We start from the raw sequence: 58,667 nt of genomic DNA on the forward strand, positions 1-58,667 counted from the left end.
CGGCTACCGAGCCACTCTCCTCGCCACTACTTCTTCGCCTGGCTGCTGAAAAGGCGGTTGTCTCCCCCCGTTCCTGACCGCCCTCTGTTAGCTCTTCCTCACTGTACAGTGGGGCTGAGCCCACAGCATGCGATACTTCGCTTGGTGAGGAAAAACCAAAGGACAGGGGCAGGTAGAGGACACGTGATTTCAGTGGGCTTGCTCCCGGGCCATGCCAACTAACGGTTGTGTCTGACGTACCCACCGACCGTTGGCTGTAGGTGTCAGAGGTGACCTGGGAAGAGGAAGACGACCGAGCCAACCAATCGATGACGGCAGGGTTGTCGGTGGAGACATGACCGCTGGATGACACCGGGAGCACTGGCCTCTGGCTGCGACTAGTGCTGCCTCGACCCCTTCCTCTGCTGCCACTTCTGCTCGCTCCTAAAACATTGCCTCCTCTGCCACTCCTCTGCATGTTGTCTGACATACTCTTTAATTCAACGATTCTGTGTCCCTGAGTAACAATTCTGTGTCCCTGAGTAACAATTCTGTGTCTGTCCCTGAGTAACATTTCTGTGTCCCTGAGTAACAATTCTGTGTCCCTCAGTAACAATTCTGTGTCTGTCCCTGAGTAACAATTCTGTGTCTGTCCCTGAGTAACAATTCTGTGTCCCTCAGTAACAATTCTGTGTCCCTCAGTAACAATTCTGTGTCTGTCCCTGAGTAACAATTCTGTGTCTGTCCCTGAGTAAAAATTCTGTGTCCCTCAGTAACAATTCTGTGTCCCTCAGTAACAATTCTGTGTCCCTCAGTAACAATTCTGTGTCTGTCCCTGAGTAACAATTCTGTGTCCCTCAGTAACAATTCTGTCTCCCAGTAACAATTCTGTGTCTGTCCCTGAGTAACAATTCTGTGTCTGTCCCTGAGTAACAATTCTGTGTCTGTCCCTGAGTAACAATTCTGTGTCTGTCCCTGAGTAACAATTCTGTGTCCCTCAGTAACAATTCTGTGTCCTTCAGTAACAATTCTGTGTCTGTCCCTGAGTAACAATTCTGTGTCTGTCCCTGAGTAACAATTCTGTGTCCCTCAGTAACAATTCTGTGTCCCTCAGTAACAATTCTGTGTCTGTCCCTGAGTAACAATTCTGTGTCTGTCCCTGAGTAACAATTCTGTGTCTGTCCCTGAGTAACAATTCTGTGTCCCTCAGTAACAATTCTGTGTCCCTCAGTAACAATTCTGTGTCCCTCAGTAACTATTCTGTGTCTGTCCCTGAGTAACAATTCTGTGTCTGTCCCTGAGTAACAATTCTGTGTCTGTCCCTGAGTAACAATTCTGTGTCTGTCCCTCAGTAACAATTCTGTGTCCCTCAGTAACAATTCTGTGTCCCTCAGTAACAATTCTGTGTCTGTCCCTGAGTAACAATTCTGTCCCTGTCCCTGAGTAACAATTCTGTGTCTGTCCCTGAGTAACAATTCTGTGTCTGTCCCTGAGTAACAATTCTGTGTCCCTCAGTAACAATTCTGTGTCCCTCAGTAACAATTCTGTGTCTGTCCCTGAGTAACAATTCTGTGTCTGTCCCTGAGTAACAATTCTGTGTCTGTCCCTGAGTAACAATTCTGTGTCCCTCAGTAACAATTCTGTGTCCCTCAGTAACAATTCTGTGTCCCTCAGTAACAATTCTGTGTCTGTCCCTGAGTAACAATTCTGTGTCTGTCCCTGAGTAACAATTCTGTGTCCCTCAGTAACAATTCTGTGTCCCTCAGTAACAATTCTGTGTCCCTCAGTAACAATTCTGTGTCTGTCCCTGAGTAACAATTCTGTCCCTGTCCCTGAGTAACAATTCTGTGTCTGTCCCTGAGTAACAATTCTGTGTCTGTCCCTGAGTAACAATTCTGTGTCCCTCAGTAACAATTCTGTGTCCCTCAGTAACAATTCTGTGTCTGTCCCTGAGTAACAATTCTGTGTCTGTCCCTGAGTAACAATTCTGTGTCTGTCCCTGAGTAACAATTCTGTGTCTGTCCCTGAGTAACAATTCTGTGTCCCTCAGTAACAATTCTGTGTCCCTCAGTAACAATTCTGTGTCTGTCCCTGAGTAACAATTCTGTGTCCCTCAGTAACAATTCTGTGCCCCTCAGTAACAATTCTGTGTCTGTCCCTGAGTAACAATTCTGTGTCTGTCCCTGAGTAACAATTCTGTGTCCCTCAGTAACAATTCTGTGTCCCTCAGTAACAATTCTGTGTCTGTCCCTGAGTAACAATTCTGTGTCTGTCCCTGAGTAACAATTCTGTGTCCCTCAGTAACAATTCTGTGTCCCTCAGTAACAATTCTGTGTCTGTCCCTGAGTAACAATTCTGTGTCCCTCAGTAACAATTCTGTGTCCCTCAGTAACAATTCTGTGTCCCTCAGTAACAATTCTGTGTCTGTCCCTGAGTAACAATTCTGTGTCTGTCCCTGAGTAACAATTCTGTGTCTGTCCCTGAGTAACAATTCTGTGTCCCTCAGTAACAATTCTGTGTCCCTCAGTAACAATTCTGTGTCCCTCAGTAACAATTCTGTGTCTGTCCCTGAGTAACAATTCTGTGGCCCTAAGTAACGGTTCTGTGGCCCTAAGTAACGTTTCTGTGGCCCTAAGTAACGTTTCTGTGGCCCTAAGTAACGGTTCTGTGGCCCTAAGTAATGTTTCTGTGGCCCTAAGTAACGGTTCTGTGTCCCTAAGTAACGATTCTGTGGCCCTAAGTAACGGTTCTGTGGCCCTAAGTAACGTTTCTGTGGCCCTAAGTAACGTTTCTGTGTCCCTAATTAACGTTTCTGTGGCCCTAAGTAACGGTTCTGTGTCCCTAAGTAACGTTTCTGTGGCCCTAAGTAACGGTTCTGTGGCCCTAAGTAACGGTTCTGTGGCCCTAAGTAACGGTTCTGTGGCCCTAAGTAACGGTTCTGTGTCCCTAAGTAACGTTTCTGTGTCCCTAACTCTCTCCCTCAATACAGCCAGGTCTGCCTCTCTTGAATGACTGGAGGCAAATGGAGAATTCTAAAATGGCCGCCATTTATAGCTCGACCATTACACAGTGCTGGCTGGCTGGCTGCTGATTGGCTAATGCGATCACATGTCATGAATGAATGCATTATGGGTCAGCGCGCCTTGTCTGCGCGCCTTCCCAGACATCCCCGCTCCGTCGCCGCACATGTCGCCGCCATTTTTCGAAACATTTCGATTCGCACATCCGAAGTCTGCTAATTTTCGGATTCGTCGCGAATCGAAATTTTCCTAATATTCTAAACGAATTACACTTCGCCAAGTTCGATTCGCTCATCTCTAGTCACGTCTGACGCGTTTTGTCACTTCCGACTTCTTCTTAAGGGACTTATTTGGGGTTTTTTCTTACTAAAAAGATATCTGAATACATTGTGGCCAAGATTTATGAAGAAAGATTATCTATTTGCAAAATTTTAAGAAAAACACTTTTTGCAATTTTTCATTTATATAGCAAAAAAGAAAAAATCCCAGTGGTAAATAAATACCACCAAAATAAAGTTTTATCTGTCTCAAAAATATGCTAGAAAATTCATATGGGTAGAGCATGACCGCACAATTGTCATTCAAAGTGTGATAGCGCTGAAAGCTGAAAATTGGCCTGGATGGGAAGGGGGTGAAAGTTCCGGAATGGAAATGGTTAAAGTTTAGCCACCCAGGTTTAATCTTAGCTCTTTTATTTTTGTTGCCATAGAGCGCCAAGTTCGCACATCACTGAGAAAAGTCGCAAAATCGTTTTCAGTGTCTGATGAGGAATTTCCCCCACGAATCATTATCACTCAATTCTGCAAGTGGTTCTGATTTACTATCACTGTTCTCTAGCCGGTCTAAAACCGCTTTTGACCTAAAGGGACGCTTTTTGGACGCCATGGACGTTTCTCAGTTTCCAGGCAGAAAGAACAGTAAAATTGCAGGCAGGGCGCCGGACAAAGCACTCGGGACAAAATGTATGTGAAATGGTTTGATACAGGAATGTTATACTATGAGATTTTAGTGTATTTAGTGAATGTCACTTTTTGTCATTTTCAAATTTCCCGCCAGTTCCATCCCCCGTATGTCCCGACATCGCAGGGAAACGGAACCCGGAAGACAGATGCCGGCATCGGCCAGAGGACATTACAGGGGACACTGCAGGAGGGACATTGCGGGAGCGCAGGACAAGGTAAGAGAAGAAAAGATCCCGGAGCAGCGCCGCATGGTTAGCCTGAGTGTAGCTCGGGGGGTTACCGCTTCTGGTACTGAAACTTTACCCCGAGCTACACTCAGGAATACCTCCAGGGAGGTTAAATACCACCAAAAGAAAGTTCTAGTTGTGTAAACAAAATGATAACAATTTAGTTTGGGCACAGTGCAGCATGACCGCACAATTGTCATTCAAACTGTGAGAGCGCTGAAACCTGAAAAGTGGCCTGGGAAGGAAGGGGGTAAGTGCCCGGTATTGAAGTGGTTGACAGAACATACAAAATTTTTATTTTCTCCACAAGGGACCTTTATCTCTCTTTATGTTTTGTTTTGCACACAAAGAAACAAAGAAGTCCCGCGGGACGTTCGGAAGCAGCAGACACTGTATAATTAAATCCTTTGGGACAATAATTAATGTGATTCCGTTATATTACATAATTCCCTATATAAAGGGTTATAGAGCCAAATGTGTAAATAGGGCACTCTGTGGTGTATCTAAATCCAGCATGTAGTATATCATGTGAAGTCATATGACTACAACAGCATGATATTAATATAAGGTGCATAAAGTTCCTAATCCATACCTATAAATGATACAATTTACAGTTTTAGGTAAAGATGAAACTTGAATAAGAACTGCTGAGAAAAAAGAGAATATGCCGGTGTAAGTAATACTGTATATACTGTACATGTAAAATGGAAAAAACGATTTGCCTGTGTGTGCTCTTTTATTTGCAGAGAATTAAAAAAAAAAAAAGACATGGGCCTGCTGTAGAGAAGTACCGGTAAGTCTTTCCACATTATTTTCCGACAAGAAAGCTACTTGAGGTTGGTCCAAAAAGAAACTTGCACTCGTTCGGTCAATTCACTTCATTGTAAAAAAAATTTTTGAAATTGACTACACAAAAGCTGCTATTCAGATTTACTGAAGATGTTTAGCTTAAGCTCTGCTCTCCTTAACCCTTCCATGACGAGGGGTTATTGAAACCGCCGCCACATTTTGCAGTTTCGGTATGCACTGGTTAACCTCATAATAATTGCCTACCAAGATAATTTTATATATGTTATTGTTGACCAAATCTATAGATTATAGAATATAATATTTCTTTGATATGATTTGGTAAATGAAGAGTTCTTACCCAGAAGTGAAAGGTTTAACACAACAACCAAAATGTATTGGTGAATAGGATGGAGGTCGAAACTAACACAAACAATCTATCTAGTTACATAAAAGAAACATTATTAAGAAAGCTTGAATATATTACAAAATACAGTGAGAAACAGGGGCGGACTGACAACTCATGGGGCCCCCGGGCATTAGGGATCATGGGGCCCCTGTGTCCTTGCCCACACTCAAAAAAGCCTATGAAAAAGGTACCAGGGGCATTTTATGGGGCCCGCTACTGACCCCGGGCCCTCAGACAGTGTTCCAAAGAGAGAGTCTCTCTCTATCTAGTGTCTATTTATTTTTATTTTATTTATTTCAGGTACTTATATAGCGCCATCAATGTACACAGTGCTTTACATATATATTGTACATTCACATCAGTCCCTAACCCTCAAGGGGTGTACAATCTAAGGTCCCTAACCCTCAAGGGGTGTACAATCTAAGGTCTCTAACTCACATTCATTCACATACTAGGGACAATTTAGACAGGAGCCAATTAACCTACCAGCATGTCTTTGGAGTATGGGAGGAAACTGGAGTAGTCTGAGGAAACCCATGCAGGCACAGGGAGAACATGCAAACTCCAGGCAGGTGGCACCATGGTTGGGATTCAAACCAATGACCCCAGTACTGCCAGGCAGAAGTGCTAACCACTTATCCATTGTGCTGCTATAGTTATAGCCCTCTCCTCCATTAATTTTCATGGAGTATCTCTAATTGTTTGGCAAATCTATTCCCTTACATAATTGGCTAACTTCAAATCCCCTGTATTTAGCATACACCAGCCCCCTTTAAGGCAAATCTTAGCCCACCCTTTATGGAATTTAAACATGACAGTTCATGACCTTTTCCTGGGACACAAAGTATTCATGAACGGCTGGTCATATTCATTGCATATCTAAATGAGCGATCCTTTGAAGTACATATTGGTGAAGCCAACAGGTCTGTCCCATTGTTAGATAAACTAACTCTGACACCCAACTGTCTGAAAGAGGATTCTCAGCAAAGACTTCTGTTATACAGTAAAGAAGGTGTAATTCATAGAATATTCCCTTTGGCAACTATGGTATCTATAGAAGAGGGATTTATAGGAAGACATATTGCACATCCACACTGATACAGCTCTAACATAAATATATTCGTAATTACAATATTATTTACAGTGTTTAATGGAGATTTCACATAAACTCATTATCTAACAGTTATATACTGTAGGGTCACATAGTTACATAGTTAGTCTGGCTGAAAAAAGACAAAAGTCCATCCAGTTCAACCATTGATCCCAAGGAAAGCAAAAAAAACCCCAGCAAAGCATGTTCCAATTTTTTTGCAGGGAAAAAAATTCCTTCCTGATCCCTCTAGAGGCAATCGGATATTCCCTGGATCAACTTTACCTATAAATGTTATATCCAGTTCAGGGGCGGACTGACAACTCATGGGGCCCCCGGGCAATAGGGGATCATGGGGCCCCTGTGTACTTGCCCAAACTCAAAAAAGCCTATGAAAAAGGTACCAGGGGCATCTCATGGGGCCCCCTACTGACCCCGGGCCCTCGGGCAGTGCCCGAGTTTCCAAATTGTCAGTCCGCCCCTGATCCAGTTATATTCTGTGTATTCAAGAAAGAATCCTAAAAGGGTCCTTTATTGATTTTGATTGGCACACAACTTTATTAAATATTCAGCACAGATTTTTTTTTTTTAATTATTATAAGATGACAAATGAACTAAAATGGGAAAAAATGCAGTTGTAGATTGTTTGCTGTGTAAGATAGTTTGTATAATTAATACTATTTCAAATATTTTTTCAAAATTATTTTTCTCCTAGTTATCCTAGTACAGAGACCCCATAATATGCGTATTAATACAAATGTCTGCACCATATGATCAATAAACAAGTGCATGCATTTTAAACTTCTAGACTTAAAAAATAAAGCAAATCCTACATACGTTGCACCCGTTTATCTGTAGCCATCTGTCCTGTACATCCTTGGAAAACTCACAGATGAAAAGGATTTTTCACAGACACACAAAGCAGGGGGCGGGGAGCTGCAGTTAAACATGGTACAAGAGTTCTGAGAGCTGATTGGAGGGAAGAGACACACCCCTTCACACAGCGCACAGGAACAGAGCTGAGGCTGTCAATCATAGGCTCTGTGCTGAAGCCCCCCCTTCACTTTTTTTTTTTGCTTAGTATTTAGAAAACTTGTCAAAAGTGATTCATGCTGATAGCAGAGTAACAAGACAGCAGAGAGAAATGACACTTAGGCCGGCCATACATGGGTCATATTCCGAACGATTTATCAATCGAAAACATTGTTCGTTCTGTAATCCAATGGTGCCACCAATGATTTCGAAAATCGGCCATTTTTCACAAATTTTCCAGCATGCCCAAAAACAAAATGGGGAGGAACCACAAAAATCATCCGGTGCCATTACCACACTAACAGAGCAAAAATAGGTCGATTATTCTTAGGTCCATGTTTCGAACGAAAAATCGTTCCAAAATCGACCCAAGTATGGCCGGCTTAGGGGGAGATTTATTAAATTGGAGCACTCAGAATCTGGTGCAGCTGTGCATGGTAGCCAATCAGCTTCACCTGGAAGCTGACTGGTTTCGATGCAGAGCTGCACTAGATTTTGCCTCATGCAGCTTTAGTGAATAACCCTCTTATGTAGGCCACAGATGGGTCGAAAATAGGCTGATTTTTCGGCTGAAAAAAAAAAATCGCCCGATTTTCACACCGTTAATGGGTTAATAGGTCGGCCGTTTTTCTGGTTTTTGGCACATTTTTTAAATCAGTAAAGTAGGAAAAGAAATCGGCCGATTTTGCCGATTGGCCGATTTTCGCGGCAATGATGGGCAAATTGGCCGATCTTTTTATCGATAAAAAATCTGCGCATGAGCCGTGACCTGCAAGAAAAAGAAGAAGAAGAAATAGAAGAAGAAAAAAGAAGAAGAAGAATTCCAGTCGCTATTATATTTGACATGAAAAAGTATTGGGGTTGCAACATTGTATCTATTTGTATCCGAATAAAAACATCTGTATCTGAAATGGATACAAATGGATACAATGTTGCAACCCCAATACTTTTTCATGTCAAATATAATAGCGAAGCTCTCTGCAGGGACAGAAGTAATTAAATGCCGGCCGTAGATGGGACGAAAATCGGCCAATTTTTTTTTACCGTTGGTGGTAACATCGGCCTATTGAACAACCGATTTTTCCTTTTTTTAAAAAAAAAAACTGCCGGTTTTCGACCCATCTATGGCCTGCATTAGTGTTTTGGAGGGAGGCAAGTAAACACTACAAAAATATATGCTTTGATCAGATTTCATGTCTGAGGTTTACAACCACTTTAAGCATTTTCCCGGCAATGACTGTAATTCACTGCCCGGCCTGGAACAAAATTAATACACAGGCCATCCATTGCTATCAGGTGAAATAAAAGATTAGACTGTGTTAGATTAATAAATCATTAATATTTCCTGGCTAAAAATTATGTTTTCAAATATAATTGTTTTCAAACATAGGTGTGTTTGTGTGTGCAGCGAAGGAATTTTTTTTTTTCCTAATAAACATTTTTATATTTTTTCTTTTTTTTCTTTCCTTTTTCCACTTTTTAGAACTAGCGCAGGTCACTTACTGTGAAGAAATTTACTTTTTACAGATGAAAGACAGGAAGTGGTTAAAGTGAAAACTATAATGGTTTATGGTCAAGTTTATTTTATCTGATTTTTAAACATGAATATGTTTTGAACTGAAGTTTTATATCTTTTTTTTTTTTTTTTTAATATACAGTACTTATTCTAACAAGTTAATGCTGATGCCTCTCCGGGTTCTCCATCCACCAAAGAACCTGGAACTGAAGCTGCCTCTTCCACCACCATACCACAGAGCTTTAGGAGGACCAGAAACTGGAAATGGCCTGTACATTGTCCCTACCTCTTTCCCCAGATGTAAACAGCATCATTTTTACATTTGGAAAAATCACTGATATTGGTGTGATCAGATGATTTTAAGATCAAAGAAGACATCTGGGTTCCAATAGACCCCAAATCTCAGGGTACCTGTCACTGCCTATTGCTGCCACAAGGGATGTTTACATTCCTTGAGACAGCGATAATAGTGATTCAAAAATAATTAAGAAACAGGGTAAAAATAAAAAATAATGAAATAATAATATAAAAACAAATTACCAAAAACAATAATTCCAGGGCCAGACCCAGGGGTGTATTTACCACAAGGCGAGCAAGGCATTTGCCTAGGGTGGCATTTTTCAGGGGGGCAGCAGCATTTTTCAGGGTGGCAGCGCTGCTCCCCGAAAGAAGGGATAGAAGAAGGGACACATACTGCATGGGGACCAGGTGGGATCTAAGAGAGGCTGCGGGCTGCTTGATGGTGTATGCAGAGCCTGACTCTTGTTCCAGGGGATTCCCAGAGCTGTGAAGGTGAGTGTCTTATCTCTTCCCAGGGTGGGGGGTTGCCAGTGTATGGGGGGCGGTGGCAGAGGGGGATTTACCACAAGGCAAACAAGACACTTGCTTAGGGCGGCATTTTTTAGGGGGTAGCATATCCACCCAGAAGATGGGATGGAAGAAAGGACACGTGCGCCACGGGAACCAAGTGGAATCTGAGAGAGGCTGTGGGCTGCTTGATGGTGTATGTAGAGCCTGACCAGGGATGTCCAGAGCTGTGAAGATGAGTGCCTTTCTTTCTCTTGCTGGGGGGGTTTAGTGGAAGGCTCTCCCGGGGGGGCAAGGGTGTTGTTGGTCAATGTCAGCCTCTCTCCTCGGGAGGGGGAAGGGGGGTGGTGGTGTTGGTTAATGTCCATGGGGCAGACGATCTTTGTGTTGCCTAGGGCAGCACAAAACCTAAATGCACCACTGGCAGTGGAAGGCTGTCTCAGGTGGGGTGGGGGGGCTGGGGTGTTGTTGGTCAATGTCAGGCTCTCTTTGTGGGGGAGGGAGGTGTTGTTCATTGTCAGGGTCTCTCCATGGGGGGGGAGCCAGTTTTTGTGTGCCTAGGGCAGCACGAAACCTAAATACACCACTGGACTCCTGTGTAACTCTCCACTGGTAACCTGTAAGGACTTTTAAAGCGTCGCCTATGGAGATTTGGAGATTTTTAAATACCGCAGTTTGGCTCCAGTCTGCAAGTGTGTGCAATTTTAAAGTGTGATATGTTAGGTATCTATTTACTGGGTGTAACGCCATCTTTTATATTGTACCAAAAAATGGGTATAATATTGTGTTTGTGTGTATTAAAATTTAATAAAGTGTATTTTTCTTTAATTTGTGTTTAAAAAAACGCTGCTCAAATACCGTTTGACATAGCAAATTTAGAAAACCCACCATTTTATTCTCTAGCCTCTGCTAAAATAAGCAAATAAATAAATATATATATATATATATTCATTTCATGAAAATATCAGTGCAGCGCAACTCTCTAGGACACCCACCCTTTTATCAATAATGAACCAATATTTGTGTGACAAATATATATACTGTAAGTATCCCCCAAACTTAAAGTCCATAAATCATCCAATCACTGAACCTAAATAAATTCTGTGAATATCTTTTCCTTTGTCAGTGTTCGGTGCTCCTCCACCAAAGCAGGTGAAAAAACTGCTCACCTCAAAAAAGATAATATGCGCTCATCTGGGTGTTTTCAGACTCCTCAGTCTCATGTAACAGAAAGACCAATACATAGTGCTCTCCATATAACACTTTATTGAATCCCCCACTAAAAATTTCTCTTACAAATACAATACATAAATCGCATAAAATGTGTCCATATCCAGCTCACCGCGCCACTAGCAAGATGGTGGCGGCACGATAACACAACTCCGGCTCCGGAAGGAGGAGAGAGGTGAGATTGTCTGTGTTTGTGTTCAGCAAGTAACAGGGGGTTGATCTATTTCATTTATTTAAGTAGTAGCTTTAGGTAGGGGGCGTAATGGATTGCGCCGATTGATCACAGTTGGTTGTTTTTGAGCATAATTTATATATATTTATTTATTTTAGGTACAGTTTACGCAGCGCTTTATATATCCTAGATTGTAAGCCCCAAGGATCAGGGCCTCCTAACCCTCTTGTGTTGAACTGTATTGTTGCTGTATTGTCTCCCGTTATATTGTAAAGCGCTGAGCAAACTGTTGGCGCCATCATGTATAATAATAATATATATTGCACATTCACATCAGTCCCTAACCCTCAAGGGGCGTACAATCTAAGGTCCCTAACCCTCAAGGGGCGTACAATCTAAGGTCCCTAACCCTCAAGGGGCGTACAATCTAAGGTCCCTAACCCTCAAGGGGTGTACAATCTAAGGTCCCTAACCCTCAAGGGGTGTACAATCTAAGGTCCCTAACTCACATTCATACATACACATACTAGGGACAATTTAGACAGGAGCCAATTCACCTACCTATATATGTCATTTTTGGGGGTTCTAAGTAATCTTCTAGCAAAAAAGATGAATTTTACATGTAAGCAAAAAAATGTCAGAAAAGACCCGGTCTTAAAGTGGTTATGTGTTGTATGTGAACATGATTTTGCTTTCTTGCAGCATAAGGACATTAAGCCTAACGAAGAACTACACATCCTTTTCGGAATTCTGTATTGTGCCATTTTTCTCTAATTCGGAGGATGACGGTTTCATTTCAAATCTGTTTGTCCTAATATATGTGGTTGGGCTTCTAATAAACTCTGCCATCATAATAGTGATATATAAAAATGATCACTTACATAATCCCATGTACTTGTTTCTCTGCAATCTGTCTATTGTGGACATGTGCTACACAACGGTCCTTGTTCCTAAACTTCTCTACATACTGATTTCAGGGGATAATGTTGTGTCCTTCACCCAGTGCTTCATCCAGATGTGCTTCTTCTTCTGGATAGGAAGCACGGAAGACCTTCTGTTATTTATTATGGCTTATGACCGATATGTCGCCATTTGTGACCCTTTACATTACCACTGTGTCCTAAGTATGAGAGTCTGTATCTTACTTATTGCTTTTATTTGGGCTTCTGGGTGTCTAAATTCGCTATTGATTTCAATATCTGTCTCAAAAATGTCTTTCTGCCGTTCTATAATTCATCACTTTTTCTGTGACTCAAAAGCACTCACCAAGATCTCCTGTGGGGGCACAGAGCTATTCTACGTTGTCATGTACATTGAATTAGTGATGTTAGGATTGATCCCGTTTACTTGCACTTTTGCATCCTATATGAAAATAATCAGGGTTATCTTAAACATTAAGTCATCTGACGGAAGGAGCAAGACTTTCTCCACTTGTTCATCCCACCTCATTGTTCTCTTAATCTATTATGTTACAATTGCGACTGTGGTCATGATGCCTTCATCAAAGTACTCTGAGCTCTTGGAACAAATTTTTACAATGTTGTATTCTACTGTTGCACCTATGGTCAACCCTTTGATATACAGTCTTCGGAATCAAGATATTAAAAAGGGTCTGCTGATCTTAGTAGGGGTAAAGAAAACTTTCCATTGGGATTTTTCTAATTAAGTAAGAAACTACAGGGGCGGACTGACAACTCATGGGGCCCCTGGGCAATAGGGGATCATGGGGCCCCTGTGTCCTTGCCCACACCCAAAAAAGCCTATGAAAAAGGTACCAGGGGCATCTCATGGGGCCCCCTACTGGCCCCAGGCCCTCGGCCAGTGCCTGAATGCTCGAATGGTCAGTCCGCCCCTGAATAAGTATTATTATAATGTCAGTCAGTCAGTATTATTATAACGTAGTGAGTCAGTCAACTGTAAGAGTCTTCAAAACATGCTTGGGGCAAACATAGATCAATACTCAGAAAAAAAAGTTAACAAAATAAAATATAAAAAACAAACAAAAAGGGAAAGTGGAAGGGCAGACTCCATGGACCACTTGGTCTTTTGTTCTGCCAAGTGGTCCATGGAGTTTCTATAGCTTACAAGCTAGTTTGCTGCCCACTTGACTTTTTGTTCTAGCTTTTAGTTAGACTAGTGTTCCTCTTTATTTGCTTTTTATTTGTTTCCTATGCCTCTGCCCAATAAAGAAATTCAATTTTGTATTCAAACTTTGTGTTGTTACTCCTGGAGAGAAAGCATGAATTTGTTCAATTAGTTTTCAATAAAATTGGACCTTTTTGCCAGCACCTGTTGCTGCCACATGATTTTCGTACACAGTCATTTGCTGATGTAAGCCTTTAATTTTGTGGGCTTGATACATTGTATCCATACAGCTTCATTTAGATATTGTACAATGATCCTGTCATGTTTCACATGACTGTCATATGCCTTTAAGTGTTTTCTATATTTTGTCTCTGCTCCTCCCTTTCCTCTGGTTTAGTTAATACTGTACAGTATAGATAGCCCACCCCTTTTCCCAGAAAAGCATTGCAGCTTCTAGCCTCATGTCATGAAGCAGATCACATTATGATCTTCAATGTTCACTGTTGTAAGATTCTCTCAGTTTATGGAATAAACTTCACAATATCTACAAGATGTCTTCTGAATTGAGTGACTGCCTGTGTCATTCAGCTAAGATTGGAGTTATCGCTATCTCATCACAACTGTAAGTTACAGAGTTCACACTTTCAATGCTTAGATTGGAGAGACAGAACAGTCAAAAAATCAGTGAAATGTCTTCATAGAATCCTTGCTAGTTTAGATACACAGTCAAAAGATCAGTCAAAAGATCAGTGAAATGTCTTCATAGAATCCTTGCTAGTTTGAATACACAGTGAGATGGTATATGGATACTGGATATAACAGCTACAGAGAGTGCAGCCATCTCTACACAAGCCTGTACATGTCTGCAAGTATATCTCAGCATAATACTCATCAGTGTCAGGACAAATTATTGATGTTGTCAGGGTCCTGTCCACGGCAGAAGTTCTGGAATATCTGGCATTTCTGCCAGTACTCTACATGGCCGCAGAAGCACACATCAGCCTCAGTCTGGTGCCAGACGGCTTGTATAAGGAGGCTCATAACTTCCTCAAGTTGCTTGATTAACCCCAGCTCCCCATGCCCTTTTCCTGGTTCCTGTTTCCTGTGATTCTGACCTGTGATTTCCTGTTACTGACCCAGCTTGCTCCTGGACTTGTCTACTCTGCTTTACCCCTGATCTGACCTCGGCTGGGCTTACAGATACTCTCTCGCTCCTCTGTGTATGACCTCGGCCATCCCATCTGACTACGCCTGCTCTGATTCCCACCTGGTACCTGACCTTGGCTTGAACCGACTACCCAGTAAACATCTAAGTCCCGGAAGGGCTTGCATACCATGCACAGGAGCCTCCTGTCTGCAGACCTATCTCCGTGCACCAGCTATGCTTCTGAGTGGACCACCAACCAGCACTCCTACAGGCGACCTGTGCAACTTTGGGTCTGACTCCCGCTGTCCCACTCTCAGGGGAGTCCAGAACTTAGCTGCAAGGGAAGCCCTCTCTCCATTGGCCTCCATCACCAGGTACGTGATAGATGTGAATGTCTTACAACTGCAAGTTTATATACTGCATCTCTATGCATTAGCACATGGCTTTGTCTGAAATTTTAAGACAGTAAAATAAACTTTTCTGCAACCATTGCCTAGGAAACCTGAGCTCACCCACAGAAAAAGTGATACATTTCTCTGTAAACTTTCTATCAACCCCTCTCCTTGCTAACATGATGTTTCAGGAAAGTAATATACAGTCTGGGGAAACCAATACACAACCACAATCAGAGCTTCATCCAGAGCAGGGCTTAAACCCTGAATTAGATAAAAGAGAAAACGCTTAAGAAATCCAACCTGTAAAGTGCAAGAGAATTTTAATACTGACAAGGAAGAATTGTTGTCTAATATTAATGACTTCTGGTCTAATACTGTTAAATGCATGTCTGCTCTCTCCCAGCAATCTCATGAGCCAATACAACTAGAGGGCACTATCCAGCAATTGAATGTTGCTTATGAGAATTATCAAAGACTGTGTGTTAAATATATTGCTCTGTTAAAGCAGTACAACACTCAAGGGTCATTGGAAGAATTAAGGAGTTTTGAGGAGCTCAATCTTGAATGGTGCGAACAAAGACAAAGGCAGAAGTGAGAATAACACAGCTCCATGAATCCAGATCTTATCACTCTGCATCTACTAGACGCTCCTCAAGATCTTCCAAATCCCCACAATCAAGGTCTTCTACACTCAGTCAACAACTAATAAAGCCCATGCTGATGCTCAGACACTCAGTTGTATCTTATATCACAGATTCTTCACACACCTCTCCAGAACGTCAACTCCCTGTTACAGCAGCCAAAGTACTCAGTCATAGTCTCTTCTCTGCACCTATCATACCTCAAGACGATTTGCCCTTATATCCTCCAATACATCAGACTGCAGCATCTCAGCTAGCTGCAGGCACTGGTATGTATTTAATAGACCGTCCACCTTACTTTGGCACCAACAGAGTGCCTCCTAGCAAGCGCACTACTCTACAAACCAACATGCCAATGGACTTTAAATCAGCTCCGGCATTGAATGCCTTAGCAGCAACATATTTTCCCAAGTCACTCCACGTAAGTCCACCAACTGTCACAATCAACTCTGTTCCACCTGCAGTCATGCACCCAAAATCTGAAAACATGGACATGTCACAGTTTGCTAAATACATGCTCCGCAGAGAGCTTGTTAAGACAGGCCTCACCAAGTTTAATGACAAGCCTGAAAATTACAGAGGTTGGAAATCCACTTTTAAAGGCCACAATGAGTGACCTAGACATCAATGCCACAGAGGAATTAGATCTTCTCATCAAATGGCTAGGTCCCCAGTCCACTGAACGCATCAAGAGGCTCAAAGCAGTTCATATTGACAACCCTGCTGCAGGCCTTAATGCTGCTTGGGGCAGACTTGAACAGTCCAGCCCAGAAGCTATTGAAGATGCCTTATTCAAAAGGTTGCAAAGCTTCCCAAGGATTTTGGCTAGCGACTATATAAAGTTTCAAGAATTCAGAGATGTTCTGTTAGAGCTTCAACTTGCTAAGGCTGACATCAACTTACCTGGTCTCAGTTACCTTGACACCTCTCATGACATCAAATCTATTGTTCTCAAGCTACAATATGGAATTCAAGAAAGATGGGCAGCGCTTGGATCAAAGTATAAGGAAGAACATAGAGTTGCCTTTCCTTCTTTTTCTACTTCTGCGAGTTCATCAAAAGAATTGCAGACACTAAGAATGGCCCATATTTCTCATATGGGAACTGTAACCTTCTCAGTACACTCTCTCCAAGACCTAGAAACACACGTAAGTCGCACGGAGACCATAAGGGTCCAGCGTTAGTGAAAAGGACTAATGTTCTACCTGCGCCTGCTACAGTTCTTGAAAAGACTGATCAAAACAAGAAAATTGAGGACCCAAATCGGCAATACCCAATACATAACAAACCACAGGCCCTACACTACATAGTTGAAGGTAAATCTAAAGGAAATTGGGCAGAAATTGGACAAAAAATTGTAAGAAAATTATATAGTGAATGGCCAGCTTAAGTGTAACTACATTAAGACAAAAAAAAGGTTAGGCTGTCCATGCAGCAGTGAGATGAAAATACAGGCGTACCTCAGTTTACGAACGCCTCGGTTAACATAATTTTCAGTTTACGAATGAAAATCCATTGAAAAGAATGCCTCGGTTTACACATTTTTTTCGCAATACAAATGGATTAATTGGTTTTCAATGCATTTACAATTTTTTTTGTAATCATGTCCCTGTACAGTATTTATGCCTTTAAAGTTCAATTTATAAAGAGTTTTGAACAGATAAGACTTTTTTTTACATTTTTCTGACCTCCGGAATGTATTAATTGCTTTTCAATGCATTACTACGGGAAACCGTGTTTCGGTTTACAAATTTTTCGCAATACGAAAAGTCCCACAGAAGGCATTAAATTTGTAAACCGAGGTACACCTCTGTATAATTATATTGGGGGTTAACCACCCGAAAAATCTAAATCGAGAAAACAAAAAGAATAAAAGGGGTATTCTAGGGTGAGCCGCATATATACGGTATATACATAGGTAATTCAATACAGAAAAGAGATATAGTCAATATATTAACTGGCCCATGAGCAGAAATGATGAAAAAACAGCACAGAAGAGAAAAAAATTCAGAACACTTACAAAACCAAAATAGGATGTGCCAGGGTGTAATCACTTCCATCTGGGCTGTAGGAAGGCATATAACAGACACCTTTGATGAGCAGAGATTGGAACAAACTCACCAATCCTCTAAAACCAAACAATCAATAAACTCGTAGAGAGTATCAACAGGTGGGATAAGACCATCCAACAAGTCACCCCCCCACTATTTTAAATATATATTAGTTTCAGTCCAAATCCATAATATACTCACTGCACCATCAAATGTAGCTCAAAGCAAATATCCAAAGGTCGGTGGCATCCAAATCAATAATATCGTGGTACATTTCCACCTATCATAGAGTAGAAGGGGTACATCGGGTGAAATACAGAGTAATGATATGGGAAGGCGTAATCTAACATCAAGGAGAGACGTCTGTTCCTTTTATATATATATAGATATAGATATAGATATATGTATCAAACTGACCTCTCTGAAAAGATCAAACAAAATAAAAAACGAATACTAAATTGTCACGTATCACTAGATGGATAAACCATAACCCAATGAAGATATATTATGCCAATGTGATCTGTTTCATCTACCGATCATGATGTAATGCACCATTTAGGACCAACCAGTACCTTGATGCATTTCAATCAAGTGCTAATTATTACTCGTGAGCTAATATGGTGAATTTCAAATAAATTATAAAAAATAAAAATTATATCATGACCAACCAGTACCTTGATGCATATGCTGCCAGAGATGGAAAGAAAGAAGTCCAATCCAATAGTCTATTTTATAATTCCTTGGCTTTCCAAGAATCCTTCCATAATTATCCACATCAGAGCGTCTATCAGTAAAATATTGCATTGTCACTGAGAGGTCAGAAGAGGGGCGGTCCTTTCCCCCCCATGGAGGGCTCATTCACACATGTTACAGATAAGCCTAATTATATAAATTACCATCAAAGGGACACCAAGCCTGTCTTTTCCAATCCCTGAGACCAGGTAGACGAAATTAATCTAAATTATAAGATGGCCGCCACACTGGAAATGACATCATCGCACACATGCGTGATGGCGTCACGACACAAATGTGTGGTGACGTAATGGTGAACATGGTTCGGTGAATGTTCCGGTGTTGCAGCCAAATGCCATTCCACAACCATTCTAAGCTCCACCTAGAAGGCAATTCTTGCCGCCAAAAATATCACTCACAAGCATAAAAATAACACAGGTTCATCAAAAAACCTTTCCATCCAACCAGCATCTCCCTCCACCAAAGCCGCTGGGGCGGGTATGTGAGGTGAGAGGATCAACATCTTACCCTGGCCACTACGCCATCACTTCCAGTGCGCAATTTGGCGTCACTTCCAGCTGCATCCCCTTGGACAATTTTTTTTTGTGCTACTACAAATCATTGTTTTTTCAGGGTTATGTTTTATTTTACATAGAGAGGGGTCTGGCTGGATTTGGCCAGGTGTATTTTCTCCTTTCAGGAGCATTGTATGCTGGAGGGTCAAGGAAGAATTCCTTTTTCTTGGGAGAAGGACCAGAAATACACCCAGTGCACCTTTTTTGTACTCACAAGCACTTTTTTGTGCAAAGCATTTATAAAGCTTTCAGCAAACTTTGAGCAATTTTATTGAAGCCTATAATGAAAACTTCAGTTCCAGTGTGGGGGTGTTCAAAATAAATCTTAATTGGGACCTTGTCATTTTAAACAAGCCGCTAGCAAGATTCAAGTAGTTCAACAGTACAGACAAATGGCAACCACCCCAACCTATAACTGACTTGTGCAGCAAGGAGCACATGGAAGGGCGACGCATGTCAAAAAACAACAAACAAAAATTCCCAGCTCACTTACCAGCCAGCCTGCAACAAACTGAATTGTCCTGTCTAAAGGAAGTTCAAGTAGTGATGATGCCTAATAAAGCCTACTAGCAGCTTGTTTAAAGTAATATTCAACCCTCCCATTAAGATCTGGGTTTAAAGGCTAAACACACCTTTTGGCCTTTTGGAAAAAAATATAAATTTACAGATATTTTATATATATATATATATATATATATATTGCAAATCGATCTGCAAAGCATTATAACAACATTCACTGGATAGCTGGAGGAAGTGTCAATGGACTACGAGTGCGATGATCACTGCATTTGTCATTTGTATTCCACTGAGAACAAGTCTGTCTGCCATGGAGGGGACTTGTAGTTTACTTAATCACAGATCTCAAAATTCAAAAGTGACAGCTGATGCAGGGCAGAAGAACCCCTACATTCTATCATGGTGATAGAGGAGGGTGTTTTGGGGGTGGGGTGGGTACCATTGTACCATGTTACCCGTTACACCCTAAATACAGGGGTAACATGCAACGTGCTGTAAAATGGGTGGAGTTAGCCTTTAACCTTCCCTATCTGGAGCTGAATAATGCTAACAAAGCTAAATTGCTATTTTTTTTTCAAATCTTGCCATTCAATCTGCTGCTATACAAAGTGAAGCCATGTGTAGAAGGCTGAACTGCCCTGTATTTAAAAAATAAATACATACATTAAAAAAAAAATAATTAAAAAAATATATATATATCAGTTTAGTAGGATAATAGCTCTTTGAACCAAATTCATAATTTACAACAATAAAAAAGTTAAGAAAAACAAAGTTGTAGAAAAGTTCCTCAGTTCCAATTAGTTATACACCAGGAGATTAGAAGTTTAGGGAAGTTGTAACTACAGATGAATGTGATGTAATAGTTTTGTCCCGGAAGGTTTCTCTTTGTTTCATGTTCTTAGCAATGAGCAGATTATTACATGTTAAGTAAAGGCTGATGTAATCGTTTTGTCTTGGGAGGTTTCTCTTTGTTCTTAGCTCTGAGCAGACTATAAATACAACCTTGTCTTTGTGTCTGACTTGTAGGAAGATTTGTATCCTACATATTGCTGTGCAGGTAGAAGATGTCACATTTATATCATATACTCACTATGTGTCTGAGTATTGGGTCGTATTCTCTTTGTTGGGTTGTCAGTTATTTCATGTTTGCAGCGTGAATTTCCCTCTCTGATGTACAATGGGGATAGACAGAGGATACAATTTCTTTACTACTGGAAGATGTGACCACTTATTGGTAGACACCCCATTGTAGTAAATAAAATCAGTGCTGACAATGTGATGATTGTCAACAAGTAGATATTTCTAAGTAATAAAGAGTGTAGCTCAAGCTGGCCATACACTAGTAGAATTTATTTTTAAATCCTTCATTTTAAGAATGTCCATTTGGCTTTCTTATCATTAGAGGGGTGACATTGATGTTCATTTTCAGCTGCAGTGATGGGAAAAATCTGAAGGATCAGGATGGAAATTGTTTCTTGAATGAACAAATTTCTAACAATGTATGTGGCTTTTTTCTTTCATTCCAAAAACTATTGTTAAAAGAAAACTCAAATTTGAACGCCATTTGTAATTGAATATACTACAAATGTTTGTTTAAGAATCTACTAGTATATGGCCAGCTTTAGACCTCATTCACACAGGATATATGAATGTGTGCTCTGTGTGAGGGCTGCCTTTACCCGCACTTGGATTCAAATCCCTGTGCTGACAGTCCAGTTGCTGTCATTTGGGAGCATGGATATAGCTGCTGCTCCCAATGTGACATTATTATTTGTGTTTTTATGTTTTCTTTCAAAATACCATAAATGAGAGTATATTACAGCACGTATTTAGGTGTCCTTGAACAGCTGCAGTATTCGCACTTATTAATTATGGGTGAAACTTTTGTATTATTTTTTTAATTAATTGTATCAGTTTTTTGTAGAAAAAATAATTTAAATTTTAGGAGGAACATTGTTTTTATACTGCTTGTACTGCATACATGCCTTCACTAAGAGTTCAGTCATAGGATATATTGAAAATATTTTTTATATTTTGCTACTTTTTTTTGTAGAATACTTTTCTCTGCGTATTGTACATGTTGTTCAATATTTAGCTTAGGGCTTTACAGAAAATGTAAATTGTATCTAAACCCCGGGGCAAAAATGTAATATATTGCAGCCCATCAATCTTAAATGTGGTGGCTGCATTAGTTTACATTCTTTTTTTTTTCTTTATTTTCAGTTGATGACCCTGCCAGTAACACACTACCTGTCCAAAGGTGACAACACTGTCTCACCACACTGTATCTTTGGAGGGGCAGCCCACATTGAAGAAAAATATATTTTAAATATATTTTTAAATTATGCTTCCCAAATATATTGACATATATTTGCTTGAAGTGAGGTGATTGTAGCCGTATTATATTTGACATATATTTGAAATACTACAATTTTGGCCGTATTCAATATATTTCAAACTATATTTAAAAAATATATATATTTTATATATATATATATATATATATATATATATATATTTATATTTTTTTAATATATAATTTATTATATATATACTTATGCATTTTTTGTATATTACAAAATATATGAAAATATTTTTAAAAATATATTTTTTAAAAATATATTCTTCAGATTTGTTTTAACATACTAAAACTCATCTTAACATATATTGTTAAATGCATTCCATTTAAAAGTCCCTGACCGTTTCCAAAAATACAGCAGCTCAAAAAAGCATAGAGGTGAACATGAAACCATGTTAAATGGACTGTATTGTGTTTCTGAAAAAAGCACTAAAAAATGCATTGGTGTGAACGGAGCCTAAGGCTGGCCGTATACTATACAATTTTCTGTCCAATTTCCTTTAGATGTACCTTCAACTATGTAGGGCAAGGGCCCGCCTAATTGGATACAATTCAAAGTGTTGTTAGGTTTGACCTCCTATTATATGGTTTTTGGTAAATCGAAAGCAAAATTCTCAAGACAATTGTAGAATGTATGGCCAGCGTTAAGCTGGAGGGTGCAAAATCCGACTCACTTCTGCGTAGAAACCAATCAGCTTCCAGGTTTTATTTCCAAAGATTAATTGAACAAGCTGAAGTTAGAAGCTGATTGCTTTCTATGCAGAAGTGAGCCGGATTTTGCACCCTCCAGCTTTAGTACAGAAACCCCTCTCTGCCCGGCTGCCATGCTCTCCCAACGGTCTGGCATTAAAAAGTATGTTGTTCAGGAATTCTGGCAAGTCAGAGACAGCCGGGCAACCAGCATTTTCAGAAGGGAAGACATCATTAATACTGTATGTATGTTTCTCAGTAGTTTCCTTTTAACTCCGAAGGCACAGTGACTGATATGTGATTATACGTATGTGTATGAAAACTCAAAAGGAATAGAAATTCTTTTTTTTTAAATACCAATTTGTCTTTAATTCGGTTAATTTTGTGGGTAAAGAATGTTTTTTTGCCATACATGTTAGTCTGGATACATAAGACATTTTTTGTATTTTAGTTATTTATGACATACGTGTTTACCAACAAAAAAAACATGATCTTAGGATGTTAGGAAATATTTGGTACCCACACATATATATACATATATATTTTTTCAGTTTAAAAAACAAACATGCCATACAGGTTACCTGTTGTGTGTAGTGGTTTTGGACAGAGCAGCCCAGATCCTCTTCTTCTCAGGTCCCCCAGCCAGTGCTCCTGGCTCCTCCTTCCTGTTGGGTGCCACCATAGCAAGCAGCTTGCTATGGTGGCACCCGAGCAGGCGCACTTCCAAGCCGCTGCTCCGTGTGTCCATTCACACATAGAGCCTCAGCTTGGCCCGTCTCCTCAGTCTCCTCATTGGCTCACAGGTTGTGATTGACAGCAGAGAGAGCCAATGGCTCCCACTGCTGTGTCAGCCAATGAGGCGACAAAGACCCAGGATGGACTAGGCTCTCGTGCACATCCCTGGATCGCAATGGGGCTCAGGTAAGTATTAGGGGGGGCTGGGGGGACTGTTGCACAGAGAAGGTTTTTTACCTTCAGGCATCGAATGTGTGACGGTAAAAAACTTAGAGCCTTTACAAACACTTTAACTGCTGCTTTGTTAAAAAAATACATTTTGTTTTTGTGTAGCTCACATCCTATGGAAAACTCAACATTTCCTCTAGATGTGCACATTTTGCCATTTTTCTTGAAAACTGACCACAAATTGTTCATCTTTAGCACTGTCTACTTTTTCTTCATCTATATAATTGGAATTCTGGTGAACACAGTTATCATCGCAGTGATATGTTTGGACCTCCATTTGCACACCCCGATGTATTTATTTCTCTGGAACTTGTCTGTTATTGATATGTGTTATACAACTGTCACCATTCCAAAACTCCTCTACATCTTACTATCTGGAAATAATACAATGCCATTTACACAATGCCTTATCCAGATGTATTTTATGTTAATAGCGGCCAGTGCTGAGGGCATAATTCTGTTTATAATGGCGTATGACCGATATGTCGCAATTTGTCACCCTTTACACTATCATCAGATACTTAGTAAGAAAATCTGTATATTACTAATGATGGTGATCTGGATTGGTGGGAATATAAATTCATCTTTGTTTACAAGTTCAGTCCTAAACATAATTTTCTGCTCCTCAGTTACCATTCACCAGTTCTTCTGTGATGCTAAAGCTCTCATCAACATTGCCTGCGGTGGTACTGAAATGTTTCACATTGTCACGTATGCAGAGTATTTAGTATTTGGGTTCTGTCCAGTTATGTGCAACTTGCTGTCCTATGTACAGATTATCAGGGTCATACAACGTATTACATCTAAGGATGGCAGAAGTAAAGTCTTCTCCACCTGTTCATCCCACCTCGCTGTTCTGGCCATCTACTATGGATCTGGTGTATCTGTATACATGATACCACCATCAGACCGCTATGCCATACTTGAACAGATCTTAACCATGTTCTACACCACAGTGGTCCCCATGTTGAACCCTCTCATATACAGTCTACGGAACAAAGAAATAAAGAGTTATTTGCGGAAACTAGTGTCATAATACTCACAAGTACTGATGAGGTTTGGGTCTGCCACTAACCATGGACATTCTTCAAATTCTGCATTGTCCACCTTAAAGAACCTGACAGACTTACATGGCAGTTTACCAAACCAAATTCTTTGTAACCATAATGCACTGCCTGGGCTTTGAACTTAGGTCAGTGGGCTTGGAATTGGCAATAAAGGGCTTTTGGATAACCAGCCTTCTCACTATAAAAAGGACATTTCACAATATCCATAATGATAATTTGCTTTGGCGTTGATGGGGAAAGCATGGGGAGTATTGCTCATAAAGTGCGTTTGGAGAGATTAATGTAGAACTAGGAGGTATAGCAGGTCTGTTAAAGAGTAAACCTTTACTGAATGTGCTACAGGTAGTAAAATGCTGTGTGTTTAGGAGATTTGAGGAGCAGGGGAGGGAAGGGTTTTTACCTTTTTTTCATTGTTTTCAATTTCATTGCTAGGTCTTGCTGCTGGGGTCCTACAGCCTCTTTATGGGCTGTTTCCATCCATATTTACTACAGTGATAATGGGCTGGATGTGTTTTTTTTACTTATTTCCCCAATTGAAATAATTTTTTTCTTTTCACTGGCCTTCTATGAAAATGGACTAACTACCTCCCGCCCGGGCCTATAGTAAAAAGACAGCAAAGCGAGAGATTTCTAATCCTGGGTGGACGTCATATGATGTCTTCCCAGTCACACGCCTCATGCACACTGTAGCGGCCATGCTGCAGCAAGATCTGTCACCAACCATGTCCACTGGGCAGGGGCAGAAGACAGATCATTGTACCGGGCTGACTCCAATAGCATGTGATCACTGTGACCAATCACAGTGATTACATGACACTGGTACACAATCAATGGGATTTACTAAAACCAGAGAGTACAAAATCTGGTGCAGCCCTGCATGGTAGCCAATCAGCTTGTTCAATTAAATGTTGACAAAAAAAGCTAGCAGCTGATTGGTTTCTATGCAGAGAGTTTGCACTAGTTTTAATAAATCAACCCAAATGAATGACTTTCATTTATAGCTATTCATTGTGTACTATTGTGATGCTCTTTGTGATTGGTCACAGTGATTACATGGTACGGTCTGGGCCATTCACAGCTATTATGATAGTACACAATGGCAATGAATGGATGCCATTGATAAAAAATGATTGCTTATACCAGTGAGGTGCATAATAATTTTAGTTAGGGTCTTAGATACTTGGAATACTGTAGTGGGCTCAGTATGTTCTGATTTGTGGGTCTTATAAACAGTTGGCCTCTGTTTAAATAGGATACAGCTGTTAGCACATATACTGGTATCTCTAATGATTAACTCTTTGGTGCCGAGCAGGGGCGGACTGACCATTTGGAAACTCGGGCACTGCCCGAGGGCTCGGGGTCAGTAGGGGGCCCCATGAGATGCCCCTGGTACCTTTTTCATAGGCTTTTTTGAGTTTGGGCAAGGACACAGGGGCCCCATAATCCCCTATTGCCCGGGGGCCCCATGAGTTGTCAGTCCACCCCTGGTGCCGAGCGTACGCAAATTGTAGACTAAAAAGCCAAACTGATTCCAATGTTTCTGATTTGGAGCGCAAGAAACATTGGAGCCAGTTTGGCTTTTTAGTCTTCAATACATTGTCAAGTCTTCATCATCATTTATTCTATTCAACTCATTTTTGGTCATTTACTTTGAGATGGTTTGTGTGAGGATGGTTTGTGTGAACAATTGTCCAGCATGCTGGTAATCTAACTCAAGGCCACTTCATCTATCTCTTTCAAACTGTCCCTTTATCTCTGAGAGCTCCCAGTGTTGATTGGTAACTAAAGGTATCTTTGATTGGAATATACAACCATTAGGTATACAGATATAATTTGGGGATACATCATTGGTCCTTAGACATGTCTTGTTAGATTTGGATGGGTGTATCTTTGTGTTCAACGTGTTTTGCCTTTTGATTAATAAGCAGAATTTGTAAGTCTAGATCTAGTATTAGTGCATTTTTGGATACATAGTTTATTCACACTTGTTGAGTGTAGACAATTTTGGTTTGGGTTGAGGTATAGAGCAAATCCATTCTATAAGGAAACTTTTTGATATGTGAGTATTTATAGTGTGATGTGTCTCTGCCTCCTCTTACCTTTGAAAAAGTCCTGATTGGATTAAATGTGTCAGGTGGGCAAGACTGTGATGTCATCACGCTGGGCGGGACCACAGCCGGACTTTGCAAATGGTTTAGGTTATAGTGTATATGGATGCATGCCCATGCATATATATAGATTGTTTACAAACCTTTAATGTAAATGGTACAAAAAAATAATTACAGTGGATACAGTCAAAAAAGTTACATAGACATAGTGTCAAACAATCCATTTCCATCATATCCTAATAAGGTACACAGTACCAAAAAACAGAACAAAAAGACATAAAAATTAAAAAAAAAGACTTTCCAAAAAAGGAGCATAACAGAAGGCAATTTCAGGGCGCATTAAAGTAGTAGCTTAGATAGGGCTGCATCCAACAGGTGAAAAACTATAAAGGTGCATAGAGTTCCCATGGCATAAACAAAATGGAATAACAGAAAAACCAACTGCAGAGTATAAAATAGTATCAGTCTGAGGAAGGAAGACGAAACACAACAAGATTGACGCAATCCGTAAGGACATAGTCAACTCGCAATCTACCTCCCCACCTAGCCTCCCCCCCCATCTCCCCCTCATCTTTTCCCTCCTCTGACCTCGCAACCGCACTGCCCCCCACCACACCCAAGGCCCCGCTTACCGTAACCCCCCCAGCACTGCACTCCTTCAGCCCTGCTACCACTGAGGAAGTCACCAGGGCATTCTCAGAAGCCCCCTGAACCCTATCCCCTCTTAACTCCTCTGGTCACCCCCCTCTTCCCTCATCCGCTCCCTCACCCACATCTTCAATCTCTCCCTCTCTACCGGCGTATTCCCCTCCCCCCTAAAGCATGCACACATCACCCCCGTACTCAAAAAGCCCTCCCTGGACCCCACTGACCCAAACAACTTCAGACCCATCTCCCTGCTGCCACTCACTTCCAAGCTCCTTGAGCGCTTAGTCTACGACCGCCTAAGCGCCCACCTAACTGACAACAACCTCCTTGATCCACTACAATCCGGCGTCCGTCCCCTACACTCCACTGAAACTGCCCTCCTCAAAATCACCAATGACCTACTAACTGCCAAAGCCAAAGGCGACTACTCTGTCCTCCTCCTCCTGGACCTCTCCGCGGCCTTTGACACAGTTGACCACCCCCTCCTCCTTAATAAACTACTCTCCCTTGGCATCAGAGACACCGCTCTCTCCTGGTTCTCCTCTTACCTATCCCGACGCTCCTTCAGCGTTTCCTACAACGGTGCCACCTCCCCTTCCCTCCCCCTCTCTGTTGGGGTCCCCCAGGGCTCCTTGGACCCCTTCTCTTCTCCATCTATACCTCCTCCCTTGGCAAACTCATACACTCCCACGGCTTCAACTACCACCTCTACTCTGATGACACTCAAATTTACCTCTCCACCCCTCACCTCACTCCCACATTCTCCGCCCGCATCACTCACCTCCTAAACGACACCTCAGACTGGATGTCACTCTATTTCCTCAAGCTTAACCTCTCCAAAACCGAGCTCTACGTCTTTCCCCCTGCCCGCGCCCCCACCCATCCTATCCATCACTACCAACAACACCACCATCAATCCCGCCCCGCAAGCCAAAGTCCTTGGCGTCATTCTGGACTCAAACCTTTCCTTCCAACCTCATGTCAAATCACTTACAAACACATGCAGGCTCCACCTCTGCAACATCGCCAAAATACGCTCCTTCCTTACCCCAGACACCACTAAACTACTCGTACACTCCCTGATTATCTCACGCCTGGACTACTGCAACTCCCTCGTCACCGGCCTGCCCCAGTGCAAGCTCTCCCCCGCTTCAGACCATCCTGAACTCAGCGGCCAGACTCATCCACCTCACCAACCACTCCACATCTGCCACCCCCCTCTGCCTATCCCTCCACTGGCTCCCTATTGCCCAACGCATCAAATTCAAACTACTCACTCTGACCTACAAAGCCATTCACAACACTGCCCCTGACTACCTCACCAACCTGATTCCCAGGTACCACCCTACCCGTACCCTTCGCTCTTCACAGGACCTCCTTCTATCTTGCTCCCTGGTCTCACCCTCCCACGCACGACTGCAAGACTTCTCCAGGTCCACCCCCATCCTCTGGAACTCACTACCCCAATCCATCAGACTGTCACCTTCCCTCCTCACCTTCAGGCGCTCCCTGAAAACTCACCTCTTCAGGGAAGCCTACCCCACCCTCACCTAAAAAAGTCTACTATGCTTCAGTTATGAATGAACACACTGAGTGAGCGGTACCAATCATTCATTGTGTTCATTCAGTAAAGGAAGGGGCTGGTAAAGAGGATATATTTACAGGACCCATCCCGCACTCTCCATCTTGCAGGATGCTATTGTGTGCTTGCAGCTGCTGTTGGGAAGGAGAGGAGGGAAGCTGGCAGCATTGCCTTATCCATGGCTCTGCTTGCTACAATCATGAACAGAAGAACTTCATTTTCTGAAGGGCTTCTGATTAATGCATTATTGTGCATATTATTGTTGGGCGTGCAATCTGTTGCTGGAAATCAAGGAACACCTCCCTCTCTGGAAAAGAACCAAGGTTGCCTGGAACTTGCTTAAAGAGGTTGCATTTTACACCGACTTCCTTCTCCCATTCTTCTTATTATATATTATTGCATACATACTCCTCCAACAACACCCAATATAGGATAGGGATGGCAGCACAAGGACAAATTGCTGGACTTGGGGGATGGTTATAGTGTAACTCTTTTGCAGTTCCAGATAACAGCTGATGCTTGCTGCCATCTGAAGCTGCACTGTACAGTCACTGTACAATTTTTGAGTGGGGGTCTATTGTTGCTGGCGGAGGATCTGTTGTTGCTAGGGGGGTCTTATGTTTCTGGGGGGTCATTTGTTGCTGGCAGGGATCTACTGTTGAGGTAAGGGTCTATTATTGCTGGCTGATGGAGGGCTTAGAGATCTGTTGTTGCTGGTGGGGGTCTAGTGTTGATGGGGGATCTATTGTTGGTGGGAGAGGTATATTGTTGCTGGCTGCAGAGGATCTATTTTACCGCTTTTCTTGTTATCATTAACAAATTCCATACAGATTATTTAGCACTACAAGATCATACGTGATTCAGTTTTCCCTAAATGGGGCGTTACTTGGAGTTGGGTAGGATGTGGAACCAAGGGACAGTGCTGGGAGGTGGGTAGGAGGCGGAGACAAGGGTGACTCAGAAGGGGGGAGTTCCTGCACCTAATCCCTGAGATAAAAAGCCCTGAGGATCCATAATGTAAGATTTGTCCGGTAATCCTCAGTCAGCAGGGCATATAATACTCAGCATTAGAGGCAGATTATTGTATGTGTGGTGAATGCAAAAAAAATACAAATCTCTCTTGAATAAAACCATATTCATCTCTTGCTTCTCCTTATCTTTTCTGTTATCTTCTATTCATTTTATTCTATTCTGTTCTAAGAAATGTTCAGTTCTGCAATGTTGTTTATCATCTATTGATGCCTATATACTCATTCTTTTAAACCTTTCTCTGTAATAAATATCATAACCACCAGCTGAAAATGTGTACATACAGGATTTGCTTTTGTCCTAATCAATCATCAGCCAAATCTTACACTTAGTTTTTGGCATTTTCAAAATGTTAGTAACTTCTTAAAATTCATCCACAATAAACACTGTAATTTTAGTTTTGTATTGCATCATCTTACATCTTCCAGCCATTATTAGAGGCCCCAGGGGTAACATTTCCCAGCAGTGGTTCGCGTCTCCCACATGGAGTTAAACAAAGATTAATTCAATGTAATTGGACTCACAAATTACATTTTTATTCCACATAGTAATTAATTGTACGTGTAAAATACACTCTCCGGCCACTTTATTAGGCACACCTTGCTAGTGCCAAGAAAATATTCCCCACACCATTACATCACCACCATTGATACAACGCAGGATGCTTTCATGTTGTTTATGCCAAATTCTGACCCTACCATCTGAATGTCACAGTAACCAGTCTGCCCATTCTCCTCTGACATCTGACATCAATAAGGCATTCTTGTCCACACAATTGCCGCTCACTGGATATTTTCTCTTTTTCGGACCATTCTCTGTAAACCCTAGAAATGGTTGTGTGTGAAAATCCCAGTAGATCAGCAGTTTTTGAAATACTCAGAGCAGCCCATCTGGTACCAACAACCATGCCACATTCAAAGTCACTTAAGTCCCCTTTCTTCCCCATTCTGATGCTTGGTTTGAACTTCAGCAAGTCGTTTTTACCACATCTAGATGCCTAAACGCATTGAGTTACTGCCATGTGATTGGCTGATTACCAAGCAATTGAACAGGTGTACCTAATATAGTGGCCGGTGAGAGTATATACATGTACAGATATGGCTGTGCCCCACCGAAACATTGGCATTAATTAAACTACACTGGGAAATTCTTCCTGTTGTAAGTCCAGTTGAGGGCACTCACTGCCTGCTGCATATACTTCGTACTTTTTTTCATGGATTGAACCTGAGCCAATATCCCCACAGGCGGGTGCGATGGCCTATCTCTAACATATACTGTACTATATATGTCCAAAGACATCACTCAGTGAGGGCATTAGGAGCACTGATATGTAAATATACTGCAGGCTGTTACCAGAAAGCTCCGACTTTATAGTGCACTAGCAAAGGTTTAGAAGGTCCTTCTGAAGAAGCTCAAGGGCCCAACTTTACCCACACTTCCTCCAACATGTTGATCAGACTTGTTTTTGTCACAGTGATTAGTGGTAAGCAAATCAGGCTCATATTTAGGCCATGACCATATTGTCAATGACATCACCTGGGATCCCCAGCGGTTTGTTCCAGGATCTGTCATTTTGCAATAGGAGCAGATGGCATGATTGGTTTACATTGGGGTAAATTGTTTACATTTCCATAAATTATATTTTTAATAATCCTTTTACACTGAGCTGACACATATATGCAGAGTCTTGGAAGTGGGCCTTCTTCTGATGAGCCGCAGATTTGCTCTCTGGTGTTTTTGCTGGAAGCGTGCTCCATAGTGCATTCCCAGCATGGGGACCAGGCTGCCATTGACAGCTAAATAATTAATGGGAGCTTCAAGGACAAGCTTTCAATCACATGTTATAGCCTGGCAAATATGGTCTTGTCTATATTTTTCCAGTGATGTCACCAAATCTCTGCCCCCTTGTATTTAAATCTATTGACAACTCTGGGGAGCTGTCATGTGCAGCACGAGCAGACCGTAAAGTATATCAATGGGATTTTTTCCTTTCAACGATCAAGCAGATGATTATTGGTGGTTGACGATCATCGTGATTGATGCTGGATTTACACTATGTACCCTGGCTCATTCAAGTGGGGGGAGATGGATATCTGATGGACCCCTTAACTTAAACGCTTTTGCTCTAGAGTAGTTTTTTTTTTTTTTCACATGAGCACATGTAGAGTCTACATTTTTGGCCATTTATTATTTAAATCTCCCAGAACATTACATGTTTTGTAAAAGCAGAGACCTTGTATATTACGCCTTTTCTACTCAGCAGGTTAGAGTCAACTGCAAGCTCTGACACTAAAATAATTGCTCTCACTCTGACGGTCACAGTGGTACCTCACAAGTGTGGTGTAATCTCTGTTTATATACACATGTGCACCCTTCACCCATTATTGCATTTGTGGGTGTGGCAGGGCAACAAGCATTATGTTTAATTTTTTTTGGCTTTTGATAAATTTTAATATAATTGTATTTTTTTAAAGTTTATTTATATTCAACCTTATTGCTATCACAAGGGGTTATCATACCCCCATGTGATAGTATTGGGCAGGTGACAAGTACTCTTTATAAGAGATATTGGGGGTCTAATAGACCCCAATGACACCCCTGCCCTACAAAGCATCTGATTGAGCACAGGTCTGCTCTGTTACATGCTTCCCATCACTTCTGGTTTCATTCCATGCAGAGGAGATCACGGAGTGGATTTTCCTCTGTCTCCTCCCACTCACCATCCTGAACCCAGTGGTTGTGTTCTCAGGCTTATGGTAAAGGTGAATGTGATTGGCGGCTATACAACCACCGAATTACTTTCCTTTTAAAGCAGGGAGTCAGCTGAGGAAAATGAGCACAAGTTGATGGCTTCTACTGAAGATATCAGTGTGTACTTAACCCTTCACTCTTTGGATATTCTACATACATCCATAGATTTTTAAAAAGTTAATGGTGGCTTCCAGATTCCTAAACGGCATTGGTACATATTCATGGGAAACTGCCCAGCCCCATAAAAATTTTGTTCCCTAATCACTTGGCTTTTAGCCTAAAAAATTGAGAAAATTGATTTGATAGATTCGGCTCCCATTGACCTCAATGATTTTGGGATCATCCGAAATTTTGATATGCTTGGCCAAACCCTTGTAAAAAGAAGCCAGGTGTGTTGGACTCATCCCTAGTCATGTTCAAGGTCAAAGGTCATAGTCAGGGTCAGTGTGTTTTTGGTTAGTATTTGTTTTACATTTAGGCATGAAGGGGTTAAGGAACATTTTCCTAGGGGGTCCGTGTGTTTATGTAAATGTTGTTGGAAATGAGTTCCAAGGGGTGCTAATGTACTCCTGTATTCATTCTGAAAAGAAACTGGGGACTTCTGGGACTTCCATTTTTTTATAAAGGAGCTTCCAGATTCCTAAACGTCACTCACAGAAACCCTCAAATCCTTATTTGTGGGACTGGATGTGGGGAAGAAGCAACTGGCCTTCAACGTTGGGCAAGGTGCCTTGCAAGAGGAGAGGCTTTGCTGATCCCCATTAAAAATTACTTCACCAATGTTGAAAAGGCATGGTATGGTATGGTATGGTACATACAGAGGGGGCACATTTATTGCCTTCCCTTTCCTGGCCACCCAGCCTGCATTCCTGGATAAGGATCTGGTTGGAATACTAAGGGAAACTCCACGCTTCTTGGCCTTTTGGCTAAGATTAAAAGTAGTATCTGTTCATATCAGAGTCCCTGAGATGAAACATGATGTTATTCCTACATTTCTGTGGGGATCGCTGGCTGCAGAGTACTCTGCCTGGTATTGTGGGGAGCTGAGAGATTCTCCCTGTGGGTAAGAAAGCCAAATTAGGAGCCCATTACATTAATAATTAAGTGGGTCGGGGGAGTGTAATCTAGTGTGGGGAATTCCGAAAGGCTAAGTGCCACCTGCTTTGAATGAGTCCTAACATGAACTGGGAAACCAGAGAACTTGCGGTGTGAATCACCCCCTGATGTTTGGGCCCTACCGTGTGAAATGACTTTAGGCCATGATAGCACTTTCCTTTTTCTACCTAATGCCCTATGGGCTAGGCTGTGTGGGTGAGAACTAAGTTATTATTTTTCTTTGGGCTGTGAGGCCTAGCCATAGTCTTACACTGTGGTACTTATTCATTGACTTTACACGTTTGTGCACTTATTATGTGTATTTATTATTCTACAAGGACTAAAGTTTTTGGGCCTACTCTGAAGTCTAAGGGGAGAATGTGTGTGTATTAGGATCCTCCTTGGGAGAGCCCCTAACCTAGCACTCTGTGATCATTTTCAGCAGACAATGAGGAAAGGACTTTGCATGCTTCAGCCAGGTGTGCCTTACTCCTTTCAGGAGCCTTGTGTTCTGGAGGGTTGGGGAAGAAGCCCTTTCTCATTGGGAGAAGGACCAGAGATACACTCATTGCACCTTTTTTGTGTACGTTCACAAGCACTTTTTTTGCAAAGCATTTATAAACGTTTTAGAAAACTGTGAGGAAGTTTTGTTGAAGCCTGTAAGTAAAACTCCAGTTCCAGTGTTGGGTTGTTAGTCATAGATCTTGTGCAGTTAGCAGGTTTTAGCGAGCTTTCAACAAACTTGAAGTAGTGCAGTATTCTAACTAACAAATTCTAACAAATAACATGCTGTAAAAGCTGGCGTTGGCCCTTAATCTCCCTAAACTGGAGCAGAATCAGGCTAACAAAGCTGTTTTGAAATTGCTAAAAGCTTTACAACTTCTTCAATGCAAAAGCTTGTCACACAAACTGCTGTTATACAAGCTAAAGCCGTGTACAAGGCCTAGCTGCCCATATGGAAGAAACATATATTTGAAATACACTTTAAAAATATTCTTCCCAAATATATTGTCATATATTTGAAATGCTACAATTTTGGCCATATTTAATATATTTCAAGATATATGGACTTTGAATGTATACCAGGATGATGCCTATAGCTGCAGGCATCATCCTGGTGTTTTTTTTCCGCCGGCGATCGTCTTTCATATAAAAGCAATCTTAGTGGCTAATTAGCTGCAGGATTGCTTTTACAAGCAGCGGGAGACTATTCCCTCCTCCCCCACTGCCTTCCACGGCCTTCTCGGGCAGTCCCATGCCTTCGGAGGAACCTGAGAATGCAGCCGGTGTTTCTGCCAGCTGACCATAGAGCTGATTGGAAACCAGAGTGGTGCCAATCATCTCTATAGCCTAAGAATTCGGAAGCTACAAGCATTTCATCACTTCAGTTTCATAGGATCTAAACAGCGCCATTTGTAAATTGGGAAAGCATCTGATCACATTGATCTTGGTGAGATTAGATAATGTAAGGGCAGAGGAGATATCTAGACTTTGATAGACCCCAGATTTCTCAAAAAAGAATATATGACAATGCCCATTGAAGTTATAGGGGATATTTGCATTCCCTGTGATAGCAGTAAAAGTGATTGAAAAAAAGTACCCACCTCCCCCACGCACGCGATTGTTGACCCCGTGCCAGTATAAACAGCGGTTGAGGAAGGAGCCTAACTATGGCGGTGTAGGAGAGCGCAGTGTGGGCGCTCTCCGTGCTTCCCCACCGCCTCAGATACAGACATTGGAGAGCAAGGACCGGGGGGACCTACCGGAGTGTGGTGGGTCCTGGATTGAATACAGTGCTCCAGGCGCTGTGAGGAGGAGGTGAACTGCGTCGTCGGGCTGGATCGGAGACAGGCTAGAGACCCGTCCTAAGGGAGTGAGAGCAGAGGGCAGGCTTGCCGAGGAAACGAGGAGGTGCGTCTTGACCACGTGTCAGCCGCAGAGAAGCACTGGGTAGGGGAAAAGCCGGCCGGCGTTTAGAGGTGAGAGGAGAGAGGAAGACGCTGGTTCGCTCCCCTCCCAGTACATGAGACACCCATATGGGAAAACCGTGCAGCAAGATGCCCCCCCCCCGAATGGAGGTGACCTTTCCACAGGGGAGTGAAAAGTGAAGAGACCCAGAGGAAACACCCCTCCTGAAGAGAGCTATGGACTGTGACAATCTGAGGAGTCTGCTGGTGCTGCAGCTGTGGAGGGTGAGTGTGAGCAGCCTGGATGGGCTATTGTGATGCATAAATGACTGCTTTTGCTGTCTAAAGGGAAAAAGAGGAGTTGTGAAAGGGGGTTTCCCTGGGGGGTCTGACTGAGAGAAAGGAGGAAGTTAAAGCAGCCTGGAAGGAGCACTAAGTGGAAAACTGGATAATAACAAATCTGGGTCCCTTATATATATTTTTATCAATTCTTGTGTTTCCCCCATTGAAGAAAATAAAACGCATAGAAGAGATGAAAAATAAAAATGTTAAAAATAGTGGCCCAAAGGGGTCTCAAACTGGTACAATAAAAAAAATATACATCTCAAGGAAATGTGACTCCAGATAGGTCTCAAGGTGTTGGTGAAAAAAGTGAACTGGAAATGATGTTGGAAGGTAACCCTAGACTCTCCCTGGGAAAAAAATATAACAGTCAGCATGCTACAGAAAAGTTGGAGATGAGAGACACCGAAAGTGAATTACAAATTTCAAACAAGAAAGAGATAGCAGATATGTTCAAGAATCTAGAAAAAACATTAAAGCATGAAATGACAAGTATACGAAGTGATTTGGGCCGGATGCTATTGAGGGTGGAGGAGACGGAGGAAAGAGTTAAAAGCTATGCTCAATATATTTCTGATCTAGAGAAAGGACAATAGAAATTAGGAAAGATCAAAAAAAGTTGTTATACAGAATGGAAGTACAAGAAAACAGGGAAAGGAGAAACAACATTAGGGTTAGAGATGAGTGAATCGAACCAGGCAAAGTGGAATTCGATTCGAATTTCAGGAAAAATTCGATTCGCGTCGAATCCGAATATTAGCCTACTTCGGGTGCGCGAATCGGATTTTTCCCGATCAGCCGGCAAAAGTGTCCCTGCAGAGAGCTCCGCTATTTCTGACAGTTCTCTGACAGTTCCTTCACATGTACAGGGGTTGAAACATTGTATCTATTTGTTTCCATTTAGGATACTGATGTTTTTATTCGGAAACAGATACAATGTTTCAACCGCTGTAAATGTGAAAGTCAGAGAACTGTCAGAAATAGAGGAGCTCTGCAGATACACTTTTTGCCGGTTTGGAATTCTTCTTATTTTCATCCTACTTCTTCTTCTTCTTCTTCTTCTTCATCCTCATCCTCAGAAGAAGAAGAAGAGGATGAGGATGAGGATGAAGAAGAAGAAGTAGGATGAAAATAAGAAGAATTCCAAGCCGGCAAAAAGTGTATCTGCAGAGCTCCTCTAAGTGTATCTGCAGAATAGAGGAGCTCTGCAGATACACTTTTTGCCGGCTTGGAATTCTTCTTATTTTCATCCTACTTCTTCTTCTTCTTCTTCTTCTTCCTCTTCATCCGCATCCTCATCCTCTTCTTCTTCTTCTGAGGATGAGGATGAAGAAGAAGAAGTAGGATGAAAATAAGAAGAATTCCAAGCCGGCAAAAAGTGTATCTGCAGAGCTCCTCTATTCTGCAGATACACTTAGAGGAGCTCTGCAGATACACTTTTTGCCGGCTTGGAATTCTTCTTATTTTCATCCTACTTCTTCTTCTTCTTCTTCATCCTCATCCTCAGAAGAAGAAGAAGAGGATGAGGATGTAGAAGAAGAAGAAGAAGTAGGATGAAAATAAGAAGAATTCCAAGCCGGCAAAAAGTGTATCTGCAGAGCTCCGCTAAGTGTATCTGCAGAGCTCCGCTATTTCTGACAGTTCTGTGACATTCCCTCCATACAGCGGTTGAAACATTGTATCTATTTGTTTCCTTCTCCTTCTTCTCATCCTTCTCCTTCTTCTCATCCTTCTCCTTCTTCTTCTTCTCATCCTTCTTCTCATCCTTCTCCTTCTTCTCATCCTTCTCCTTCTTCTCATCCTTCTTCTCATCCTTCTCCTTCTCCTTCTTCTCATCCTTCTCCTTCTCCTTCTTCTCATCCTTCTCCTTCTTCTCATCCTTCTCCTTCTCCTTCTTCTCATCCTTCTCCTTCTTCTCATCCTTTTCCTTCTTCTCATCCTTCTCCTTCTCCTTCTTCTCATCCTTCTCCATCTTCTCATCCTTCTCCTTCTTCTCATCCTTCTCCTTCTCCTTCTTCTTCTCATCCTTCTCCTTCTTCTCATCCTTCTTCTCATCCTTCTCCTTCTTCTCATCCTTCTTCTCATCCTTCTCCTTCTTCTCATCCTTCTCCTTCTTCTCATCCTTCTTCTTCTTCTCATCCTTCTTCTTCTCATCCTTCTCCTTCTTCTCATCCTTCTTCTCATCCTTCTCCTTCTTCTCATCCTTCTTCTCATCCTTCTCCTTCTTCTCATCCTTCTCCTTCTCCTTCTTCTCATCCTTCTCCTTCTCCTTCTTCTCATCCTTCTCCTTCTCCTTCTTCTCATCCTTCTCCTTCTCCTTCTTCTCATCCTTCTCCTTCTCCTTCTTCTCATCCTTCTCCTTCTCCTTCTTCTCATCCTTCTCCTTCTCCTTCTTCTCATCCTTCTCCTTCTCCTTCTCCTTCTTCTCATCCTTCTCCTTCTTCTCATCCTTCTCCTTCTCCTTCTTCTCATCCTTCTCCTTCTCCTTCTTCTCATCCTTCTCCTTCTTCTCATCCTTCTCCTTCTCCTTCTTCTCATCCTTCTCCTTCTCCTTCTCCTTCCATATCTCCAAGGGCATTTAAATTAAAGGTACAGTGTTCTGCACTAATTTAAAGGCTCTCTGAAGCCTAGAAACCCTTTTAATAAGTTAAATTCGTAGCGAATTAATTCGCATCGAATCGAATTTCTTCCTCAAATTCGGCGAATCAGCCGAATCGAATTTTTTAATAATTCGCTCATCTCTAATTAGGGTGAGAGGAGTTCCGGAGTCGGTAAAGGGAGAAGAAACACAAGGCCTTATCTGTAAAATATTAAACTCCATTATGGACAGACCAGAAACAGAAATGATTAACCTGGAAGGTGTTTTCAGGATAGGAAAAAATCAACAAGGAAGTGGAAAAGACAAACCAAGAAATATAATAGTCCAACTTCAGAAATGGGCAGATAAAGAAAAAGTATGGAGAAAGATTAAGGGAAGATCAAGTATTAAATATGAAGAAATGAATATACAGATTTTTGCAGATTTAACAGCAGAGACACTATGGAGGAGAAGATCTCTAAAACCCCTGTTAGGGCAGATGATAAAGCAAAAGATGCACAACAGATGGGGTATGCCGGAGTGCCTAATTGGATGGAAGAATGGAGTTACAGCTCAGTTGAGATTTCCTGAGGACGTAAGAGACTTCTGTGATAGACTTGAGTTACAAATGATGGAGGTCCCTGGTTGGGAGGTGGAAGAAGGGGGTTTAGGAGGTGGAGAGAGAGAGGAGTGGCAGTTTGTTAGAAGGGGCAGATAGAGAATCGAGGGAGGGCACTGGGTGGGAAAAAAAATTTTTTCTTCTATCCCGCTTGACGCCACCCCTCTCTCTCTCTTTTCCTCTTTCAGGACCTCAAGAAAGGTGGGAACATATTGAATTGACGATGCAGATAGTTTTGGGGTATCTGAGGTGGTGGGAGGTGGGGAGATCTGTCCATGGTTGGAGTTCAACCCAAAGGAGGTAAACTATGGTGGGTTTGGTCCCTCAAAAGATATACAGGCAAAACGTAAGCCTAAAGGATGGGAGGGGTGGGGTGGACAGGGGGGTGGAGGGGTGAGGGAGGGATGGAGGGAGGATATGAGGTTGGATAGCTTGGAGGAAGATAAGAGTAATAGGGGCGGAGAGAGAGAGAGAGAGAGAGAGGATAAGATAGAGAGAAGGGAAAAGATATAAAGGAAATGGAAGATTTAAGATTTATAACCTATAATGTAAACGGGTTGTGTTGTCCAGGGAAAAGATTTAAATTATATAAGGAACTACAACATAGAGCAGCATCAGTGGCTTTCCTACAGGAAACGCATTTTGAATTGAAGTCAAATGTAAAGTTGAATTCTAGATATTACCCGTTATGGTACTATGCAGATTCCCCAGGTAAGAGAGCAAAGGGGGTAGCTATAGGATTTGCAAAAAATATAAGGTTTGAGTTGGAAGAAAGGGAGACAGACCCGGAGGGGAGGTTTTTATTTCTGAGAGGTCAAATACAAGATATTGAATGTACAGTTGCTAATATTTATTGCCCTAATAAGAAGCCGGAGATATTCCTGATAAGACTTTTAAAAAGATTGATGGATTTTAGAAAGGGGTATTTGATAATAGCTGGGGACTTTAATTTATGTATGGACCCACAAATGGATACTACTTCATCTATACAAAGAGAGGGTAGTAAGTCCCTAAGAGTATTGAAGAAAGAGATGAGGGAGTATCAGCTGGTGGACGGTTGGAGAATTACGCACATGAACGATAGAGACAATTCCTTCTTCTCAAGGGCCCATGAGATGTATTCTAGACTGGACTACATACTGATAGATCACCGATTAATAGAGTCTTTGGTTAGAGTGACAATAGAGGTAATGTCATTCTCAGACCATGCCTCGGTTGTAATGAAAATAGGATGGGGAAGAAGGCCTCCAGGTGGCTCGACGTGGCGGTTGAATGAGGCTCTCCTAATGGATCCAGAGACTGAGCGAATGATTGGAGAGGAGATTAAGAGATATTTTGAGGAAAATGAAACGGGAGAGATATTGGAGGCTACAGTGTGGGAGGCCCATAAGGTATATATAAGGGGAGTCCTTATTGCAATTGGGGCTAGAAAGAAAAGGGAAAGGAGAGAGAAGATCAGTAGGCTCCTAAAAGAACTGGCGGATGTTGAACAATTGCATAAAAAGAATATAACGAAAGAGATAATGCAGAAGGTAAAGGAAAAGAAAGAGGAATTAGAGATTGCGATGGAAGAAGAGAAGAAGAGAGTCTTTAACAAAGTATTATGCGAAAGATATAGATGGGGGGATAAAACAGGAAAGTTTTTGATGAGAGCTTTGAGGAAAAAGAAAAATAGGAATTATATAGAGAAAATAAAGAACCCCAAGGGAGAACTGGTCCACTCAACTAAAGATATTGCGAAAGTGTTTAGGGATTATTATAGCAAACTTTATAATATTGCCCCTCAAGATTCAATATGTAAGGATGGAATAACAAACGCAGAAAAAAGAAGAATATATTTAAAAAATGCAGGACTACCGAAATTAAATGAAGAACTTTTGAATTCTTTAGAATCCGAAATTACTTATGAAGAAATAAAGATAGCATTAAAAAATTCCATGACAGGCAAAAGCCCAGGGCCAGATGGATATACTGTTAGATATTATAAAAAATATAGTGAATTGTTAATACCTAAATTGAAGTCCTATTTCAACGCCTTGGGGGAAGAGATGGATATGAGACGAGAATCACTGCGTAGACATGAAAGGAATATGGGTGGGAAATATAGAGCATAAGGTTGCTGCATTTGCAGATGATTTATTGTTCTATGTAGGAAATCCTAGGATAACGCTCCCTAACTTAATGAGGGCTTTGAAGGAATATGGAGAGATGTCAAACTTAAAAATTAACCCGTCTAAAACAGAGATATTAAATATAAACCTTCCAAATAAAGAAAAAAGGGGGATACAAGGGGAACTTCCCTTTGTGTAGAGAGAGAGAGAACTAAAGTATTTAGGGGTAAAACTCACTTCGGCCTATAAAAACTTGTATAAAGCAAATTATATAGTAATGTTAAAACGAAATTAGAGAGGAATTAAAGAGATTAGGGGGAGGAAATCGGTCCTGGTTGGGACGTATAAATTTGATAAAATGGTTGTAGTTCCCAAAATTCTATATAAATTCCAAATGGTCCCTATTAAGCTTCCAGAGGTATATTTTAAGATAATGAAAAAGATGATGATAAGATTCATTTGGAGAAATAAAAAACCTAGAGTATCTTATGAAGTGATAACTAGAAATAAAGAGAATGGCGGATTGGGAGTCCCTGACTTTAAGAGATATTATAATGCAGTTATTTTGGCTAGAATATTTGACTGGACATATAATGTAAAAGGGAAAAGTTGGGTCACAATGGAAAATACACTTAGTGGTAATGATTTAAGTAGGAATATATGGGTGCCTACAGAGTATAGAGGATTAAAAGAAAGCACAAGTGTGTACACTTTAAATGTGTTAAGAGGGTGGGATAAAATGCACAGACAGTTAAAGTGGGAGTTTAACTCATCACTGATGCCATTGAGAAAATTCAGGGTTCTTCCCGCCAGTTAGGGAGGAGGTTTCAGGAAAATGGATCAGGAATGAGGGTGCCCAGTTGAGAAATATAATGAAAGGGGTAGAAATGAGAACACTTAAGGATTTGAAAAAGGAAGAGGGAAAGATTTTCACTAGGATAGATAGTTGGAGCTATAATCAATTAAAATGTTTTGTGGGGAAATTGCCTAAGCCTTTGAGAGCGAGTATAGATTGGAATTTGTTTGAGAAGTTGTTGGGATCACGAGGTGATGGGAAACATGGTACGGCAAAAATATATAAAATTCTCACTGAGTTAGATATAGGTGGAAAAAAATGAATGTATATAGAAAAATGGGAAAGAGATTTGGGTGTGGAGATAAATGAATTTAAACAGAAAAAATATTTAGATTGGTCCACAAGAATATAAGTTCACGGGAGGTGGAAATGAATTTTAAATTTTGACAAGAGGATATATCACACCAAGTATAGAACATAAGATAAGTGGGGAGAAATCACCTTTTTGTTGGCGGGGGTGTGGAGAGATAGGCACGTTTTATCACATATGGTGGGAATGTCCAAAGATACAAGTATTCTGGAGAGAAGTGGTACACCAAATTAGAAAGATTACGGAAATTGATATAATCTGGACCCTGGAACCTGCCTTTTACATAATACAGAAATAACAGTAAATAAATATAAAGAATCAGGAGCATGGTACTTTTTAAATGCAGCCAAGGGATTGATTCCAAAGTTCTGGCGTCAAGTAGAAGCCCCAACAAAACAAGATTGGATAGATAGAGTGGACTATATTGTAAGATTAGAGAAAATGTTTTATACCCAGGAAGATGGTATGGGGATATACCATGCGAAATGGAAAAAATGGGAAGAGTTTAGATCAAGGGTGAGTGGATGAGAATAAGGCCTCTCTTTTTCCTGCCCCCCTGTGGTGAGAGCACGACTTAGAGCCTCTTTCTCTCTTGCCAAAGAGTGGTAGTCGAAGGGTGGGGTGGGAGGGTAGGGAGGGGGGTGACTTTGGGTTTTACTAATGGGGGGGTTGGGAGAAATAAGGAAAATATGGGAAATGAACGTACAAGTTAGATATTGTTGTTATATGAATGTAAAGAATTTATAGTGTAGATTTTAAATTTCCTAATATTTTGAAAATCAATAAATATTCAAATTAAAAAAAAAAACTAGATGGACAAACCCCAAGAAGATACAACATGCAAATGTGATCTGTTTCATCTACCGATCATGATGTAATGCATCATTTAGGACCAACCAGTACCTTGATGTATATGCTGCCAGAGATGGAAAGAAAGAAGTCCAATCCAATAGTCTATTTTATAATTCCTTGGCTTCCAAGAATCCATCCATAATTATCCACATCAGAGCGTCTATCAGTAAAATATTGCATTGTCACTGAGAGGTCAGAAGAGGGGCGGTCCTTTCCCCCCCATGGAGGGCTCATTCACACATGTTACAGATAAGCTTAATTATATAAATTACCATCAAAGGGGCACCAAGCCTGTCTTTTCCAATCCCTGAGACCATGTAGACTAAACTAATCTAAATTATAAGATTGCCGCCACACTGGAAATGACATCATCGCGCACATGCGTGATGGCGTCACGACACAAACGTGTGGTGACGTAATGGTGAACGTGGTTCGGTGAATGTTCCGGCGTTGCAGCCAAATGCCATTCCACAACCATCCTAAGCTCCACCTAGAAGGCAATTCTTGCCGCCAAAAATATCACTCACAAGCATAAAAATAACACAGGTTCATCAAAAAACCTTTCCATCCAACCAGCATCTCCCTCCACCAAAGCCCGCTGGGGCGGGTATGTGAGGTGAGAGGATCAACATCTTACCCTGGCCACTACGCCATCACTTCCAGTGCGCCGTTTGGCGTCACTTCCAGCTGCATCCCCTTGGACAATTTTTTTTTGTGCTACTACAAATCATTGTTTTTTCAGGGTTATGTTTTATTTTACATGGAGAGGGGTCTGGCTGGATTTGGCCAGGTGTACCTTTCTCCTTTCAGGAGCATTGTATGCTGGAGGGTCAAGGAAGAATTCCTTTTTCTTGGGAGAAGGACCAGAAATACACCCAGTGCACCTTTTTTGTACTCACAAGCACTTTTTTGTGCAAAGCATTTATAAAGCTTTCAGCAAACTTTGAGCAATTTTATTGAAGCCTATAATGAAAACTTCAGTTCCAGTGTGGGGGTGTTCAAAATAAATCTTAATTGGGACCTTGTCATTTTAAACAAGCCACTAGCAAGATTCAAGTAGTTCAACAGTACAGACAAATGGCAACCACCCCAACCTATAACTGACTTGTGCAGCAAGGAGCACATGGAAGGGCGACGCAGGTCAAAAAACAACAAACAAAAATTCCCAGCTCACTTACCAGCCAGCCTGCAACAAACTGAATTGTCCTGTCTAAAGGAAGTTCAAGTAGTGATGATGCCTAATGAAGCCTACTAGCAGCTTGTTTAAAGTAATATTCAACCCTCACATTAAGATCTGGGTTTAAAGGCTAAACACACCTTTTGGCCTTTTGGAAAAAAATATAAATTTACAGATATTTGATATATATATATATATTGCAAATCGATCTGCAAAGCATTATAACAACATTCACTGGATAGCTGGAGGAAGTGTCAATGGACTACGAGTGCGATGATCACTGCATTTGTCATTTGTATTCCACTGAGAACTACAAGTCTGTCTGCCATGGAGGGGACTTGTAGTTTACCTAATCACAGATCTCAAGATTCAAAAGTGACAGATGATGCAGGGCAGAAGAACCCCTACATTCTATCAGGGTGATAGAGGAGGGTGTTTTTGGGGGTGGGGTAGGTGTCCGCTTTGTACCATGTTACCCAGTACACCCTAAATACAGGGGTAACATGCAACGTGCTGTAAAGTGGGTGGAGTTAATCTTTAATCTTCCCTATCTGGAGCTGAATAATGCTAACAAAGCTAAATTGCACTTTTTTTTGTCAAATCTTGCCATTCAATCTGCTGCTATACAAAGTGAAGCCATGTGTACAAGGCCTAACTGCCCTGCATTTAAAAAATAAATACATAAATAAAAAAATAAATAATAATAATTAAAAAAATATATATATCAGTTTAGTAGGATAATAGCTCTTTGAACCAAATTCATAATTTACAACAATAAAAAAGTTAAGAAAAACAAAGTTGTAGAAAAGTTTCTCAGTTCCAATTAGTTATACACCAGGAGATTAGAAGTTTAGTGAAGTTTTAACTACAGATGAATGTGATGTAATAGTTTTATCCCGGAAGGTTTCTCTTTGTTTCATGTTCTTAGCAATGAGCATATTATTACGTTAAGTAAAGGCTGATGTAATGGTTTTGTCTTGGGAGGTTTCTCTTTGTTCTCAGCTCTGAGCAGACTATAAATACAGCCTTGTCTTTGTGTCTGACTTGTAGGAAGATTTATATCCTACCTATTGCTGTGCAGGTAGAAGATGTCACATTTATAATATCATATACTCACTATGTGTCTGAGTATTGGGTCGTATTCTCTTTGTTGGGTTGTCAGTCATTTCATGTTTGCAGTATAAATTTCCCTCTCTGATGTACAACGGGGAGAGACGGAGGATACAATTTCTTTACTACTAGAAGATGTGACCACTTATTGGTAGACACCCCATTGTAGTAAATAAAATCAGTGCTGACAATGTGATGATTGTCAACAAGTAGATATTTCTAAGTAATTAAGAGATCTCATCACATGTGTAGCTCAAGCTGGCCATACACTAGTAGAATTTCTTTTAAAATCCTTCATTTTAAGACTTTCTTATCATTAGAGGGGTGACATTGATGTTCATTTTCAGCTGCAGAGATGGGAAAAATCTGAAGGATCAGGATGGAAATTGTTTCTTGAATGAACAAATTTCTAACAATGTATGTGGCTTTTTTCTTTCATTCCAAAAACTATTGTTAAAAGAAAACTCAAATTTGAACGCCATTTGTAATTGAATGTACTACAAATGTTTGTTCAAGAATCTACTAGTATATGGCCAGCTTTAGACCTCATTCACACAGGATATATGAATGTGTGCTCTGCTTGAGGGCTGCCTTTACCCCGCACTTGGATTCAAATCCCTGTGCTGACAGTCCAGTTGCTGTCATTTGGGAGCATGAATATAGCTGCTGCTCCCAATGTGACATTATTATTTGTGTTTTTATGTTTTCTTTCAAAATACCATAAATGAGAGTATATTACAGCGCGTATTTAGGTGTCCTTGAACAGCTGCAGTATTTGCACTTATTAATTATGGGTGAAACGTTTGTATTATTTTTTTTTATTAATCATATCAGTTTTTTGTAGAAAAAATAATTTTAATTTTAAGAGGAACATTGTTTGCATACTGCTTGTACTGCGTACATGCCTTCACTAAGAGTTCAGTCATAGGATATATTGAAAATATTTTTTACATTTTGCTACTTTTTTTTGTAGAATACTTTTCTCTGCGTATTGTACATGTTGTTCAATATTTAGCTTAGGGCTTTACAGAAAATGTAAAATGTATCTAAACCCCGGGGCAAAAATGTATTATATTGCAGCCCATCAATCTTAAATGTGGTGGCTGCATTAGTTTACATTCTTTTTTTTTTGTTTATTTTCACTTGATGACCCTGCCAGTAACACACTACCTGTCCAAAGGTGACAACACTGTCTCACCACACTGTATCTTTGGAGGAGCAGCCCACATGGAAATATATTTTTAAATTATGCTTCCCAAATATATTGACATATATTTGCTTTAAGTGAGGTGATTGTAGCCGTATTATATTTGACATATATTTTAAATACTACAATTTTGGCCGTATTCAATATATTTCAAAATATATTTTAAAAAAATATATATATATATACAGGTGAAACTCGAAAAATTAGAATATCGTGCAAAAGTTAATTTATTTCAGTGCAGCAACTTAAAAGGTGAAACTAATATATGAGATAGACTCATTACATGCAAAGCAAGATAGTTCAAGCCGTGATTTGTCATCATTGTGATGATTATGGCTTACAGCTCATGAAAACCCCAAATCCACAATCTCAGAAAATGAGAATATTCCATGCAATCAATAAAACAAGGATTGTACATAGAACAATATCGGACCTCTGAAAAGTAGAAGCATGCATATGTACTCAGTACTTGGTTTGGGCCCCTTTTGCAGCAATTACTGCCTCAATGCGGCGTGGCATGGAAGCTATCAGCCTGTGGCACTGCTGAGGTGTTATGGAAGACCAGGATGCTTCAATAGCGGCCTTCAGCTCTTCTGCATTGTTCGGTCTCATGCCTCTCATCTTTCTCTTGGCAATGCCCCATAGATTCTTTATGGGGTTCAGGTCAGGCGAGTTTGCTGGCCAATCAAGCACAGTAATCTCACGGTCATTGAACCAGGTTTTGGTGCTTTTGGCAGTGTGGGCGGTGCTAAGTCCTGCTGGAAAATGAAGTCAACATCCCCATAAAGCTCGTCTGTGGAAGGAAGCATGAAGTGCTCCAAAATCTCCTGGTAGGGGGCTGCGTTGACCCTGGACTTAATGAAGCACAGTGGACCAACACCAGCAGATGACATGGCTCCCCAAATCAACACAGACTGTGGAAACTTCACACTGGACTTCAAGCATCTTGCAGTGTGTGCCTCTCCATTCTTCCTCCATACTCGGGGTCCTTGGGCCTCTCCATTCTTCCTCCATACTCGGGGTCCTTGGGCCTCTCCATTCTTCCTCCATACTCAGGGTCCTTGGGCCTCTCCATTCTTCCTCCGTACTCGGGGTCCTTGGGCCTCTCCATTCTTCCTCCATACTCGGGGTCCTTGGGCCTCTCCATTCTTCCTCTGTACTCGGGGTCCTTGGGCCTCTCCATTCTTCCTCCATACTCGGGATCCTTGGGTCTCTCCATTCTTCCTCCATACTCGGGGTCCTTGGTTAAATGAGATGCAAAAGTTGCCCTCATCAAAAAAGAGGACTTTGGACCACTGAGCAACAGACCAAGTCTGTTTTTCTTTAGCCCAGGAAAGATGCTTCTGACGTTGCAACTCCTGCCTCACTGGCCTGCCTCGCCGCTGGCTATCCCCGCTTCAGTCGATCCTGAATACGGCTGCCAGACTCATTCACCTTTCCAACCGCTCCGTTTCCGCCACCCCCCTCTGCCAATCCCTCCACTGGCTTCCGATTGCGCAACGGATCAAATTCAAAATCCTAACACTGACGTACAAAGCTGTCCACCATACTGCCCCGAACTACATCTCTGACCTAATATCCAAGTACCGCCCAGCACGCACACTCCGCTCCTCACAAGACCTCCTTCTCTCTAGTTCCCTGGTCTCCTCCTCCCATGCCTGCCTCCAGGACTTCTCCAGGGTGTCACCCATCCTCTGGAACTCCCTGCCCCAACCCATCAGATTATCACCTACTCTCCTCTCCTTTAGGTGCACCCTGAAAACCCATCTCTTCAGGGAAGCCTATCCCACCCCCTGCTAACTTGCCGACCTCCTCCACTCTTCCTACCACTCCATCCCCCACAGCTATCTCCTCCTGTACCACTATCCCCTCCCTCCTAGATTGTAAGCTCCAAGGAGCAGGGCCCTCAATCCCCTCATGTTTTGCATTGTATTGATATTGTTCTGTCACATGTTCTGTCCCCCTTTGTAATGTACAGCGCTGAGCGAACTATTGGCGCTTTATAAATACTGTATAATAATATATATTTATAAATATATTGTATGTTGAAATGCAATTTTTATATTACAAAATATATGAAAAATATTTTTAAAAATACATTTTCAAATATACTGTATGTCTTTAAACATACATTTAATCTACATTTTCGGAATGCATTTAAAAATATATGTTAAGATTAGTTTTAATATGTTAAAACAAATCTGAAGAATATATTTTTTAAAAATATATTTTTAAAAATATTTTCATATATTTTGTAATATACAAAAAATGCATACAGTATATATATATATAATAAATTATATATTTTTAAAAAAAAATATATATATATATATATATATATAAAATATAATTTGAAATATATATCAATATATTTGGAAAACATAATTTAAAAATATATTTAAATATATATTTTTCTTCCATGTGGGAGTGTTCTGTAGTTCAGAAAGAACTCGGGCAGGGCTGATAACAAGGTTTGAGATTTCAGTGAAGCATTGTTAGCCCACAACAGATGTTAGGGTGTCAATGGATTAACATTACATTCATTATCATGTGCTGTAAATGATACAACTGACACCACAAGGTGTCATTTCCCAGTAGCACAGATATGTAAAGGGATCCTATACAGAGAGAAATACCTAGGCTTCCATTGCTGACCTCCTTTTGAAAGGAGGGTTTATTTACTAAGCTCCATTCACACCTATGCAGTTTGCTTTTTTTCCGTTTTCCAATGCTTTATGCAGTTTGTTTTGCGTTTTTCTACACATATTTTTTATGTGTTTTTTTACACAGTTTTAACAAGTTTTGCATCTTGTTCAGCTCTTTTTTTTTTTTAGTGGAAATTTTTTTTTTACTGGTCAGAATAAAAATGCAAAACACGGCAAAAATGCGGAAAAAATACATTACCATGCATTTCAGCAGATTCTCCATCAGGGGCGAACTGACCATTTGGAAACTCGGACACTGCCCGGGGGCCCGGGGTCAGTAGGGGGCCCCATGAGATGCCCCTGGTACCTTTTTCATAGGCTTTTTTGAGTTTGGGCAAGGACACAGGGGCCTCATGTTCCCTATTGCCTGGGGGCCCTATGAGTTTTCAGTCCGCCCCTGTTCTCCATTGAACTCTATTGTAGCAAAAACACTACTTTTTGCTTTTAAAAAAGTCCCTGACCCTTTCCAAAAATACAGCAGCTCAAAAAAGCATAGAGGTGAGCATGAAACCATGTTAAATGGACTGTAGTGTGTTTCTGAAAAAAGCACTAAAAAATGCATTGGTGTGAACGGAGCCTAAGACTGGCCGTACACTATACAATTTTCTGTCCAATTTCTGCCCAATTTCCTTTAGATTTTCCTTCAACTATGTAGTGCAAGGGCCCACCTAATTGGATACAATTGAAAGTGTTGTTAGGTTTGACCTCCTAATATATGGTTTTTGGGGTAAATCGAAAGCAAAATTCTCAAGACAATTGTAGAATGTATGGCCAGCGTTAAGCTGGAGGGTGCAAAATCCGACTCACTTCTGCATAGAAACCAATCAGCTTCCAGGTTTTATTGCCAAAGATTAATTGAACAAGCTGAAGTTAGAAGCTGATTGCTTTCTATGCAGAAGTGAGCCGGATTTTGCACCCTCCAGCTTTAGTACAGAAACCCCTCTCTGCCCGGCTGCCATGCTCTCCCAACGGTCTGGCATTAAAAAGTATGTTGTTCAGGAATTCTGGCAAGTCAGAGACAGCCGGGCAACCAGCATTTTCAGAAGGGAAGACAGCATTAATACTGTATGTATGTTTCTCAGTACAGTTCCCTTTAACTCCGAAGGCACAATGACTGATATGTGATTATACATATGTGTATGAAAACTCAAAAGGAACAGAAATTCTTTTTTTTTAATTACCAATTTGTCTTTAATTCGGTTAATTTCTGGGTAAAGAATGTTTTTTCGCCATACATGTTAGTCTGGATACATAAGACATTTTTTGTATTTTAGTTATTTATGACATACGTGTTTACCAACAAAAAAACATGATCTTAGGATGTTAGGAAATTGTTGGTACACACACATATATATACATATATATTTTTTCAGTTTAGAAAAACAAACATGCCATACTTACCTGCTGTGTGTAGTGGTTTTGGACAGAGCAGCCCAGATCCTACTCTTCTCGGGTCCCCCTGCCAGTGCTCCTGGCTCCTCCTTCCTGTTGGGTGCCCCCATAGCAAGCAGCTTGCTATGGTGGCACCCGAGCAGGCTCACTCACAAGCCATTGCTCCGTGTGTCCATTCACACACGAAGCCTCAGCTTGGCCCATCCCCTCTGTCTCTTCATTGGCTCACAGGTTGTGATTGACAGCAGTGGGAGCCAATGGCTCCCACTGCTGTCTCAGCCAATGAGGCGACAGAGACCCAGGATGGCCTAGGCTCTCGTGCACATCACTGGATCACAATGGGGCTCACGTAAGTATTAGGGGGGGCTGGGGGGACTGTTGCACAGAGAAGGTTTTTTATCTCCAGGAATAGAATGAATGACGGTAATAAACTTAGAGCCTTTACAAACACTTTAACTGCTGCTTTGTGAAAAAATACATATACATTTTTTCAGTTTAAAAAACAAACATGCCATACTTACCTGTTGTGTGTAGTGGTTTTGAACAGAGCAGCCCAGATCCTCCTCTTCTCAGGTCCCCCAGCCAGTGCTCCTGGCTCCTCCTTCCTGTTGGGTGCCACCATAGCAAGCAGCTTGCTATGGTGGTACCCGAGCAGCCGCACTTCAAAGCCACTGCTCCGTGTGTCCATTCACACATGGAGCCTCAGCTTGGCCCGTCTCCTCAGTCTCCTCATTGGCTCACAGATTGTGATTGAGAGCAGTGAGAGCCAATGGCTCCCACTGCTGTGTCAGCCAATGAGGCGACAAAGACCCAGGATGGACTAGGCTCTCGTGCACATCACTGGATTGCAATGGGGCTCAGGTAAGTATTAGAGGGGGCTGGGGGGACTGTTGCACAGAGAAGGTTTTTTACCATCAGGCATCGAATGTATGACGGTAAAAAACTTAGAGCCTTTACAAACACTTTAACTGCTGCTTTGTTAAAAAAATACATTTTGTTTTTGTGTAGCTCACATCCTATGGAAAACACAACATCTCCTCTAGATGTGCACATTTTGCCATTTTTCTTGAAAACTGACCACAAATTGTTCATCTTTAGCACTGTCTACTTTTTCTTCATCTATATAATTGGAATTCTGGTGAACATAGTTATCATCGCAGTGATATGTTTGGACCGCCATTTGCACACCCCGATGTATTTATTTCTCTGGAACTTGTCTGTGGTGGATATGTGTTATACAACTGTCACCATTCCAAAACTCCTCTACATCTTACTATCTGGAAATAATACAATGCCATTTACACAATGCCTTACCCAGATGTATTTTATGTTAATAGCGGCCAGTGCTGAGGACATCATTCTGTTTATAATGGCGTATGACCGATATGTCGCAATTTGTCACCCTTTACACTATCATCAGATGCTTAGTAAGAAAATCTGTATATTACTAATGATGGTGATCTGGATTGGTGGAAGCTTAAATTCATCTTTGTTAACAAGTTCAGTCCTAAACATAATTTTCTGCTCCTCAGTTACCATTCACCAGTTCTTCTGTGATGCTAAAGCTCTCATCAACATTGCCTGCGGTGGTACTGAAATGTTTTATATCATCTTCTATGCAGAGTGTTTAGTATTTGGGTTCTGTCCAGTTATGTGCAGCTTGCTGTCCTATGTACAGATTATCAGGGTCATACAACGTATTACATCTAAGGATGGCAGAAGTAAAGTCTTCTCCACCTGTTCATCCCACCTCGCTGTTCTGGCCATCTACTATGGATCCAGTGTATCTGTATACATGACACCACCATCAGACCGCTATGCCATACTTGAACAGATCTTAACCATGTTCTACACCACAGTGGTCCCCATGTTGAACCCTCTCATATACAGTCTACGAAACAAAGAAATAAAGAGTTATTTGTGGAAACTTGTGTCATAATACTCACAAGTACTGATGAGGTTTGGGTTTGCCACTATCATGGACATTCTTCAAATTCTGCATTGTCAACCTTAAAGAACCTGACGGACTTACATGGCGTTTACCAAACCAAATTCTTTGTAACCATAATGCACTGCCTGGGCTTTGAACTTAGGTCAGTGGGCTTGGAATAGGCAATAAAGGGCTTTTGGATAACCAGCCTCCTCACTATAAAAAGGTCATTTCACAATATCCATAATGATAATTTTCTTTGACGTTGATGGGGAAAGCATGGGGAGTATTGCTCATAAAGTGCGTTTGGAGAGATTATTGTAGAACTAGGAGGTATAGCAGGTCTGTTAAAGAGTAAACCTTTACTGAATGTGCTACAGGTAGTAAAATGCTGTGTGTTTTGGAGATTTGAGAAGCAGGGGAGGGAAGGGTATTTACCTTTTTTTTCATTGTTTTCAATTTCATTGCTAGATCTTGCTGCTGGGGTCCTACAGCCTCTTTATGGGCTGTTTCCATCCATATTCACTACAGTGATAATGGACTGGATGTGTTTTAATTATTTCCCCAATTGAAATAATTTTTTTCTTTTCACTGGCCTTTTTCATAAGCAAGACCTTCTATGAAAATGGACTAACTACCTCCCGCCCGAGCCTATAGTAAAAAGACAGCAAAGCGGGAGATTTCTATTCCTGGGTGGACGTCATATGGGGGTTTATTTACTAAAGCTGGAGAGTACAAAATCAGGCTCACTTCTGCAAAGTAACCAATCAGCTTCTAACCTCATCTTGTTCAATTAGGCTTTGGCAATAAAACCTGAAAGCTGATTGGTTTCCATGCAGAAGTGAGCCTGATTTTGCACTCTCCAGCTTTAGTAAATAAACCCCATGATGTCTTCCCAGTCACACGCCTCATGCACACTGTAGCGGCCATGCTGCAGCAAGATCTGTCACCAACCATGTCCACTGGGCAGGGGCAGAAGACAGATCATTGTACCGGGCTGACTCCAATAGCATGTGATCGCTGTCACCAATCACAGCGATTACATGACACTGGTACACAATCAATGGGATTTACTAAAACCAGAGAGTGCAAAATCTAGTGCAGCCGTGCATGGTAGCCAATCAGCTTGTTCAATTAAATGTTGACAAAAAAAGCTAGCAGCTGATTGGTTTCTATGCAGAGAGTTTGCACCAGTTTTAATAAATCAACCCAAATGAATGACTTTCATTTATAGCCATTCATTGTGTACTATTGTGATGATCTTTGTGATTGGTCACAGTGATTACATGGTACAGTCTGGGCCATTCACAGCTATTATGATAGTACACAATGACAATGAATTGATGCCATTGATAAAAAATGATTGTTTATACCAGTGAGGTGCATAATAATTTTAGTTAGGGTCTTAGATACTTGGAATACTGTAGTGGGCTCAGTATGTTCTGATTTGTGGGTCTTATAAACAGTTGGTCTCTGTTTAAATAGGATACAGCTATTAGCACATATACTGGTAGCTCTAATGATTAACTCTTTGGTGCCGAGCGTACGCAAATTGTAGACTAAAAAGCCAAACTGATTCCAATGTTTCTGATTTGGAGCACAAGAAACATTGGAGTCAGTTTGGCTTTTTAATCTACAATACATTGTCAAGTCTTCATCATCATTTATTCTATTCAACTCATTTTTGGTCATTTACTTTGAGCTGGTTTGTGTGAGGATGGTTTGTGTGAACAATTGTCCAGCATGCTGATAATCTAACTCAAGGCCACTTCATCTATCTCTTTCAAACTGTCCCTTTATCTCTGAGAGCTCCCAGTGTTGATTGGTAACTAAAAGTATCTTTGATTGGAATATACAGCCATTAGGTATACAGATATAATTTGGGGATACATCATTGGTCCTTAGACATGTCTTGTTAGATTTGGATGGGTGTATCTTTGTGTTCAACGTGTTTTGCCTTTTAATTAATAAGCAGAATTTGTAAGTCTAGATCTAGTAATAGTGTGTTTTTGGATACATAGTTTATTCACACTTGTTGAGTGTAGACAATTTTGGTTTGGGTTGAGGTATAGAGCAAATCCATTCCTTAAGGAAACGTTTTGATATGTGAATATTTATAGCGTGATGTGTCTCTGCCTCCTCCTACCTTTGAAAAAGTCCTGATTGGAATAAATGTGTCAGGTGGGCAGGACTGTGATGTCATCACAGTGGGTGGGAACACAGCCGGACTTTGCAGAGGTTTAGGAACACTATTCTTTACACGGATGCTGCTGTTTGATTTCAGTAGAGCCTCGTTCACACCATACATGCAGAAAAACTGATGGAAACTGAAGCGCAGATTTCACTTGCAGAGACATCAGTTTTCATGCGGCTTCAATGAGTTTTATACACGTTGCAGATTCCTGTGCAGAAAAACTGTTGTGGTGTGAACAGGACACATAGAGAACAACTGATTACCGTATTTTTTATTCCATAAGGTGTGCCTTACCATAAGACGCACCTAGAGTTTAGAGGAGGAAAACAAGAAAAAAAAAATCTGAACCAATGGACTGCAGACATAGTACAGGACAAGAGATGACCAGAGACTGCGGACACAATACAGGAGATGACCAGAGACTGCGGACACAGTACAGGAAATGACCAGAGACTGCGGACACAGTACAGGGGATGACCAGAGACTGCGGACACAGTACAGGGGATGACCAGAGACTGCGGACACAGTACAGGGGATGACCAGACACTGTGGACATAGTACAAGAGATGACCAGAGACTGCGGACACAGTACAGGAGATGACCAGAGACTGCGGACACAGTACAGGGGATGACCAGAGACTGCGGACACAGTACAGGGGATGACCAGAGACTGCGGACATAGTACAGGAGATGACCAGAGACTGCAGACATAGTACAGGAGATGACCAGAGACTGCAGACATAGTACAGGAGATGACCAGAGACTGCAGACATAGTACAGGAGATGACCAGAGACTGCGGACATATTACAGGAGATGACCAGAGACTTCGGACATAGTACAGGAGATGACCAGAGACTGTGGATATAGTACAGGAGATGACCAGAGACTGTGGATATAGTACAGGAGATGACCAGATACTGCAGACTTATTACAGGAGATGACCAGAGACTGCGGACATAGTACAGGAGATGACCAGAGACTGCGGACACAGTACAGGAGATGACCAGAGACTGCAGATCTTTGCAGAGAAGGAGGGGGGCAGGTACCCAAATTTGACAGGTACCTGCTCCCACTTCCGCGGAGTTGTCCTCCCTCCCCGTAGTCTTGTGGGAAATGTGACAGGTCCCACAAGACTACGGGGCCATTCACAAAGCGCAGAGCTTCACATTCATGCCCAGTGTGAAGCTGCAAGCTGTCACAGCCGGGTGCCCACACTGAAGATGCCGGCGCCGGGGAGCAAAGACGACCAATGGAAGCAGGACACCGCTGGATTGAGGAACAGGTAGGACCAAGGAACAGGTAGGACCAAGGAGCGGGTTCTTCTGCACAGTAGAGCCTAGTGGCCTGCCCGGTATTCTAACATGGCGGCGGTGGCGGAAATACTTGGCCGGATGCTCCATAAGATGCACAGTCATTTTATCCCATGTTTTGGGGGGAAAAAAAGTGCATCTTACGGAGCAAAAAATCCAGTACATTGTGCTCTTGCAGAACACGTGCAGAAATACTGACGTCTCTGCACCAGGGTGTGAATGAGCCTTAAATGTGAGCCTTACCTTGCTGATGATAAACTGGAGGAGTAGAAATGAGCTGCAGAGGAAAGTCCTGAGGATGAGTTACCCGGCTGTATATGACCTCTGCTACTATATGGGCTCTACCTGAACAGGTGAGGGCACAGCTGACAATACCAGCGATGGAATGGCTTCACCCTGTGGAAGATGAATGGAGCGTACAGAGAACGCCACTATCTATATCTTATCACATTGTTATTCTGGAGAACATTCATTTATGGACTTTGGGATTTGTTGATTTTCACACAAAGACTTTCATGTATTTGTATATATTGTTCACTGTTTATGTCACAGGATTTATATGTAATGATAATGTTTTTTCACTATTTACTTCACTGTATTATTTGATAATGTATTATATGTGAAGGATTGCTGCACTATTTTTCATTTGTTCATATCAGATTGTCTACCCAATATTCACTATCCTTGTGGGGACTGAGCAGAACTACAAAGTGCGCAATGGGCCAATGATATTTTCCAAATCCTTTTCTTGTTATGGTCTAAAATGATATTATCTAACAACTGTTTCATGGGGGATTTAAAAGCTGAAGAGAGATGTAACCGGTTCCAAAATAAAAATATATGTTATATGAGACAATGTGACACATTTATTACCTCAAACTGCAATACAACATTTCTAATTGATGATATTTGTCTGTTGTTTATTAATTGTGGCTTTGTGCATGATTGTGTGTGTGTTTATATATTTATTTATTTAATATACATACACTATATTCCCAAAAGTATTGGTCGGCCTGCCTTTCCACACACACAAACTTTAATGGCCCCCCAGCCTTAGTCCATAGGGTTCAGTATTGAGTTGGCCCCGCCCTTTGCAGCTATAACAGCTTCAACTCTTCTGGGAAGGCCGTCCACAAGGTTTAGGAGGGTGTCTATGGGAAGGTTGGACCATTCTTCCAGAAGCACATTTGTCAGGTCAGGCACTGATGTCGGGGGAGGAGGCCTGGCTCGCAGTCTCCGCTCTAATTCATCCCAAAGGTGTTCTATGGGGTTGAGGTCAGGACTCTGTGCAGGCCAGTCATGTTCCTCCACCCCAAACTGGCTCATCCATGTCTTTATGGACCTTGTTTTGTGCACTGGTGCGCAGTCATGTTGGAACAGGAAGGGGCCATCCCCAAACTGTTCCCACAAAGCTGGGAGCATGAAATTGTCCAAAATGTTTTGGTATGCTAACGCCTTAAAAGTTCCCTTCACTGGAACTAGGGGGCCAAGCCCAACCCCTGAAAAACAACCCCACACCATAATCCCCCCTCCACCAAACTTTACACTTGGCACATTGCAGTCAGGCAAGTAGTTTTCTCCTGGCAACTGCCAAACCCAGACACGCCCATTGAATTGCCAGACAGAGAAGCGTGATTGCTCACTCCAGAGAACACGTCTCCTCTGCTCTAGAGTCTAGTGTAATACAAACAACATAAAAGATTTTAGGCATTTTAAAGAAAAACCTGACTAAACATCAAGCTCCAAAATGTTTGATACCAATAGGCTTCCTCCACATTTTACTAAGTGAGAGAAAATGAGTATATCAAGGAGAGGATGATAGAAGAAATGGTTTAGGTTATAGTGTATATGGATGCATGCCCATGCGCATATATAGATTGTTTTTTTGTTTACAAACCTTTAATATAAATGGTACAAAAAAAATAAGTACAGTGGATACAGTCAAAAAAGTTACATAGAAATAGTGTCAAACAATCCATTTCCATCACACCCTAATAATGTACACAGTACCAAAAAACAGAACAAAAAGACATAAAAATTAAAAAAAAAGACTTTCCAAAAAAGGAGCATAACAGAAGGCAATTTCAGGGCGCAATAAAGTAGTAGCTTAGATAGGGTTGCATCCAACAGGTGAAAAAGTATAAAGGTGCATAGAGTTCCCATGGCATAAACCAAATGGAATAACAGAAAAAACCAACTGCAGAGTATAAAATAGTATCAGTCTGTGGAAGGAAGACGAAACACGAACCATGGATTCCACTTGGCCTCAAAGTGCATATACTGTATAGATCTGACATATATGCTGGACGTGTGGAGTGACTATATCCTCGCTACCAGGGCTGCTGTTGGAAATTACGGAGCCCCATAAAGCCAGCCTTATAGGTCCCCCTAAAAAAAAAGTC

At 41.3% G+C, this 58,667-nt stretch overlaps 2 protein-coding genes and 2 pseudogenes across 2 annotated transcripts; all 4 read left to right on the plus strand.

Annotated features, from left to right (window-relative positions):
- The first annotated feature begins 11,912 nt into the window (after positions 1-11,912).
- On the plus strand, positions 11,913-12,896 carry LOC149443216 (olfactory receptor 1M1-like). Its single transcript, XM_089655748.1, has one exon. The coding sequence runs from the start codon at positions 11,913-11,915 to the stop codon at positions 12,894-12,896; it is 984 nt and encodes a 327-aa protein (XP_089511874.1).
- A 10,603-nt stretch (positions 12,897-23,499) lies between these two features.
- LOC149443217 (olfactory receptor 1G1-like) lies at positions 23,500-24,570 on the plus strand (annotated as a pseudogene).
- An 8,905-nt stretch (positions 24,571-33,475) lies between these two features.
- Positions 33,476-33,635, plus strand: LOC149443218 (U2 spliceosomal RNA; annotated as a pseudogene).
- Positions 33,636-51,848: 18,213 nt separating this feature from the next.
- Positions 51,849-52,964, plus strand: LOC149443219 (olfactory receptor 1M1-like). The gene has a single exon (XM_089655741.1). It carries the CDS (start codon positions 51,849-51,851, stop codon positions 52,767-52,769), a length of 921 nt encoding a protein of 306 aa, XP_089511867.1. The 3' UTR covers positions 52,770-52,964.
- Positions 52,965-58,667: the final 5,703 nt, after the last annotated feature.

Source organism: Staurois parvus, unplaced genomic scaffold (assembly GCF_062004578.1).
Source record: "Staurois parvus isolate SC_StPar_1 unplaced genomic scaffold, SC_StPar_1.0 ptg000867l, whole genome shotgun sequence".
Taxonomy (NCBI): Eukaryota; Metazoa; Chordata; class Amphibia; order Anura; family Ranidae; genus Staurois; species Staurois parvus.

Coding starts and splice junctions, on each gene's coding strand:
- LOC149443216 (XM_089655748.1), top strand. CDS start 11,913: ATGATTTTGCTTTCTTGCAGCATAAGGACATTAAGCCTAACGAAGAAC.
- LOC149443219 (XM_089655741.1), top strand. CDS start 51,849: ATGGAAAACACAACATCTCCTCTAGATGTGCACATTTTGCCATTTTTC.